Source organism: Camellia sinensis, chromosome 12 (assembly GCF_055761805.1).
Source record: "Camellia sinensis isolate YWXY chromosome 12, ASM5576180v1, whole genome shotgun sequence".
NCBI lineage: Eukaryota > Viridiplantae > Streptophyta > Magnoliopsida > Ericales > Theaceae > Camellia > Camellia sinensis.
The window spans coordinates 136,368,927-136,441,015 of NC_138972.1; the positions used below are offsets into that span (position 1 = coordinate 136,368,927).

Sequence of the window (72,089 nt, forward strand, 5' to 3'; positions counted from 1 at the left end):
GTTGAATCAGATTCAGAACTGCGGGTCCGATACTGTAGGGCTTATTTCGACTTCTGAAAAGTGACGCGAAAAAGTCGAGTTACAACTCCATGCTGAATTTAAATCTAAAGCAAATAAGTCTAAACGACAAACCTATAGAAATAATTATAATGAACACCAACAATCCAAGGTTACCAAGAAATGGTATGAATTTATGAACGAAGTAAATACTGAAATTCACTTCTTTGATTATCTTGAAAATTATTATCATAAGATAAATACTATTACAAAAACTAAATGGAAAACTTCCCCTAATATTTTTGTTTCTTCCAGTCATCCCCCTCTAGCAACTATTCTCATTGAACATAAAGGTGCTACTGTACATGCTTCTCCCTTTAAACTTCCTAGTGATGAATCAGAAATCAAAAAAGTAATTGAACAAAATAATTATACCAATCAATATTTAAAAACTATTGGTAAACAAATAGATAAAATAAAAACTTCTTTTGAGGATTACTCCACTAGTCATACATTCATTAATAAACCTTTAGACAAACCTCTTGTTAATCTTCCTAGCACTAGAAAACGGTTAAGCCTAGTTACCCAGGACACTAACATTGTTGAAGCTATTGAACAATTGTTTACTAAGATATCTACTACATCTAACGAAAAAGAAATTACTGTCCTAACACAACAACCACCTGTTGAATTTAGTAGTGACTCCGACACATCTACAAATGAAATTGGTCAATTAACCCAACAATTCCAGACTACTAATCTTAACCGAATCACACATCCCAAAGTTAATCCTACTACTCGTACTAAAAATTGGTATCTTACACCTACACCTCCCGATCTTCAATTCGAAGAAGACAATATTAACAATCAATTTTTTGTTTCGGCTAAAAAATTATATGAATGGAATATAGATGGTCTTAGTGAAAATCAAATTCTTCAAAAATTAAAACACATATCTATAGTTGCAAATAGTTACCTTAGTAATTATCCTGATTACACTCAACCTGAAATAGTCTCTTTACTTACCTTTGGTTTTACTGGTATGCTCAAATCTTGGTGGGATAAGTATCTCACTTCAAATCTACGTGAATCTATACAATATGTAGTCCAATTAGATGAAAATGATGTCCCAATCTTTGATGAAGATATATGATCAAGTAAACCTGATGGTATTAATACTTTAATATTTACTATAGTCAAACATTTTATTGGCACACCTTCTAATGTCCATTCTCGTATCCATGATCAACTTAGTAATTTAACTTGCCCTACTTTAAGCGATTTTTGATGGTATAAAGATATTTTTACCTTTAGAGTCATGCTTAGAGATGATTGTACTAAGTCATTTTGAAAAGAAAAATTCATTAATGGATTACCCAATCTTTTTGCCCATAAAATTCGAGATATTCTTAGTCTACCTACTGGTATTATAGAATATGATAATTTAACTTATGGTGATATAATTAGTATCATTCAAAAAGAAGGATTAAAAATGTTCATAGACATGAAACTTAGTCAAAAAGCTGCTAAGGGTAAACACAAAACTAAATACGAATTAGGAAATTTCTACGAACAATATAGTCTACCTCCTGTTGCACCATCACGGCGCAAACATAATAATAAGAGATCTTCACACAAATACCCTGCTAAATATAAGAAGAAATATTCACCTACCAAATCACCTAATAAGTATTATGCTAAACCAAAAAGGAAATATCACAAGCAAGCTAATCACTTTAAGATAAAGTCAAAATCTACCAAAGATGTTACTTATTACAATTGTGGAAAAAATGTTCATTATTCTAATAAATGTAAACTTAAAGAAAAACTTAAGAATAAGTTTAATCAACTACAAATTACTAAAGAAAATTAAAGTCAAATATTCGACATATTTAAACTGATTAATAACCCAAATCAATCTCCTGTTCAGTCTAGTCCATCATCCAGTGACACCACTCCTTTGAGTGATACTTCTACTTATTATTCTCCCAGTGAGAATACTGACGGAGAGATTGAATTAGGATGTAATGATACTTGCTGTAAACAAATTAATGTTCTTAGTAAATCACAACAAGAAGAAGATTCTTTAATAGAATTAATTAATAAATTAAAAAATCCTGAATTAAAAAGAAAATACACTAATAAGTTAAAATCTTTACTAATAAATAAAGACAAAAAATCCCATCAAGATAAACCAATTATTAGTCTCACAAATACTTTAGAAAGATTCCGAAAAAATAAACATAAAGAAATCATTTTACAAGATTTACAAAATGAAATTAACCAAATTAAACTAACCATTCAAGAATTAAAAGCTAAAGACAAAACATTAGACGAAGAAATTGCAATATTAAAAATCAATAAAAATCTTAATGATTTCCAAAATAATAATGATAGATGAAACTAGCTCTAGTCTTGATCCTAGCCATGTCATCTTTGATAATTCATCAACTAAATCTAATAGTGATAATCACAATGATAGTCATCGTTTAAGTATTATTAATAGAATTCATATTCAAAAATGATATTCAAAAGTCAAACTAGTTATTAATGATTTTAAAATAGAAGTCACAGCCCTCATTGATACCGGCGTTGATTTAAATTGTATTCAAGAAGATTTAATCCCCACAAAATATTATCATAAAATTAGTGAACAATTAAGTTTTGCTAATGGAAGTCAAATGAATATTAAATATAAATTACCCAAAGTACATATTTGTCAAAATAATATTTGTTTTAAAACATCCTTTGTTCTAGTCAGAAATACGACCGACAAAGTCATCCTAAGAACTTTGTTTATCTTTTTACTATATTCATTTACCACTACTAATCATGGAATAACCACACAAGCTTTTAGTCAAACAGTGACTTTTAAATTCTTGTATCCTCCTGAAATCAAAGAATTAAATCAATTAAAAGAATATTCTATATCCCAATTTATTAATTGATTAATCAAACAACTCAAATTTCTCAAAGAAGAAGTAAAATACAAAACAATTAAAACTCAATTGACTAATCCAATTCTTTTATCCAAAATTGACAAATTTAAAAACCATTTAGAAAATACCGTTTTACAATCCTTTATATTAAAATTTTTAGTGAAAGACAATTCCTACTAAGTCTCGTCCTATTCAAATGAATCATGAATTAGTGAAAATATGCAAAAAAAGAAATTAATGAATTATTAAAAAATAATATCATTAGTAATAATAAGTTGCCTTGATCTCACCCTGCTTTTTATGTTAATAAAAATGCTGAACTTGAACGTGTTCCACGATTAGTAATTAATTATAAACCGTTAAATAAACACTACTACAAATATAGATAAAGATCACACTTTTTTGGTGTGGTGTATGTTTTTTAATCACACCTTTTAAGTTTTATTAAAGTGTGGTCTTTAGGAGTGTGATTAAAAATGGTCATTTTTAATCACACTTTTTAAGTGTCATTAAAAAATGCTTTCATCACATCTTTTAAGTGTGATTAATAATATTTAGATCACACCTTTTAAGTGTGATTAAAAACATTTAGATCACACCAGTGTGGTTAAAAACATTTAGATCACACCTTTTAAGTGTGATTAAAAATATTTAGATCACACCTTTTAAGTGTGGTTAAAAACATTTAGATCACACCTTTTAAGTGTGATTAAAAACTTTAGTTCACACCTTTTAAGTGTGATTAAAAACTTTAGATCACACCTTTTAAGTGTGATTAAAAACATTTAGATCACACCTTTTAAGTGTGGTTAAAAACATTTAGATCACACCTTTTAAATGTGATTAAAAACTTTAGATCACACCTTTTAAGTGTGATTAAAAATATTTAGATCACATCTTTTAAGTGTGATTAATAACTAATAAAACCTTTGATAAAAAAAAAATTGACATATTTAAAGAATAATCAATATTATTTTTGCACGCGCATTTGAATAATGTAATACACACTATATACTATATTTTGAATCACAACCATATATTGAATGAAATAATATCATATATTTCATAAATGAAAGTTAAATGTTTAAAAGTATATACAAAGAAATTAATAAAAAAAAAATTAACTGTGATTACATACATTAAAAAATAAAAAATAAAAAACTTAAAAAAAGTAAGTTCTTGAATTCTTTGACCATATTTTGCATCTCTCCAAGAAATTTCTGACCTGAAAAATAAAAAAACAAATTAATTTAAAAACCGCCAGAAGCATATGAATAAACTTACTAATTAATTTATAAACTTACATTTATGGCATGTTTGATTGGAAGGATTAAAGCATGAGATTGGGATTATTAATCCGTGGGCCCAATCATCCTATGTTTGTTTTGACATTTTGGTTTAGGATTATTAATCCAATGGATAATTAATCCAACAAATTTGTAGGATTATTAGTAATGGGGTAGGGATGGGATAGTTAATACCACACTAATTTAATAGGATTATTAATACTTCACTATTAGTGTTGTGAATCAAACATGACCTTAGATCACACCAAAAATAATGTAATTTATCCAGTTGTTAAATTGCCCCAATCCTTTCCCCACAGCCACCAAAAATGACATAATTATTTTGATTCTCCACACAAATAGTATAAAGCTACAAAAGATATTGATACCCTTGTAGAAGCCAAAATAAATCATCAAGGCATGAATGATTTCAAACTTTCTTAAGCTAGAATAATTTAATAATAAAACAAAAAAGTGATCTAAAACTCAAGATATACACTTGTAGAAAATGACAATATTATTTGAGAAACAAGACATTTAATAAAAGATTAGATACTAAGCACGACATAACAAAGAGAGTAGGGGTAATATGTATACATCCACTCACTTATAGATCAATGTATTGTGCTAGTCTAAAACAATACAGTCTACACCATTCAAGTTTTTTTGGTGTCACTTATAGATCCACTCACTTCTCTCAAATTATTTCCCAGCAAAATACACATTAAACTCCCCTTGCTATTTTTTTGCTTCTTCAGAATCGCTGCTAATTGAATCTAGGTGTGAAATGATATACATAAAACTATGACAAACTCTAGTTCTATCAAACCTTATGAACAAAGTTTCCTTATATATGCCTAAAACACAAAATTATGAAACACCAAACATAAGCAAAAGTAAAGCAATTATAGCAATTATAGTCCATTTCATTCCATATTACACCAAACATAAGCAAAATTATGAAAATCAGATTCCAAAGTAGCAAAACCAAACAATACCAAACAATGTCATTGAAATCTCAAGTTCATTTTATTTGATACAAGACACCAAAAACACTAGTCGAAATTGTAAAATGAAGATCTCTCTTTTATGACCAAACTTGTGGAACAAAAGTGAAAAATAAACAAATAACATAACAGAGCAAAATTAAAGCAATTATAGCAATTATAGTCCATTTCTAAACCTTTTTCTCTTATTTTGTCAATCTTTATTTTGGACCTTTTTAATAAAATATTGAATTCCTTTAAACAGATTCAGATTAATAAAATATTAATAAAATATAAAATACAGTCACAGATTCAATTAAACAGATTGAATGTAAACAGACACAGATTCAGTTTGAATGTAAACAGACACAGACTAACAGACACAAATTCATGAAATTAACTGGGCAGTGAGTGTTCAGCTGAAGCACAATCATAAAAGAAAATTTATTTACTTACCAAGTTGCCCAACTCTGAGACTAGTTTCTTTACTGTAGGTACTATTATGATTGATTTATAAAATTAAGATGCTGTGGTACTATTATGATTGATTTATAAATCATGAACTCAAGGAAATTTATATGACCAGTTATCAATTTTTATCCAAATATGCACACGTTAATGTACCTTTTGGGAAATACAATTTAGAAACACAAGAGTTAAAACACTGTGTATTTACTTCAATTGGTGATCCCCAAACGTGTATCTAATAGACTGTAATTTGGCTGACTTTTCTTAGGCGTCATACTTTAGTAATAATAAAGGGATTCAAATGATCAGAAATTTGCTAACATAAGAGATTGAGTTACAGCTCCATCAAAGGCTCTAATATTTAGTCCCGAAAATTCAGAAAATATTGAAACAAGTTCGGGAACATAGGCATTTTGGAGTTGCTTTCCTCTTCATCAATTTTAGAAGGAAACGATAGTAGGCATAGGTGGAACCTGAATACAAAGAAAATTACCTGCGCAGTTCATTCACAGAGAGTATTTGACCTTCTCAAAATCCAAGTTAAATTCTGTCAGGAGATCAATGTTGGATTTTTCCATTTCTCTACTCAGAAGAATTCTATCAGGTTTTTGTTATCAGGTATGTTTTATGTCTCTACTCAAAGAATCAGTAAGTCATCCTAAGCACTACAAAGTCTCTTCCTCTATTTTCTTACTTTTGTCCTTTGATCTGGCTCTTTTAGGGTTGTTTATTGGGAGTTACATGGTGCAGTAGTATTTTCTTTAGCAATTTTGAAGAAAAAAATAATAATAATTTAACTTGCTTTTAGTAAATTAATATTAACTCATTAAAAATAATATTTTTTAGATAACAATATGGTACTTCTATTTTATTTTTCTCTATTTTTTGACAAATATCTACTTGTCTGGTCAAATATTAAGTATCGTGTGTTGTTGATTTAGACCTACTTCCACCCGTTAAAGTTTGAAGTTTTCTACTATAGACAAGTTCTTTGAAAACTTAAAAGTAGTAATTAAATATTTAAACTAAAATGGTTAGTTATGAAAATATTTTATACATATCTTAACTCCACTCTGCATTTTATATACATTATGTATTGACGATTATACAATTTATATGCTTTTTATCTTTCAAAGAACCTTACTTTTGTAATTTCAAGGACTATACACTGTTTGGTGTCTTGTTCTCACAAGATATTTGTGTTTGCTATAACTATATTTATTTTTCTACCCATTTTTATAGATGTTAAAAGTATCTTATGATACACAATATGATACAATACTCAACTCAGAAAAATAGAAAAACAATACTCAATTCGTATCCCAATTTGACAACTATGGAAATGATATTTACAACTAAGATTTTTTTCTACATACTTTCATCATATTCTTTTCCTCATTGTTTTCCATGTTAACAACACAAAGATTGATGATTTCCCTTGCATTTCCTTTTCCTTTTCCTCAAAAAATTGATGAGCCAAACAGAGGATTAGTAATCGTATCCGAGGACGGACAATCACGAATAATTTTGCAGATTGGCAAAATTATTCCAAAGCATGATTTTACTAAAGAAGAAAAATAGCACAGAATTTTGTAATAGGTCATGAAACATAAGCAATCTTGAGTAATTGATAGAGAAGCTTATGGCTACCTTACAGAACCGATATTTCTTTTCTCCTGGGCCAAAAATGATATCTTTCACAACTTTATTCCCATCAGATTCCTATTCATGTCATACAATCAATTCCAACGATATGAGATACAAAGATAATGAGAAAAGTACACAGTCTAATGTCAAATAAAAATAATAAAAACAGTAATGATAAGCAAATATATAAAATATCAAAACAAAATATGTACCAGTACTAAATTATACAAGCCCAACAGAAACAAACCAAACCCCTATTTTGACCATCCACTAGTTCTTTTGATCACCAGTGGTCTGAATGAACTTGATGTGGAAATGTAGTAATTTTCCTCATCAAAGAAATTTCATATGGTTCAGTGTCATAGGCCTGCCAATTTAAACTGGAAATTTTCCTCTTATCAAATAATGTCACTAACTGCAATAAAATGATATTACTTTCTCTGCAATAGGAATGATTAGGCAAGGGCTCAAATTTCTACTTTGTACAAAACGAAGAAAACAAAACTTTCATAATGTACAGCAATTCGTGTTACATAAAACAAAATCATACATTTAAGATTGCAGCAATCTGACCCCAAAACAAAGGTACCTCACAATGCTGAGGGATAAAATCAACTAATCTTGTTTCTTAGGCATTTGAGTTTCTAGCATTTCTTTCTTCAATATCCCTGCTAGTTCATCATTCCCTTGTTTTGAGTTTCTAGCATTTTCTTAGGCATTACATGAAGATTGGCTTTAGAAACAAATCCCTTCATAAACCCACTTTAATATTTTTTAAATAAAAAACCATTCAAAAACACATTTAAATATAAATTTGTAAGAAATTTATCAAATTTCAACTCTAACGTTATAACTACTTGTAGCCCTTAGCCCACTCATATTTGTTGAGGATCTGAAATCTGAAAATTAACCATGATAGGGAGCACAGTAACATACCAATGCACTGAAAACATCAAGCAACCAAGAAGCAAACATGATAGCAAAAGGAAAAATGTGATTGTGCTCCAATTAATGATTTATCAACATCAACACAACAAAAAAACAATATATATGACTGGTCTATAATGAATTAGTTTTACACAGGGCACTCTGTTCTATGTTTACACTTCACACCAGGATCTACACTCCTTTTTGTGGTGAACCACAAATTCTTCTTGCCCTTCCTGGTCTATTTCTTTTGTAGAAGAGCACACATGCAAACATGTGCTTATTCTTTATTCATTTTTTTGTTGTTTTCCATGATGACCTGCCCATTGGCCTTATTATTATTTGTATCAAACCATGCTTGAGCAGGACCTCTTGGAAATCTAATCTATGAGTTCCTATCTTTATCAGAGGCTTTGAACAAAAGAAAGATCCCTTTTATTAGATCTTGACAAAGCCATTTCAAATGGTAAACCTCAACCCCTACTCAAGAGTAATCATATTTAAATATAATCTGATTCAGCTTGATATAAGTAATTGCAGAGAACAGAAAACCAACCTAGACCTAGGGCAATTTCACTAAAAAAAATAAAATTGAAAAAATGCATGAATTCTTACTTGAGATCTGGGAGCCTCAAATTGGGGTTTAATCAGAGCAATCAATGTAGCTTCTTTCCTTCATTACATTGACCACAGCAGGCATGACCTGCATTTAGGGTTAAATTAGGAACAGAGGAACAAAATGAAACAAAACCTTTAGGCTGTGTTTGGATCACAGATTTTAGAAATGTGAACGAAATATAAGCTAAATTTTTTCTTTATCTCCCTCACCTTTTCCATTCTCTTTCCAAATCCATGATCCAAGCATAGCTTTAATAGGACTAAAAATCTAGATAATGATTAATAAAATCATGGTAATAATAATGGAGAATGTTGAAATTTCACTGCTCTACTAAAGAAAGAAATGGACTGCCTTTTAGAAGGTATGCAGAAAATCTGAGGCTCTATCTATAAATGAAGACCAAAGAATGGTCATAAATAACAGCTTGGAAAAATATACAGATGCAAGTTAAGATCATTTCAGCACTATCTAAAAGCTCACCAAAAGTATAGAAATGAATGAAAGGTCCAATGTCACCAAGTCAACTTTCCGTGGAAGTCCAGGAAGATATCTCAAATTTGTCCGTTCTACAACACTCGCACGTTCATCACGACGAATTTTGTCTGCAACCTATTTAAAAAATCAACATCAACCATTACTCGTTAACAAATGTGAAATCCAAATATACAAGAACCACATTTGGAGGTCTCTAAGTTCAACGGCAGATTAACATTGGCAGAGCCAGAAGCTCTTTTATTACCACTAGCAGTGCCTATAAGACATTGCAAATTAGACTCAGATCATCAAAAGAAGAGAAGAAAAGAGAAGAAGATGAAAGCAGAAGAAGATGAGAAGAAGAGAAAAACAGAGAGAGAGAGAGAGATACCTCAGTCAGTAATGTAGAATCTAGATCGATCGCCGACGACGCCGTGTAGATCGATCACCAACGCCGTGTAGATGATCGCCGACGCCGTATATGTAGATCGTCCGACGATGGGTAGGGTAGTAGAGAGAGACAGAAAGAGAGAGTTGAGAGAGACAGAGACATGTTGAAGAACCTAGGGCTACAAAACGTGAAATGAAAAAAAAATGAGGCAACACAGGGGGAAAAGGGGGAAAATAAGTGAGGGCGCGGGCGGGTTGGGTGAACAGATTAAATTGACGGATTGCCCGCGACCCGACCCGAATCCGAGAAAATGAAAAATATGGATCCGTATTTGTCCGCCACATGTCGCGCGTCCACCCAAAACTCAACGGATCGGGTCGGGTCGGGTTGGGCGGGTGTGGCAGGCCAAGCCATCCGCTGCACACCCCTAGTTTCCATCCATAAAAGCTATTAAAAAGTCACACTAAAAATAAATATAATCACATGTTAAATAGAATGTGTGATTAAAAAAATATATATAATTACATTTAATTAAAAAGTAATATAAAAAATAAATATTATCACACTCAATCAAATTAAATATGATTAATATATATCAATCTAATTTTTCTATCATATTTCTAATAAAAGTCAGATATTTTAATTTGTTAGAGCGGGAATGGAAAACAAAAAAACAGGCGGGAATAAAAAAAAAAAATTTTGTCAGAAATGAAATTTAAATAACAAAATAATGTCGTTTAACTTTCTTTCTTTCTTTTTTGCGACGGGAGTTGCCGCCGTCAAAAAAAAATATTTTTTGTTAAAATATATATTTTTTTGTAATTAATGATTTTTTTTTTTTTTTTTTTTGTAGAGGATAGAAAGTGGCAGTAGTGGTGAAGGTGGTGGATAAGAGATGATGGTGGTGGTGGTGGTAGCGGCGAAGGAGATTAATGGTGAAGTTGTGGTAGTGGTAGAGTAGATGAAGTGGCAAGGATGAATGAGAGGTAATGGTAGTAGTAGTGGCAGTAGTGGTGAAGGTGGTGGATAGGAGATGATGGTGGTGGTGGTGGTGGTGGTGGTGGCGAAGGAGAGTAGTGGTGAAGTTGTGGTAGTGGTAGAGTAGATGAAGTGGCAAGGGTGAATGAGAGGTAATGGTAGTAATAGTGGCAGTAGTGGTAGTGGTGGCAATGGTAGTAGCAATGGTAGTCGTAGAGGTGAAGTGGCGACAGTGGTAGTAATGGTGGTAGTGGAATGGCGTTTGCAGTAGTGGTGAAGGTGGTAAAGGAGATGGGTGGTGAGAGAGAGAAAAATGAGTAAGAGGCAGATAGAGGAGAGAAAGAGAGAGAGAGAGAGACAAAGACAGAGTGATGAGCAAGAGAGAGACAAAGTGGTCGCTAAAAGTGCATTTTCTTGTAGTGGATAGATAAATCGAGAGGGAGCTCAGTAAATAGAGAAGACAAAAGGGAGAGAGTGGGCAACGCGAACATAGTGGGAGAGAAAGAGAGAGAGAAAGAGAAGAGAGAGAGAGAGACAAAAAGATAGAGAGTGAGAGACAGAAAAAAGATAGAGAGAGAAGAGAGATGAACGAGAGAGAGATAGAGAGAAGAGAGATCAGCGAGAGAGACATAAAGAGAAGAGAGATGAACGAGAGAGAGAGAGAGAGAAGAGAGATGAGCGAGAGAGACAGAGAAATATGAGAGAGATAGAGAGAAGAGAGATGAACGAAAGAGACAGAGAGAGAAAAGAGATGAGAGAAGAGATAGATGAGTGAGAGAGAAAGACAGATAAACAGAAAGAAAAGAGAGATGAGTGAGAGAGAGAAAGAGAAGAGAGATAAGAAGATGAAAAAAAAGGTGAAAAGATATAGACAAAGAGAGAGGGAGAGAACAAAAGAGCAAAAAGAGATAAACGAGAGAGAGATGAGCGAGAGAGATAACGAGAAGAGAGATAGAGAAGAGAGACAGAGAGAGATGAGAGAGATAAACAGAGAGAAAGAGATAGAGACAGACAGACAGAAAAGAGTGATGAGTGAGAGTGAGAGTGAGAGTGAGAGAGAGAGAGAGAAAAGAGACAGAGACAGAGAGATAGAAAGATGAAAAAATTGGTGAAAAAGTTCCGTGTCTAAAACCTCATTTTCTAGTAGTGAGTCATCTCTATCATTCATGGGTAGAATAGAGGCGCGGATTTGGGAATTGTATATTTTATATAAAAATCAAATTGAAATATTTTATACAATCACATCTATTTAGGGAGTGTGATTAAAAAGTAGTAATGTATATATAATCACACTTTAATTAAAATGTGTGATTAAAAAATATATATATAATCACACTTATTTAAAAAGTGTGATTAAAAAGTAGTAGTGTATATATAATCACACTTTAATTAGAAGGTGTGATTAAAAAATATATAAATAATCACACTTTAATTAGAATGTGTGGTTAAAAAATATCTATATAATCACACCTATTTAAAAAGTGTGATTAAAAAGTAGTAGTGTATATATAATCACACTTTAATTAGAATGTGTGATTAAAAAATATATAAATAATCACACTTTAATTAGAATGTGTGGTTAAAAAATATATATATAATCACACTTATTTAAAAAGTGTGATTAAAAATTAGTAGTGTATATATAATCACACTTTAATTAAAAGGTGTGATTAAAAAATATATAAATAATCACACTTTAATTAGAATGTGTGGTTAAAAAATATCTATATAATCACACCTATTTAAAAAGTGTGATTAAAAAGTAGTAGTATATATATAATCACACTTTAATTAGAAGGTGTGATTAAAAAATATATAAATAATCACACTTTAATTAGAATGTGTGATTAAAAAATATATATATAATCACACTTGTTTAAAAAGTGTGATTAAAAAGTAGTAGTGTATATATAATCACACTTTAATTAGAAGGTGTGATTAAAAATATATATATATAATCACACTTAATTGAAAAGTGACATAAAAAATAAATATTATCACACTCAATCAAATTAAGTGTGATTAAAATATCAATCTAATTTTTTTTATCACACTTCCAATAAAAGTGAGATCTTTTTTTTTGTCAAAGTGTGATCTTTAACTATTTTTGTAGTAGTGAAAGTTTTAGAATGGATACGCTATCAAATCCCTAATAAAAAGATCTCATTAAAAGACTTAGTCAAGCTGTCATCTTTAGTAAATTTGATCTTAAAAGTGGATTTTGACAAATACAAATTCATCCTGATGATTGCTATAAAATTGCCTTTACTACACATTTTCGCCATTACGAATGGAATGTCATGCCCTTTGGATTAAAAAATGCTCCTAGTGAATTTTAAAACATAATGAATGGAATTTTAAACCTTTTAGTCATTTTTCTATTGTTTACATAGATGATATCCTCATTTTCTCTAAGTCAATCAATGTACATTGGAAACATCTTAATTCCTTTCTCCATATTATCAAATATAATGGTCTAGTCATTTCTGCTCCTAGGATTAAGCTATTTCAAACTAAAGTTAGATTCTTAGGTTATGATGTCCACCAAAGTACTATTCTTCCTATCAGTCGATATATTGAGTTTGCTTCTAAGTTCCCTGATGAAATCTTAGACAAAACCCTGTTACAACCGTTTTTAGGTTCCTTAAATTACATTGTTGAATTTTACAAAGACCTTAGGAAAACTTGTCAACCCTTTTCTGATAGGTTGAAATATAATCCTCCTCCTTGGTCTTCTACTCATACTACTATTGTTCAACAAGTCAAAAAATATATCAAGACCTTACTTGTCTTGGCATTTCTACTGAAAATTCATTCAAAATTATTCAGACTGATGCTTCTGATGTTGGTTATGGTGGCATTCTCCTTCAGAAAATCACTCCCCATAATCTGAACAAATTGTTCGTTTTCATTTTGGTGTTTAGAACAAAGCATGGAAAAATTATAGTACTATTAAAAAAGAAATTTTATCTATTGTTTTAGGTATTAGTAAATTTCAAGATGACATTTTAAGTCAAAACTTCCTATTACGTGTTGATTGCAAAAGTGCTAAATATGTTTTGCAAAAAGATGTTCAAAATATTGGTACTAAACATATTTTTGCTCGATGACAATCCATTTTAAGTATTTTTGATTTTGATATTGAATATATTCCTAGTAGTCAGAATTTCATCCCTGATTTCCTTACACGAGAATTTTTACAGGGAGGATAGTGCATGATGCCTACTCCTTATTGTTCTACAAATAGATTACAAGTCATAAGATACGGCAAAACTATTCGCTATTATAAGTTTATAATATCCTATTTAAAGTCACTACAAAATGACTCTTACCTTCAATTCAATCAGATTAGAAGTTATTGCAATTTCATTGCTCATTACACTAATCTAGTTAACTTTCATATGGATGGATTAGATGTCCTTAGTGGATGCTAATCTACTTATGTCATTTTTCTTTTAGATGTCAAGGCACAAACCTACTACAAAACCTCTTGCCATTATGCCAACCAGTCAACCCATTGTTGCACCTCCAATTGATCTAGTCAACCGATACCAAATTCTTGGTAATATTCATAAACCTAGTTACACTTCGGCTCTGACTTCAGACTCTTTTGCCTGCCAGTCAATTATACCAATGCCTCCTAACAAGTCTACCCTAAGAACAAATTATATTCTTAAACAGTCATTCAACATTTTTTACAAAGAACCAGTCCATAAAAATATCCACAATGTTCTTGAATTAGTCAAATCCTATTTCCCTAATAGATGGCATTTCATTCCTTCCCATCTCGATAAGTCAATAACCTTTTATAAGGATATTCTTTTCCACCATAAGTCAATAGTCATTAAACTTATCTATGATCGCGTCCAGACCAGTAAAATTATTTATCATTCCTTATACATTCATAATATTGTTTCCATGGAAGAATAGGGTCTCCTTTTTCTACTACGAGACCTTCCTAACTATGATATACAATATAGTTACTATGATTACATTGAAGCTTGGTTCAAAATCCTCCTACATCCAAATGAGTCATAGTCATTCTTGGTTTTTCTCATTTGACCACAAATTCAAATCAGAATTCCCTTCTTGGTTCCTGAGATGGTGGTCACAGCATGGTGTCATCCCAGAAATCATCCCTTCTGAGTTAATAGAACAAGTCAATTACTTTTCTTCAATTTACAAGCTCAGCCAGTATAAAAGTCAGTTTCCTGATTACTCCATTTTATGTTCAAATATAAAGTCCCTTGAATTTTTAAATGGCAATACAGTCTATCCAATAACATAGTTAGTTGTCAACATTTTGTTAAATGGTGGGATGCATTCAAAGCCCATCGTATTATTGAACAAGTCCAGCAAGAATTTCCAGTTAACATTCATGTCCCAACTCCTACAATGGTCAAGTCTTAGCAAAACCCAAATGCTTCAATCACACAAGAAAGCCCACTTCCTCTCACTACAGTCAGACTTGAAAACCCATCAACCAGCATTGAACCTTTCAATCCCACTTCCTCTCACTACAGTCAGACTTGGAAACCCATCAACAACCTTCCAAATCCAAGTCCTCCAAGGTCAAAGCCCAAAGCAAAGCCTAAGTCAATCTCTAGTGATGAATTGATCCAAATGGCCAAATTATTGATGGCCCAAGCAAATTCACAAATTGAAATTTCAGCCTCAGATGATTCAGCCTTCTCTAAAGCCTTAACCAGTCATGATCGAGATATGGTCGACAATTCCAAAATGCTCAGGACCCATAAACCTAAAAAAGTCATTGGATTCCATATATATACATCAGCTTCAGTTACATTTCACCTAACTTTTCTCTTTCCCTTTCAAAATCTGTTCTCAAATCCTCAAACAAAACACAGCGTAAGTAATTTAGTTACTAGTAAATGCCATCGTCACACAATGGGTTCAATTACCATATGATGAGCTATGTAAACAGAGATTCATAATGCTTTCCAAAAAAAAAACAAATTCAGTAATGCCATGTATTGAAAATTGCATATGCCTACAAGAAGAAAAGAAAAGAAAAGAAAATCTGTATATGCCCACCTAAATAAGAAACTCTGTAACTTCCATCTTTTCTATAGTTATCCAATTTTCTTGATCTACCTCAACTGCAATGCTTATCGATCTCCATGGATTAATGGCTATAATTTTCCATAAAACAATAATAAATCAAATCGAATGTGTAACACATATGAAGAGAGCATAAGATGGAGTACTCTTATTTACATTTTCTTCAAAAATCATACAATTCGAGTTCAGAGGGAAAACTTATTCACAGTTCAAGAAAACAACCAATTATTCTGAAGTACAACAAATTCCCTACAGTATTATGCTCTCTCCTTAGCATGGCTAGGCTAGATAACCCCCTTCATTTTTAATTTTATTTTTTTCATAAGGGGAAAATATTCTGAATTCGACTCTCTCGAGTACTAAAAGAACTATAATTCCTTCTTTTAATTGACTCAGTTACCAGGGGGAGCTCTATAATATGCGGGAACCATTACAGGGAAGAACATTTGTCTGACTCCTTCTGCCTTTATAATTGGAAAAATGATACCCGATGCACCCTGAAATGAATCAAATTAAAAAGACACATTACTAAACAAAGAAAGGAAATTTAAGGAAGAAAAAGAATTGAAAAAAATGAATCAATTCTGTTTATTTATTGCAAAATGATGGACATAATACTGACCGAAATCAATCTGGCTCCAAGCCACACTCGTTTGGGTGAAGGAAATGGAAGCAACAAGCGGCCAACGCCATAGACAGCAACGGCAAAGAAATGGAGAACGAGGCTCAACGGGCGAGGGTTTAGGCCGGACAGTAGAGAGACAGGTCCATTTGAGAAAATGCCACCAAGGCTCAGATAATCAAAACAAGCTCTGCGCATTTCTTGCCTTGCTTTGTCAGGGGATGCACAGAAAACCTTGTACAGTGCGCCTGCCAACGTGTTTATTGTGGATGCCACCGGCTGCAAAAGTAGATCAATGGAAACAAGATCAAACCATTTTGTAAATGACAACTCCAAATTCTTGCTCATACTAATGAGTTTAAGTTTATTCTTCCTCAATTCAATAACTCTTTAACATAAAAAAATGGACAAAGCATGATACAATCGACAACGTTGGTGAATAGAATGTCTATGCCACGACTCACCTTACGCAACGTGTAGAACGATTCAAGATACTTGCACAAGGCAGTGGCATCATTGAGATCACGTAGCGGTCGGAGAAGATCCCTTAGCACAACAATGTCCGATAGAGCCACAGTCATCCCTCCTCCGGTTAACGGATGTCGCATATTAAATGCATCACCCATCAGAAGCGCACCGGGAGTGGGATGGGGAGCAGCAGGCATGCTTCTATTTGGCATTGTTCTTATGTTTCCTTTGTCAATTGCTGCTAAGAAGGACTTACATAATTCAGGAGGAATCTGAAACACAAAAATCACTTCATGAATCAAAATTTAGTGCTAAAAACAAAATGAGTAGTGTTTTCTGTTGAGTGTGTTTTGGAGACCTGAGGAGCAACCACTGTCTTCAAATATTGTTCCATTTCGCCATTTGAAATGGAAGGTACCTTCTGCCCTGGTACATCAACAAGGCAGCGAATCTCGGTGCTGCCGATGGGATAGAACAGGATTGGGGAAGGGTCAGCAAGAATAACGTGCCCGTGATTCGCATGTGGGAGCTGACAGTTTTCCAGGACCAAGCCAACAAAACAGGAAGGCACATCTACCTGTAGAGAGTGAAATTTGATTATGTTTGTGTCAAGTTCAACAGAATGTGGATAACTAAACTTGCTGATGAGTTCCAAATCCTAAACACATGAGCAGGGTATCTTGAATCCAAGTTTCTAGTAGGAAAAGAACTAGAGACCTAAACACTACATTTGTTTCAGCAGAAAATGGTTTCCACATTTTCTAGTTTGTACAATAAAAAATGAAAGTCAACAAAAAAAATAAACTTATTGCGCAGAAAATATTTTCTATTTTTGAAAAGTAGAAAACATTTACCAAACAAAACTGTTTCCAATGCCAATAAGCTACTACCACCACCACCACCAACATCCCCTATCACTACCACTATGACCACCCTACCAACATCCCTTCCACCACCCTACCACTATTGCTGTTGCCGCTGCTACCACCACACCAATTTCACCACTACCATAACCACTAACATATTAGTTTCACGGTCGCAACTAAATATAAATAAATATTGTTAAAAAAAATATTTTTTGCCAAAATAATCAAAATCTAAGTTGAAAACATTAGATGGAGTTATGAATAACAGAACAAGATTGTGGAATTGTAACATGATTAGGGGCAGCATATTAACCTTGGAAGTGCAGAGAGAGCGTCGCAAATTCGAAAAACAACCATCACAGACAATTGTGAGTGGAGCAAATGCTGCGGATTCCTTACCATTCTTGGTCTTGTATTGCACTCCTTGGATTGTCCCCTTTTCTTCAAGTAGAGATGTAACTGTTCCTTGTTCTAATGTTACGCTATCAAGTTTAAAAGTGGAAATTGATTAGAAATTGAGAATGAATGGCTTATTGGTCAAATAAGGCCAAGTTTGGGTAGTATGAAAAAATTTAAAAAGTCAAAAAGTTACTCAAAAAGTTAAAAAGTTAACACTATTCACCAAAAGTCAATAATTACGGCTGCACAACTCCCAATCCTAATTTTTCTCTACAAATCAATTTTTACAATTTTTTATTACACATTTTTTCATAAAAAGTCAAAAAGTTAACCCAAACATCCATATTTTTGCCCTCAACTTTTTAGTTTAAAAAGATAAAAAGTACACTTATTTAGGACACCCCAAACAACCCCTTAGTCTGCTTGGCACTAACTAGGCATTCGTTGATTAAGTAATTAAATAGCACAGAGAATTTTGCATTCTACATTACATCGAGTTCTACTTTAATTCTTTATATTTTAATAATCGTAAAATGTGACACTTCCATTAATTTGATATTAAATTGCCTAACGAAAATTGTAATGTGACCTTTATTTAAGAATTTTTTAGGATAAAAATGCAGTTTTCTTATGAAAGCAAAACCAAACATTTTAGGAAGGGAAGAGGAAACAAAAACAATACTTGGGAAGAGATGCAGCTTTCTCCCTCATTCGCTGTATGAAACGCCCGTTGTGAAAGCTTCTTCCGGCCACATCAGAACCAAAATTTTCCAAAGGGTAAGGCAGTTTAGCATCTCTACCATCCTTATACAGAGCATATCCAATTATTCGCTGGGCATCAATCTCATTCAGAGCATCTGCACAATGCACATATATACATGTATTAATATACTGTCACTACTATTTACATAATACCCACACCTAATTCTAAGACAAGAACAAGCATAAATAAAAGAATCAAAACAAAAAAATTAAAACAAATTTTATTGCGAAGCAGAGAATTGTTCTCATGGAACAGATTCTATTCTAGTACTGTTGTGAGATACCTTCTTGTACTTTTATTTGTAAGGTGGTTTTTGAAGAAACGGAGGGCAGAGTATGTTAGCTTGAGGCCCAGAGCCGAAGTAAAAGTTACTCAATTATACGTTGTCCAGGCCCATGTTAGGTCTAATGGCAACACCCCAGACCAAAATTGTTAGTGCGATAGCTAGTGATAAAACTAGGAATTTAGCTGAGGAGGCAATACTACGTCAAATCGATTTAGGAGACAAAGTAGTGTGGTTTGATTTAATAAACAAATCAATTATCAATATTTCAAAATTATTCTAATTTCACACATATTATTACAATAAAACAATCATGCCATTCAAATTTATAGAACTCTCATGCAATACAAATAAAAATTATTATAATAAAAATGAAAATATCAATAAAATACACCTAATAAAAGGAAAGGCTTTCTTAAATTTATTTATGAAGCAAATAAGGAGTTAATCTATGTTCCTATTTTAGACAATGGTGTATTGTGTTTATTGAAAAATTGAAAAAAGAATAAAAAAAATTAGAGGCATGATATATATATATATATATACACAGTGTGATTTTAAAAAAATAGAGGGAGTGTCAGTGTAATTTACCTAAAAGAAAATTGTAAGAAGTTGAGATACTTAGAATAATATAAGGCGGTTGAATTAAAGAAATTTCAAGTTTTGTAGTTCTTATTATGCATAGTAAATTTGATTTGCTCCTCTTGGTGGAGGTAGACGTATTCCTGAACTACATGTATTTTTTATCTTGATATGTAATTGGAACATTAAGATCTGTTTGGCAATTATATGTATCCTATAGCTTTACCTTGAAGACCCAACTCAATTAGTTTCAAATAGCCTCCGGGTTGAAGAAGTTCACCAACAATTCTATCTGGCTCACTCAAGTCTCTCTCGATTACGTGTACTCGCCGACCATCCTGCAATGATTATAGATGCTGATTAGACTCAAACCCAACAGAACTAAAAAAAACACATGTACAGAAACCATCTAATAACCAAACAAATCTTGTCATGATGCTTTTCTTTTTTGTCGGTTCGCCCACATCTTGTGCATTTGTACATGGGAGAGGATTCACTCCGGTTGGATTTTCCATTTTGAGAGTGTTGTTGGATCTCCCGTGGGTCTACCATGGAATCCGCATCGATAATCCGAACCATTCAATATGTAAAGCTTATTGAATACTTTATCTCGGTAAAAAGATCACGTTGATCGAATAGCGATTGTTATTTAATCACATCACTGTTATTTAATCACATCACATTTGTATCAATAGTTTATTTTAAAAATTATACTTACCGTTGATACAAATGAGACATGATCAAGTGATTATTAATATCCGATCAATGTAATTTATTATAGAGATGAAATACTCGACGAACCCTATCTATCGAACGGTTCGAATCATTGTTGCAAACACCACGGTGAGCCTACGAAGGCCCAGCAACACTCTACAATCTGATTTAGATTGAAGAGATGTCTTGCCTTTATATATCGTCTTCAATAGCTGGATACCACGTGATTAGTTTCTTGCATAATATAACCTATCGTTTAAAATAATTTGATATTTTGCCCAAGTTTGGACAAAAATTCCCCTATTTCTCTAATAAAATTCAGATAGAAGGGTATTGGAATTTATTTAAATACAAATTGAATAAATTAATGACTAAATTAACATAATTAAAATATTATTAAGGCTTAAAATGACACAATTAAATATAGATAACCAAAATGATAGAATTGTCACTTTGGTGTACTCTCCGAAACTCATTTTCTTGTCAAAACTTATTTTAGCCACTTTAAAAAATATAATGCAAGTCAAAAAGTTAAGAATACGTTAAATAAATTATTATTATTACTATTTTTTTTTTATAAAAATGATGAGTGTGTGTAAATTATTATGTAAAAAAATTCAGTGTGTTTGCTTTGAGTTTTTTGAATTAAGTTTTTTGAAATTTGAGATTTTTGTTTTTTGTGTTTTTTTATTTTTAGTGAATATTTTTAAAATTTTAAGCATTTTTTTTACTTTTTTAGATGTACCTTATTTAGATGTATTTAAAAAGTAAAAAATTTGTAAAAAAATATTTTAAAAAATTAACAAATACATAAAAATACGAAAAACATGCTAAATTTTCGTTTTTTTTTGTATTTTTTTATATTTTTGGTATTTACTAAATTTTTAAAAGATTTTTTCACAAAAATTATACTTTTTATGTGTATATATGTTAAGTGTGTCTAAGAATTAAAAAAAAAAAATTGCTTCAACTATTAAAAAAATTCAATAAAAACAAAAAAATACAAAAAATAAAAAAGTAAAATTTTTTAAAAATTATTTTTAGAAAAACGAAACCAAACAAGCTTACAAGCTGAAACAAAACGAAACCAAACAACCACTGTCTTCAAATATTGGTATCTCTAAATTATTTTTTTTCTTTTTTTAAATTTATTTTAAATCAACATAACTTTTTAGCCCAACTCATTTTTGAAATCCGACAGAGACCCAAAAGGATGTGAAGTTTAGGGCTTTAAAGCTGAAAGTAGCCGTTAAAAAAAGGCTGTTAATTTGTCCACTCCAAGAAAAAAAAACTTCCTCCTCTGTAACACATCAACTAATGCTAATGCTCATATCCAACAACACCGCTATGATTGATCAAGGATTTAATTATGCAAGTGCCTCCTTATTATAAATTAATCAAGACAAAAAAAATAGAATAAAGTGAATTAACATTATTATTGTTGTATTTGAATTATTATAAATTTAAAGAGAAAGAAATAATTAAAGAAATGGAATAAAAAATAAAAATAAAAAGTTACTTTCCCCACTTTTAGTTGATGTGTTACGAGTCAAATGAAAAGTGGGGAAAATAAAAATAAAAACAGATTAGTCAATTTTTTTTTTTTTTGGTTTATTACTCAAAAAAATTTCTCATTCTCTTTATTTTTTACACTTTTTTTTAGGAAAAAATTAATAAAACATTCATCTCTAACTTTAGATAGTAGGAGCGATCTAAGATATATATATATATATTTATTAGTAAAGTCTTTTGATGAAAAATTTCTAAAATCATATGAGAGAAATCAAATAAATTAGAGATGAATAAATTTCTCTGTGAAATCAAATAAATTTCTCTATATCAAGGCGAAAAATTTATGTGTCAAATTTTCTCTGTAAAAATGTTGAGAGATCCTAACTATTATAAAATATTATATATTTTTTATTTTATAAAATTTTGATATCAGAAATCTTTAAAAAAAAATCTCATTTCTTTAATATAAAAAGTCAATTATTTCCAAATATTATTTTTTCACTGCATATTTCAACAATAAATTACAAAATTACTTCCCAAACCAACCCGCACTGGGTGAATTGATCAACAACTGCATCTAAACAGATGAATCAATTGACTCCTTAAAACAGAGCCGTGAATACAAAGTTGACGAATAAAGTCCGATATACATGTGTGAATCCAAAATTCTTAAGGTGTGTTTAGATTTATAGATTAAGAATTAAGAATTTTGTAAAAGGAATAATAATAACAATAAATGAAATAGAAAATTAAAAAGAAAGAAAAATGCCTTTTGTGGTCAATAGACAAAAATTTACAATATTAAAAGAATTATATCGGTACAAGTCTAACGACAAAAAACTGATAATGCGAAAGAAAATAAACAATACAACAAAAATCTTTAAAAAATAATTCACTATTAAATAATTTCATATAAAAAATTTTGGTTTAAAAATAATTAACTAACCCATTTGGTTTAAAAATAATTCACTAATAAAAATTTCATATAAAACAATTTATTCAGAATAAAATGGTAGTGATATCTTTAAAATTATAAATTAAAATAATAAAGGTTATGATTTGAAATGAAAAAACACAACAAATTATATCATTCTATTTAAAAATTTTGTACAAACATTCTATATATCAAAAAATTCATACAAGTTGTTTATGGATTTTTTTTTTTTTTTTTCTCCATTTTCCTTTCTATCTAAAATTCAAACACAAGGTAAAAAAATTTAAAAATTGTTCAAAAATTTGAAAAATAGATCCATAATGTCTGAAAAATTAGGAAACACTAGCTTCCGTTATAGATATAAATGATAAATGATATACACACAAAGAATATGCATATATATATATATATATATCAATATGATTCATGTGTGCATGAAAGAGAGAGAGAGAGAGAGAGAGAGAGAGAGAGAGAGAGAGAATTATTACTTTGCCAAGAGTGTAAGCGAGTGCAGAACCAGCAACACCGGCACCGACAATAATGACGTCGGAAATTCCATCAATCTCGGCCCGGTGAGATCCATTGACAGAGGTCTTGACGCTCTCGTGACTCTGAATCGCCATTGAAGAAGTTCTGTTCTTCTTCTTCATCGTTTTCATTCTGGAATTATACAATAGAACGAAACCTAACAGAGAAGCAATTACTCCGCCAAGAAGGTACTGGCAATCCATCATCATCAACATCTTCACCTCCATAAATGAATAAGAAATTGCGTATGTGACTGTGAATTTCAATTTCTCTCTCTCTCTCTCTCTCTCTAAAAAGATTTCTCTCTCTAGAATGCTGCTTTTTCCGCGTGGAGAGCGTTGGGGATGGAGTGAAACGTTGAGAGTTGTATCCGAAATGGCGCCTTTTATAGACCAGAAAACAAAAGGAGGACTCCCTCCGGTTCAAAGATGTTGTTCAGCCTGTAGAGTTTATTCCGGATTTTATTTTGATAATTTAAATTATTTATTTTATTAATATTTCATATGTTTTATTTAAAAAAATTATTAATTTGATAATTATAACTAGCTTATTTTGGAGTGTTTTGGGAAGATGATTAAAAATTACATTTTGATTTTTTTTAGTTTTTTTCGTGAGAAGAAAAAGTGAGTTAAAAGTTAGGAAGTGACTTTTAACTTACTTCTCAAAATAGGCTTTTATTGTATTTATCATAAAAAAAATATATAATCTATTTTTTTATTGTTCATTTTTTTTGTAAAAAATATAATAAATTGAATTAATTTCAATTATCAAATCAATATAATTATTTTTATAAATAAAATACATAAAATATATAACAAAATAAATTATTTGAATTATGAAAACCACGGACAACGCGTTCAGTCCATTTGGAGGGGATCCTCCTCCAAAACAAACAAACAAATAAATAAAAAAAAAAAAAAAAACCATATAAAAAGGGAAATCGAATCCCGAAGCTTAAGCTGCTTGTATGAAAAGGGAAAAAAAAAAAATCCGTGTGGGCGCCTACCACTATTTACTTTCTTACTCTTTTTTTTTTTTTTTTTAAATAATAATTTTTTAATAGTATAATTATTACACTTTAAAAATATTAATTTTTAAAAATTATTATTTGATAGTATATTTTTTTGACAACATCAATTGTTATAATTGTATTTTTTGTGTTAATAAATTTAAAAAAAGAATAAAATAAAAAATTCATATTATTTTAGTCCTTAACTTTTTAAAAACTAATATTTTTGAAATAATGAAAAATAAAATAAGGGACTAATATTTGGAGACCAAAAGAGTATTATTATTGATTTTTTAAAAAAAAATTATTTTAAGAGTTTTTTCAACTAAAAAAAATTTGTAAGTGTATTGCTTAATCAAATTTAAAATAAATATATATTTCAAGTAAATATAAATGCATAAATAATTTTTATAAAATAAGATATAAATATGAGATAACTGATAAATTTCTGTAAAAATCTAGGCACTCCAAAATTACAAAACTATTTATATGTTCATAACACAATTGATACATTTTTAATGATATATATATATGCTCTTATATAAAAATATATAATTATTTCAGATTTATTAACAATTGTTGTTAAAGGCACTCCAAAACGAAATTTTAATACCATAACTTTTTTTTTTTGGGAACGATTAATAGGATAACTACTAAAAAACGTCATACATTATGGGTGTGTTTGATTGGACGGACTGAATAATAAGGGATTAGAATTCATCGGATTTGAGTTCTGGAACCGTAAATCCCCCGGATTATTTGGTCGGATTGAATATGTATCCTGTGTTTGTTTTTTTATGGGATTAGATGTTTGGAAATGACTATTTTTAGTGAATCCAACGTTTGGTTGGACGGACTGGATAGGATAAATGAACAAAAAACTATTTTACCATTTTTCAATTATTTACTAAGTAATTACAATATTAAACATATCTTTAATATTTTAATTATTTTTAGCTAGATTAAATAAAAATTTATTTTATTTTATTTTTTACACAATTAAATAAATTTATTTTTTAATTAAATAAATAAAATATCAATAAAAATATATGTTATTTTTTTAATTAAAATTTTAAATAAATTTGTTTTTTAAAAATAATAATAATTAAACAATGAAATTAAATAAAACATCTATTAACATTTAAATAATGAAATTAAGTAAAATATAAACAAAATTTTAAAATAAAATATCAATAAAATATCTATAAAAAATTATTTTAAAAAATAAAATAAATAAAACATCAATAAAAAGTTAAATAAAATTATTTTATTTTTAAATTGAGACATTCAAATTTTATTGAATTTTACTAAATATAATACATAATTAAATATTAGAGAGTCAAAATGGTCATTTTACTACTTGATCCCAACAGTAAATTGTCCTACCCCCGGGATAGTATAATCCCCCATATGAGGGATAAGGAGTCAGGCCGAACTCCATGTCTGACAGACTAAAAAAAAACAAATGATGGACTCCTTTGACTAAACAATCCAAATAGTAAGGCCAAGTTTGGCATGATTAAAAAAAGACAAAAAGTTAAAAAGTTATTATTCTAGTTAAGTCACATCATCCTATTTAAGTCACATCACCTCTCTAACACATCACTTCAAACCCAATCCAAACTCAACTCATATTTCATAAAAAATCAAAAAATACACTTATTTAATCTTCTCAAACTAGCCCTAAATAGTCCCCTAATCCCCCAATCAAACATGACCCTACGAGGAGTTCTATGCAAAATGATACTGTGGAACCAATCGCTATTATGAGTAAAGAATAAAAAATGAAAGGTGTTTTAAATGGTTACTCATGATTAGACTCTTTGAAATAAGGGTAAAATACTAAAACACAGGTTCAGATTTGATAAAATTGTCGCAAAAGAAAAAATTAGGATAAATTATATAAATAATCCTTATAATTTATATGATGTGTTAATTTAGTCTCTATTATTTTAATTTATTTTATTTTGTCCCTTAATTTAATGAATTGTGTCAATTTAATCCAATAAATAACGGTTGTTAAGTTTGGTGAACGGAAAATCAAACTATGTGTCAATTTAGTGGTATTTTAGGATGTTGGTAAAAAGCTGACTTTTGGATTTTTTAGTCAAAAAAGCTAAGGTGCCGTTTACGTTTACGTTTTCTGTTTATATTTATAAAAATTTTAAAAATTCAAATAAAAACTTGTTTGGTAAAATTTTTAATTTATAAATCAGTGGTCTTAGTTTATAAATTTGGCCAAAAAATGAAAATATAAAAAATGTGTTTCCATTTTGAGTATTGAGTTTTTTTTTTACCACCCAACACTAGCCACCACCCGCCACCACTTTTCACTACCGTCTTCCGCCACACCATCCACCACCCACCTGCCACCACCACTCACCACCCACCTACCACCACCACCCACCACCACCCACTCGCCGCCACCACCCACTCCTCACTACCACCACCCACTCCTCACTACCACCACCACCCACTTGCCATCCACCCGCCACCACCCACCACTAGCCACTACCATCCACTGCCTGCCACTACCACCCGCCACCTACTTGCCACAACCACTCACCACCCACCTGCCACCACTATCCACCACTTACCACCATCAGCCACCCACCACGACCAACCACCTGCCACCCACCCGCCGCCGCCACCACCACCACCCACCACACAACCACCACCACCACTACCAGCATCACCCACCCCACACCTGCCACCCACTACCACCTACTATCCGCCACCCACCTGCCACTACCACCCACCACTCGCCGCCACCACCACCACCACCCCCCACTCGTACCACTTACCACCCGCCACCGTTACCCATCTACCCACCATCGCCACCACCACCCACCCGCCCGCCACCACCCAACACCACCAGCTACCTACTACCCACCCTCACCACTTCCCACCACCAACCACTCGCTACCACCTACCACCCGCCACCGTCACCCACTTACCCACCATCACCACCCACCCACCACCTACCCGCCATCCGCCATCCACCTGCCACCACCCGCCGCCGCCACCACCCACCCACCCGCCACCACCCGTCATTCATCACCCACCTGCCAACACCACTCACCACCCGTTACCGTCACCCCCCACCCGCCACCACCCACCACCACCCGCCATCCGCCACCCACTTGCCACCACTTGCCACCACCCGCCACCACCACCACCACCACCACCCACTCGTACCACTCACCACCCGCCACCGTCACCCACCCACCCACCACTACCATCCACCCGCCCGCCACCACCACCACCACCCACCCACCCGCCCGCTACCACCCAACACCACCAGCTACCCACCACTCACCGTCACCACTTTCCACCACCGTCTTCCGCCGCTATTTGCCACCACTTGTCATTTCTCATTTTTTTTTTATATTTTTAATTTTTTTTTAAATATTTTGTCAATTACCAAACACGTTTGTAGTTTATGTTTTTCTAAAAATAAACAAAAACCAATTTATAAAATTTTTGTAAATATAAACTGAAAACGTAAACGTTACCAAACACACCCTAACTTTTTGGATAGTGACTTGGGTAAAAAAGTTAGTTTTTTTTACCAAAAAAGCTAAAAAGCTAGTTTTTTGCTAACTTCCCAAAATTAGACTTAGGGGTGGTTTGGGATGATCTAAATAAGTGTACTTTTTGACTTTTTACGAAAAGATGTGTAGAAAAGTAGAGAGCTGATGTGATGAAAAAAAGATAAAAAGTGTGTACTTAGAGCATCTCCAACGGTGAATCAGATTTTTCATCAAATCTTAGTCAAAAATGACTCATTTCACCAAATCTGGTACCAGATGCTCCAACGGTTCACCTTTCACCAAATCTGTCCCGGGACAACTGGGTGGTCGACCGACCGGTAAGTGAATTTTTTTTTTTTTTTAATTGTCTGAACCGTTTTTGTTGAACTTTCTGAACTTTTTCCGGGACGACCGGGTGGTCGACCGACTGGTTGACCGGTTAGGGAATTTTTTTTTTTTGAACTGTTTGAACTTTTTTTTGAACTATTTGAATCTTTTACTAGTCAACCGGTTGGTCAACCGGCCGGTCAACCGGCTGGTCGACCGGTTGGTATCACCCCAACGGTCAGTAACAGTGATTTGGTGAAATGCTTCGTCTGTTCTCAGTTTGATAAAATGTTTGGTGAAATCTCATTTTGATATCGATTTGGTGCAACCGTTGGAGCATCAAACAATAACTTTTTCACCAAATTTTAAATTTGATGCTGGGTTTGATGAACCGTTGGAGATGGTCGTAGGGTTGTTTTGGGAAGTTGGTAAAAAGTTAGCTTTTGGCTTTTTACCAAGCTTTTTGACTTTTTTGGAAGTGATTTGGGAAGTTGGTAAAAAGTTGACTTTTTGCTTTTTAATTTAATATTTATTTATGGTGTCAAATCAAATTAAAATAACCAAAATATCCTTACCCAACATAAGAGATTTATTTTTTTATTTTTTTTTCATAGGCCTTAATTTGTAATTTTAGTGCTGCGTTTTTGACACTTTCCAAAGAGATACTATGTTCCCAAAATGGCACTTATTAGTACACCCCAAACAAGGCCTTAGTCCAGTAGTATATATAATGTGTCAATTTTGTTCCTATTAAAATTGAGCAAATTAAAACAACAAAGACCAAAATGACACATTGTTTAAACTACAAGGACCAAATTGACACATTGTGTAGACTTTTCGTCTACCAAACTTAAAAACCGTTATTTATTGGACTAAAATGACACAATCTGTTAAATTAAGGGATAAATAAAGTAAATTGAAACAATATGGCCCAAATTGACATATCGTGTAAACTATAGAGACCATTTATATAATTTATCCAAAAAATTAATTATAAATTCGTAGTTTAATTTATTTATTTTTAAATCTTGAAATTCGAATTGAAATTATGATCAATCATAAAACATCATGATTAAGGATGAAAATTGTTTGATGTTAATATTTTCTAATGTTAAATTCCAAAAAAGCTCTTATACGTGGCTAAAAAACTAAATGAACCTTTGAATCCAAGACAAAAAGTATTAGTGAAACTGAAGCCCGGTTTGACAAGAGTTTTTTTTTTTTACTAATATAATCAATCAAGATAAAAAAATATTAAAATAATTAATAAGATAAAATGTTACATCATACACATCAATCAATTGATTTTTCTCTTATTATCATCTATTTAACTGTAAAAACAAATCCATATATTATCTCAAATATAAATTTTTTTCTTCTCATAAAATAGCTAAAAAATAAAAAAAGTCAAATAAAATAATTAAGTTTCCAATCTAGGGCTTAGTATTGAAAAATACTAATGTCAGGTCATTATTTTCTTTAGTCTTGATGGTTACTTATAATTGATTGTAATTTGACCTATTTCAAGAATTTATTTATTTATTTATTATATTTTCATTATTAAACTTAAAGCGAGGGTGATTTTGTATTTTGCTTTAAAACATGGGTTGTGATGGGGTGTATTGTTATACAAAGTAATGGAGTGGAATACCTATGATTGCCGGAAAATGGGTGAGAGTATTAATTAGTGCTATCACTAATGATGTGGCAGTGGATCCCATCAAGAATGATTTGATGTTTTGGCCTTTGTATTTTTTTTTTTTATTTAGTGTCATGCCATTAATGATCTTTTTAGAATTTCAAAATTAGTGGTCTCTATCATTATTGATGATTACCTACTTGTAAGGCAAACTACAAGAAAAAGCAGAGACGTGGCAATAGCTGAGTGACTCAAATCATCATCAATGCAATGCAGGCGGCCTGGCAGTGGTGGTAACGTGGAACCTACTGTGTCCTGGTTTGTCCTTCTAAAAAAAATTTAAAAATTTAAAAAATTATTAAAAAGAAATTAAAAAATTATCAATATTTATAAATTAAAAATATAAAAAAAATAATTTACATAATATTTTAATACAAACCAACCAATTGATGTGATTGGTACTGAACTCATGGAAATGCATTTATTGGATTGTCAAAATAAATAAAAAAAAAAAAAAGAAAATTATGTATATATATTCATTAAATTGGAGAGTAATGTTGGCCAATGAGGGGCCATCATGGGTCTCGTTTTGATAATCTGAACCGCCTAATGTGTAAAACTCGTCAAGTACTATATGTCTGTAACAAATCACGTTGGTTGGATATCGCCAACTATATGATCAAATCAGTTTTGTATAAAAAATGAATAATGCTATAGTTAACGGTTGACAAAAAACTAATACGATCAGATAGCTATCAATATCTGATCATCGTGATTTTTTACAAGCATATAGTACTCGACAAGTTCTACATATTAAATGGTCCCGATTAGCAAAATGGGACCCGTGGTGGGCCCCAAGGGCCGAACAACATCGTCCAATTCAAGCCCGAAAAGGAGACAATCATTTCCTATCTCCAAATCCATCCACTCCTCTGCCAGACTGTACAAGCTACCTCACTAACTTCTCATATACACTTATTTATACAATTTTTTAATACACATTTTTTCGTAAAAAGTTAAAAAGTTAACCCAAATATCCATATTTTTTCCCTCAACTTTTTAGTCTAAAAAGACAAAAAGTACACTTATTTAGGACACCTCAAATAACCAATTAAAATTTTCCTTTTTTTTTTTTGTATGCTTCTAGGGATCTTTTAGGAAGAGGGTAAAAAGTCAACTTTTAATTTTTTATCTATTTTAGGCTACATTACTTATCACATTTTTTACCTACAAAAAGACAAAATAGACTAAAAAATTCAAAAAGTTAACTTTTTTATCAATTTTCCAAAACACTCTTAAATAAACATTCAATTAATTTTTCCTACACACATTTTTTATTTATTTTTTTATTTTTTTTAATAGGTACAAAATTTATTATGTATATCACAGGATGAATAATGGAGAAAGAAACTTGAATTGTGTATTTTATGCTCCCACTTTTCATTTTTCACTCTCTTTAATAAATTGTTAAATCGTCCCCTTTTGTTCAAATGTGATGTAAGCTGGATTTACTAAATAATAATTATTATTATTATAGTAAATTATGGAGGTTTGAGAAGTATGCAGTTAATTTCACAAGTTTGATATAGTTATACTAATTTTTTTTTAGTAAAGTTAAAGTGATTAAAATTAATATAAATAATTGGCAAATATTAAAATAAATAAAGTTAAATATATATTTTAGTAGAAAAGTGATAATAACAATTTTTTTTTATTCATACGATTAAAGAATAATTAATAAAATATAACTCAAGTATTATGTGAATTAAAATCTTGAGAGAGACACTATGATTATGTTGAAAGTGTAAAACTGACTGCATTTTTTTCCAAATTTCAAAAGAGGTAAGTATAATTTTCCTTTATTATTATTATTATTATTTCATAAATATTTATGAAAGCAAAATAGAATAAATGACATAAATAAGAAAATCTCAAAAAAAATATCGGAATAACTTGAGTTATTTGTATGGGGCCTAGTCCATTTAAAATTGCATGGAGGAAAAAAAGCAATATTGAGGTTCTATATTTGTTGTAGCATCACTATGAGTCTCCTATGTTTAGCTTGCAAATTAAAACATGCATGCCATCATCTAATTATAGGGGCACTTTGGGAAAAAGTTAAAAAAGTCAGTTTTTTAGCTTTTTTTAGCTAAAAAAATTACTTTTTTTAGTCAAAGAAGTCTGTTTTTTGTCAAAAAAAAAGTCACAAAAAAGTTATAAAATTAACTTTTTACCAGCTTCCCAAAACACCACATAGTACTACATAATGGTTCTCTATTTAGATTTTTGGACAAATATCAAATCATGATAAATTTTATAAATATTAATAATTTTAATTTTAATTTTTTTTTATAAATTTGTAATTATTTTTTAAAAGTTCCACTTAATTGTAAGTTTTTTTTTAAAAATTTTCATTAAAATTCTCCAAATCAAACAACAATATAGTATTATCCAAAAAAATTATTTAGAGCAACATTCATAATTTAAAATTTAAGGTGAAGATTCATTATGATGATGGACTAACAAATTTAAATCCGTTAGGTGAACTTCAAATTCAACATATTTTTCGATAGATAAACAAATCAAAATGTGACCCCATGACAACAACCATGAGGTCAGTCTCATGCGAATCCCACTCATTTTTCTTTCTTTCTTGTTTTTCTATCAACATGTTGTTATCATCCATTTATATATATTGACAAAATATGTTTTCATCCAATGCTGTTTTGTGTTTAATCCCATAATTTTCACATACAAAATTAGAAATATTATGGGTAAATTACAAATACACTCCTGAGATTTGATTAAAATATAAATTGTCCCTTGTAGTTTTGGAAATTACATTCCACCTTCTGATATTTTTAATTTTATAACAAATCGTCCATTTTATTAATAAATCATCAAGTCAATTAACAGTTTTTAATGATATTAGAAATATGTTTCAATTAATAATTTAGGTAATTTTATTATTGTATAGGAAATCAATTATGAATTTTATTTTTTTAGTTAATTCTATTAAATAAAAAATACTAACAAGGAGGTATTTGTAATTTTCCAAACCACAGTGACAATCTGTACTTTAAACAAATCTTAGGGGTGTATTTGTAATTTATTCAAATTTTATTTAAGAAGAGTCAAGGTAAGCATAGAAAAAATAAATAGCATTCAATTCTTAGGAATAATAATTTATTGTATGAACTTTATGAAAAAAAGTAGCAATTGAATACAATTATGTAAGTGATTTCTTAATATTTATATCAATTATTTCATATAATTTTTTAGTTATATAATGTGGATAGTCATTTTAAAACATTTTATTGGTTAAAATAATTTACATAAATAAAAAAAATTACTTCTATGATTTTTATAGTAAAAAATAACAAAATGTTGACATATTAAATTGATAAAATTGATGGTATTAGGTAATATGCGAAACCAAAATAATTAGGGCAAATTACCAACACCCGCTCGAGGTTTGAGTAAAATATAGATTTCTTCTTGATGTTTGAGAAATTACGAATTGTCCCGAGATTTATATTTACATAACAAATGAGGGGTAATTTGTTATGCAAATATAAACCTCAGGGGGCGGGATGTAATTTCTCAAACCTTAGGGAGAAATTCGTATTTTAGTCAAATCTCGAGAGAGAGTTGGTAATTTGCCCAAATAATAACTAGGGACCATATAATAAAATATTATGAGGCTATTCATAAAATAAAGGGCAAAGTACCAATATACCCTCTCGAAATTTGGCTAAAATACGGATTCTTCTAAGGTTTGAGAAATTACATCTCGCCCCCTGAGGTTTATATTTGCATAACAAATTGCCCTCTGAGATTTATATTTATATAACAAATTGTCCCCTCATTTGTTATGCAAATACAAACCTCATGAGATAATTTGTAATTTTTGAAACCTCAAGAAGAAATTCGTATTTTAGTCAAATCTCGAGGAGTGTTGGTAATTTATCCAAAAATTAATGATCAATAAAATAAATCTAAAGGAAAATGAGGGAGAGCACTAATTAGTGCTATCACTAATGATGTGGCAGTGGGTCCCACCATGAATAATTTGATATTTTGGCCTTGATGTTGTATTTTTTTCTTTATTTATTGAGTGTCATGTCATTAGTGACCTTTTTAAAGCTCCAAAATTAATGGTCTCTATCATTATTGATAAAAAAAAATTTTTTGGAGGGGTGGGGATAGCATGGCCCCCACCACCTTCGTCTATACTCTGCAAATAAAATTAACTTGAAGCATGTTCAGATAGAATCGAATGTAGAGTAGAAGAGTGTGTGAGTTTATAATAAATGGTCAAGTTTTTTTCCTTTATATTCCATTACTTATTTTATTTTATTTTTTTGAAAGTCTCACATTTGTAAGACTCATATAAAAATAGGCTAAAATAATTCATAAAAACAAAATAGACTAAAATATTTAATAATACAAAAGTTTCGTTTGGCATTGGCTAATATAATTAATTTTTTTATGTTGAGACTTTTTTTAGCTTCTTTTCATTTGGATTTTTTGGTTTTTTTGGTTTGAGTGAATTACACTAATAGTCCCTATATTGTGAGACTTATGTCACTTTGCTCCCTAACTTTTCAATAGTGATACATTTGATTTTGAATTTTGAATTTTGTTCCAAACAAGGACAATTGAAAATACTATTACTTTATTTAAATGACAAAATCGTCAATTTGATAAAATATAAATTAATTTGACAAAAATAAATTTCAAAAAAATATTTTTGAATTTTTAAAAAATTATTTCTATCCACTAAAGATAAAATTATATAAAATTGATAAATCTCTTAGATATTTATTTATTTATTTATTTTACTAAATTAATTTTTATTATGTGTTTGGATGATGATCATGCAAGGGTGGTTATTTTGATTTTCATTAAGGCTCCGTTTGGGAACCCTCACATTTAGCCAAAAAGCCAAAAAGCTAACAACTCATACAAAAAAGTCAAAGATTTTCTTTTCTCTCTACTTTTTGCACATCTTTTCGTAAAAGGCCAAAAAGGCATCCTAAACATACTAGTTTTTTTAGCTTATATTTTAGCCAAATAACCAAAAAACTACTAAATTAGCCTGTTCCCAAACGAGGCCTAAATAAATTTATATTTTTTCAAAAAGTTAAATATGACAACAACTTTAATATCATTATTAAACCAATCCATTAAATCAAAAAATCCAAAACTAAAAATATTTTATATATTAAATATATCGATTACACATTAAAATCCTCACAACCACTCATTACATGATTATCATCCAAACACATAATAAAAATTAATTTGGTAATAAATAAATAAATGTCTGAAGGATTTATCAATTTTACATAATTTTATCTTAGTTGGTAAAAATAATTTTTAAAAATTTAAAAATATTTTTTGACATTTATTTTTGTCAAATTAGTTTATATTTTATCAAATTGACAATTTTATCCTTAAATTAAGCAGTGATATCTGCAATTGTCTTTATTTGAAACAATATTCCAAATTTATGGTCAAATGTGTTACAATTAAAAAGTCAAAGACCAAAATAACACGAGTCTCAAACTATAGAGACTAATAGTGTAATTCACACTTTTGATTTTTGTATGAGAAAAAGTGTAATTATTATGGATTAAATATGATATTTTGTCTTATTAGCTAATTTAGCCTATTTTGTCATTTTGTGTTTTTTTAACCCTAAAATAATAGTCAAACCAGGGCAAAATGTCATATCTAAATCATAATCATTTTAATTTTTCTCTCACAATCATCAAATCAAATACAAAAAAAAAAAAAGTCAATTAATATCCCTAATACAACTTCTTTAATCAGGTTAAAACAATTAAAAAATTTAAAAATTACCTAAAAATAATCAAGTTTCTAAACGAGGCCATAGTTGGAGGGTGAAAATATTGTAATTTACCCACAAGCAAATTTATTCTTTTTCTTTTCATTTATTATTGTTATTATTATTTTTTTCTATCTTTTTTCTTATGCTTTCTTTTTCTCCACAAATATAAGAAACACCGAATTGTGAAACCAGCAATCGAATGTAATAATGTATGCATTAAACTCACCGTTTATATTGCTAAAATATTGATCCTGGAGCACTTCAATGTCGTGTAACATCTCAACTAAGAAAAAGTCCATGCAACAGCCAATAAACATTATGCCAAGGCAATATAAATTTTATTGCATTCTGGCAACAGTAATACTAAATAAATATATATTATGGTTTAGGTATTATCTTGAGTGTGGTGAATGTCAAATTGTCAATCATACAATGCATTTTACATGTTTCATTTATGTTCTAATTTTGTACACTTAACAAAATGATGATAATATCAACTCAAATTGATTTTTTTTTTAAAAAATAAATCTATAGAAACCATATTTGAAAGTCATAGAGTCACCATGTCAATTATAGATATAATGATAATGATATAATAATATGTGGCATAACAATTTTCTTGCTCACAAGTGTTTCTTCTAATTCTACTCTTTTGACTCTACCAACCAACCTTGTGATTAGGTCAATCTGGTTGTTCTCCACGAGGCATAAGATAGTTTTTTTTTTTTAAACTTTTGAGTGTTAATAGCTAACATAGACTATAAAAAAACATTCCATGTAATGCAAGCAAAGACTTGATCCAAGAAAAATGAACTCTCATTGGAGTAACCATCTCTAACTTCAAATTTTCCAAGTAGAACAAGCACGATTTGACAAGAAATCTCTAACATTATTATATTTTACAAGAAATCTCTAACATTATTATCAATAGATTTTGTCAATATTAAGTGAGTTTGACACATTCATTGCAGTTGTAGTTGTGGTAAAAATATATTTGGCAGTAAATATAATATAAATAAAAAAAAGGATGGTCAGCGCATAACAATTTTCTTTGAATATAGCTATAAAAATTATTACTTGTTGAGAACTAGACAAGAGAGGACTAGACGATTCAAGCAACGCAAAGAGATCCGTAGGTACTCTGTCAAGATAGGCTTGAGTCATAGTCTGACCTCAACTCTATTAAAAACATAATAGTAAGGAGCTGGCGGCCTAAGATTATTCGACAGGAAGAGCCTCGTTTCCAAGTGTTGCCCAAAAATGTTTAAGTTGTGAATTTGTGTAGAAATTTAATACAAATAAAGTAAAAATCATAGAATAGTACTTTTTACTCAAAAAATATGTAACAAAAATTAGCTTAAAAATGAAATGTATCGATCAAATTTATTTAGATTGTGAGGCACACCAACATTACATTTAAACATAGACCTAAGCACTTGTTGAAATACGTTTTTGAGGTGCATAATTTTTTTTTGGAAAATCACAACTAATAAACACCTGAAAGCAAGAAAACTATACATATTTTCATTTTTTTTCCCTCTCAATTTTGTTATATACCTAGAAATATTATTCAAAATTTTTCTCAGAAATTCATTTTGAATATGACCCATAATACACTTGGTTTAAATCTTCACCCACCCCTTACTTTCTGAATAAATTTCTTGTTAATTTTTATGGGTAACTAGAATTATGTGTTTGGTTTCAATTTTTTGGATTTAATTTTTTAAAAATTGAGTTTTTTGTTTTTCATATTTTTTTGTTTTTAGTGAATATTTTTAAAATTTTAAACAATTTTTTTACTTTTTTAGATGCACCTTACTTAAATGTATTTAAAAAATAAAATATTTGTAAAATAATATTTTAAAAAATCAATAAATACACAAGAATGAGAAAATGTACTAAATTCTCATATTTTTTTTGAATATTTTTAGTATTTAATGAATTTTTTAAAGATTTTTTTCACAAGTATTATACTTTTTAAGTGTATTTATGTTAGGTGTATTTAAAAATTAAAAAAATTAGATAAAATATTAAAAAAATTCAGTGAAAACAAAAAAATACTAAAAAAAAAAAATTTAATTTTCTATAAGGTGAATCTTGAATCTTGAAACCAAAATATGACTCTGCTGCTAAATAAATGCCAACCAAATTTGAAAAAGAAGTGCTACCCTGTCATCAGGATAGTGATTTTCCTTCAAACTGTCCGTCCCATTCTACTACATCGCTATTATATTACTAAGAAAATTATATATATTTTTTCTTTTATTTGTTGAAAGTGTAACCAAAAATGAATAAATGAAAATCTTATAGATGAAATTGATCATATGTGGTGGAAATATGAAACATGTGTGCCTTTCATGTACTGAATTTTGAATGTGGATGTATACCCACCTAACCGGTGGGACTATAACCCAAGTCTCCATTTCCCACCATTTATACGTCCATTTGGTCCCAATAACACGTGCCACTGCCTTTCACTAATCACAAATATATATGTCCACTATTATTATCCAAACACTCAATATAAATGTAGTGGACCTTATTGTCAAATCCAATTACAATAATAGAAGGTTCCACATGGCATGTCCCCTATCCGCATACAAAAATTTCTCATTCGGTTATGAATATAGAAATTAAATATAATAAGATTTTATACATATATTTTTTTGGTGGGGTTTGCTTTTTATTTTTTTTAAATATCTTTATATATTTTGTGTGTGATTTTGTGATCCGTTTCTATATTCTTAAACTTGTAAAAAAGTTCAACCTTACTAAGTGCGTAAAAAAAACCTTATTGAAATCATACTAGCCAACCAATGAGAGATTGGTAAAGTTTCAGAATAATTCTGGAATAATAATAATCTTATTAAAAATACAAGAGGCTATATATGATTAATTGTCAAAAAGAAAATGATATTTGACATCTAATGATATTTGAACATCTATGTTTATTTAGATTTGGACTAAAGATTTTGTTTGAAGTTTCAATAAAGTGTTGAAATTATAGTGTATTTGTTTTTATTTTTCCCTCTTTTCTTCAAATGTATTCGAAAATATTTTTTCTTTTTTCTTCAATTGTGTAGTTTTTTTTTTCTTCAGTTGTATGTGAAGAGATTGTTGAGGTTTAGTTATTTAAAAAATAAATCTTCAATTATATTTGAGTAAAAAAAAAAAATATTTAAATTGTTTATTTATTTATTTATTTTTTCTATAGTTGTATTTAAAAAATTATAGAGGTCATTGTGAAGTGATAAAAAATGTTATTTGTCAAAAAAAAAAATTTATTTACCTATCGTCTCTTTCAAATCCCATTGTGAGCCTCTATATGAGAATGGTAGCTAGGTTCAAATATTTTTTTTTAAGGACATATTTATATGAGAGTGGTTTGCAATTAATTCAAATCATTGAAGGGACTCTTGACAAATGTATTGCTTTTGTCATTCAAGTTCCAACCACTTTAATAAGTTTTTTTTTTTTAGTAAACGGCGAAGAGGTAAACTCGACATAAACGAGTATGAATTATGAGACATGGTCTACTTCTAATGCAAATTTATATTTTTTTTCTTTCACTTTAATATTTTTATCTATCTTTTTATTATCATTTTTTAAAAAATTTTAGCCTATGTTCTTTCAATTTACATTCGACTTGTGTTACTTTTATTATTTCACGAATATATTTATTCATTCAGGCATCCCTCCAGTCTAACATTTTGGGTTTACTTTGATGATTTATACAAAAAAAATAAGTTAAATGGATATCAAACAAATCTAATTTTTTATATGAATGATCTATTTAAAAATACTAAAATTTAAATGATTTGAATTATCAAAACATACTCAAAAAATATTAAACAGGGCCCTCTAATCTATGTTCAGAATGGAGGAAAGCCTCTCATATTTATGTTTATTTTTACAAAAATGCTTAAGACCCCATTTCCCCCAAACCTTTGACCCATTTTGCTTTTGATTGGTCTATTTTTCTTTTTTATCTTTTTTTTTTTCTCTCTCCCAATCCCCAACCCCACGTGTGTGTGGGAGGGGGGTTGTGAGGGTGGGAGTTTTGAGGGAGTCTTAATCAGTCCTCTTATTTTTATTTTTATGGTGTTACCACATGGACATAAATACCCTCCATTTATCCTTGACATTGTCATTGGCAAATTTGCCAAAGAAAATTGTGTTTACCCATATTCCCAACACTTAATAATTAAATTTAGGGTAAATTACAAACACATCTCTTGAGATTTATTTAAATTATAAATTATCCCACGTGATTCTAGAAATTACATTATGCCCTTTAAGGTTTCTAATTTCATAACAAATAGGCATTTTTATTAATAAGTCATTAAGTTAATTAATAGTTTTTAATAATGTTAAAATTTTATTTCAATTAATAATTCAGATAATTTTATTATTGTATAGATAAATAGTTAGAAATTTTACTTTTTTAATTAATTCTATTAAATAAAAATTTCTGACATGAAAATATTTATAATTTTTTAAATCACAAAAATAATTTATATTTTAAACAAATTTCAAAATATGCATTTCTAATTTACCCTTAAATTTAAAACGAGTGTTTTTTAGGATACGTTGTTTAAACATGTAAAAACTTTAGTCATGCCGTACTATTTTGACTATATTAAGTAATACTATTTTGACCTTTTAATCCAACAATAGCTTAAATAAATCAACAATGATTCATCCCACTAAAAATATCACCACTAATAGCACTAATGCATTAAAAAAGTAAAAAAAAAAAAAAAAAACACAACTCCAAGACCAAAACATCACATCATTAATGGCGGGACCCACTGCCACCTAATTAGTGGGAGCACTAATTAGTGCTCCCAAGCATTTTTCTAAATAAATATATCATTCAACATAATATTCTTCTAAATAATCAAATATATATACATATGTATTTTTGCAACTAAATAATTACTAACATCTTGACTATATCTCCTTATTACTTTCATTTTAATGTATTATTAGTCGTTCAACCTTTTTTTATATTAATATATAATATATGATATTATAGTAAAATACAATAAATTACAATTATAATGGCAATTAAATACAACACAAAATTAATACAAAGAAACTTTCAGGATGAGATAGAAAAATCTCAAATAGATATACAAAAAAATAAGGCCCAAACACAAATAAAAAGATTCAAACCACTAACATCTTAATAACGTGCAAGAATTTTGACCAACAAACTAGTTTCGAAGCAGTTGAAATTTTGAAAGCTAAAACTTGCAAAATTATATATTATAGAAAGTCTATTGACCCAGAAACAGAGACTAGAAATTGAGCCAGAAAAGTGACATGTGGCTGAGATCAATTATTGTATAGTGAGTTCCACACACGAAATTAATCTCAATCATTCAATATATTATTTGGATATTTTACAGGGTTTATTTATTTGTTTATTTTTTCTGGAAACGGTAGAACTGCTCTATATAAATGTGTGCAATTAGGTTGATGATTAGAATATATGCATGCAGTGATATAACCAAACTCTTCGAACAGGCTTCACAATCTTTTTTTTGGTCAAGAGTCTTTAACTTCTAAGCCAACCAGTGTAGAAAATAAGGCCATTGTGATTGCAATATGATGTTGACTTCTGTATTACTTACTAATTTGATCAAATGTGGCGGCCAAAAAATCAATCAAAATATTCTTAAAATTGTGATAGACTTTGCATGGATTCAGCTAATGGCGTGACTTTAGTGTTGGAAATATAGGAATGTAACCATTAAAATTATATTGAGTAAATCACCTTTATAGTCCTTATATAATATGTATTCTATCTTATTTTGGTTTCAATTTTGTCAAGTTCTCTAAAAAAAATTATTTGACTCAAATTATTTTAAATCGTTTAAAAAATAAATATGGGATTTGACAAATGCTTTTTAGTAAATCTTTTATTTTTTACTTTTTGAGAAGGAAAAAAAAAAAACTTTTTAAAAAGTGGCAAAAACTTTTTTCTTCTTATTTTTTTATTTTTTATTTTAGTGGTAAGGTTGGTGAGACAGAGGGAAAGTTGCTCTATTAACAACAATTAAAATAATTTAAGCTATTAAAAGATAGAGCTTTGCCGCAGATGAGACAGAGGGAAACTAGCTTCTTTTTTTGCCCTTTTGTCATTGCCAAACGGGAAACTAGCTTCTTTTTTTTCTTCATTAGTGCTTACATGTAAAATTGACAATATTGAAAACTTTGGAGAATTGGGTGGGTTGGGGGTACCCTAGTAACGTCATATTTTTTATCTTTTTTGAGGTACACCATTGCTTACTTTTTTATACATCTTTTTGTAAAAAGATAAAAAATATATTTATTTAGAAAGCATATTTAAGAGACTATAGATATATTTTAGGTAGATTTATGTGTAGGTCCTAATAGGTGTACTTATTGTTTACTAGGTCATGTGATAATTAATAATATCTTTCATTAAACATTATTGAAAAACGTAACTAATTGTTAATTTTTAGTAACAATTTAAAAATTGTCACAAAAAATATTACTAAATATAAGTTTTTGTAACATTTTAAAAAAATTGTCACAAAAAAAATTACCAATTTTTAACTTTCAACAACAATTTTAAAAATTCATCACAGAAAAACGTCACTAACTGTAAATTTTAACGACAATTTATAAAAATTATGACAAAAAAAGTCTCCATTTTTCAATTTTAGTGACATATAAAAAATTGTCACAAAAAATTATTTTTAATAATGATTTTACTAAGATTTATTTTCAATAAGATTTAATGAGAATTAAATCTAATTATTAGAATATATTAGTAGTTTATCCTATATTTTATTATTATTATTTCATTAATGAATTAAATGGGTTGTTTGAATTAGACTCTTTTGACACAAATCAAAAACAATTAAAAACAAAATTTGATAATTTAAAATTTGAATATATACATATATATATATAATACATATTTAGAGACCATGGCTATAATTTACCTAATTATGCTTTTGGTCTAGACTCGAAATTCTTCACTAGTATATTGTGCTTTAGTAGGTCTACACAACATAGCACACCAATGAACTTATATTGCTTCATTGCCATGAGGATATATATATATACATATATATAGATAATGGTTGTTTTTAGTGCAACCTCAGCAATAAATAATGTTATACTTGTGACATTATTATAAAGGAGGAGGATCCTCCGGTCTAAAATCTAGATTTGAGAGGGTTATTTAGATTTGTGAGATTTATTATAGATCTCATTTTGATAATTTAAATTATTTATTTTATCAGATAATTTGTATATTTTATCTATAAAAAAATTAGGTTGATTTAATAATTATAATTTGTTTAATTTATTATTTTTGTTATAAAAAATATATGGTTTATTTTTTAAAAACACAATATTGTCATTCATTTTTTTAATAAAAAATACTGTAAATTGAATAAGTTATAGTTATCGAATCAACCTAATTTTTTTTTTTTATAAATGAAATACACGAAGTGCCCAATAAAATAAACAGTTTGGATCATCGAAACGGGACCCGTAGTGAGCACCACAAGCCCAAACAGCTTCCTCCAATTCAGATTTAGGACCAAAGGGAATCCTCCTCCTATAATAAATTGTATTTACTATCTTATTTATTAATGCAAATTTACATGTTTTTGTATTCACTTACGTATTTTTGTGAAATTATTTACGTGATTTGTTAAAACTTATACATTTTGTATTGTTTTAATTTTTTTTTGGAACAAACTTACGCGTTTTTGTGTTCACTTATGTATTTTTGTGAATCATTTACGAAATTTGTGAAAACTTATGCATTTTGTGTTCTTCTAAATTTTTGGAAACAAACTTCCTCTTTTTTAAAAAATTTACATATTTTTGTGGAATCACTTACGCAAGTTGTGAAAAATTATGTATTTTTGTGTTGTTCTAAATTTTTTGGATCAAACTTACGTATTTTTGTGAAAATTTACTCATTTTTGTAAAAATACTTACAACTATATAAATTAATCTATTATTTTAATACGTTTATATGTAAGTTTACCTGCCTAGCAAGTCAACAATGTATGAATTTTAACACAAAAATATATAAGTTCTAACACAAATTTATATAACTCAAACATTGAAAATGTATAAAGAATCATGTATGCCTCGCATATGGTATGCAAGCCATACATAAGAATTGTCCATGCAACATTTGTGTAATTGTAAAAATAGATGGTAATTAACAACTAAATTAGCACCCATGTACATGCAATACTGAAAACTAAGGTCAAGTTTGGAAAGTTGTTAAAAAGTTAAAAAATTATTCAAAAAGTTAAAAAGTTATTACTATTCATCAAAAGTCAAAAATTACGGCTGCACAACTCCCAATTATAATTTTTTTCCTACACACTAATTTATACAATTTTTTAATACACATTTTTTCATAAAAAGTCAAAAAATTAACCCAAACATCTATATTTTTTTCCTCAATTTTTTAGTTCAAAAAGACAAAAAGTACACTTATTTAAAATACTCTAAATAACTCCTAAATTAACACATCAATAGGAAAACAAAATGATAAAATATATGATAATTATAGCATTAATGCAAATGTCGAATGTGTCATTGTTAATTAAGTGATATCAAAGTGGTTGTAGTGTACCACCAAGGATGGTGGCCCAATGGTGAAGGCATTGCCTTCCCACAGCTCTTTCACCTCGCGCTATACTTCGATCGTACTTGGTCAGAGCTGGGGCGGTTGATGAGCTCTACTAGTGCCTTAATGGTAGGTCCCTTCCTATGGGTTAGGTTAAATTAAGCCGGCAACCGGCTACCCCAAAGCCTGGGCCTGCGGAGGTCGTGAGGCCCCACAGAACCTTTTTTTTTGTGTTAAAAAAAAAAAAAAAAAGAAGTGGTTGTAGTGTTAAAAGTGATATGAAATTGAGAGGTTGTTGGTAGGGAGGGACAAAGGTGCAGAGATTTGTCAATTCGTAGAGCCCCAAATCATAAATGTAGAAAAAGAAAAAAGTTCAGGAGCCAAGATGGTTGGCAGCCACAGCAGTTATCATATTTTGACCATGGATGAACCAGACAAACAAGGCCTTAACTCATCCTTTACATTAAATGCATTTAACAATACAACAGTTACATGTATGGGCAGAAACTACCAACCCATTCCCATAAATACCCGTAAGTGTGTGTGGGTAAACTCTGTTTGGTTGCCAAGAAATTCACAAGGAGAAAACAAAAAATTATATGATTTATTTTGACACTGAAATTCACTAAGAAATTAATTTTTCGTATTTTCAACAAAAACAAGAAAAAGTTAAAAAGTACCTAGGAGTATAATTTGCTGCTTTATAAGCTGGATTTTTTACTTATTATGAAAAAATGTGTAAAAAAATAGAGAGGTGATGTGATTCAAATAAACTAATAAACTGATTTTTTTAGATGTTGCCAAAAAGCCAATTTGTTTTTTTGTGCAAAAACAGTTCTTAAAAATTTAGGAAGCAACTTGAAGTATATAGATTCGGACTACATCGTGTTGTTTGACCTATAGGATTCATCATAGGTCTGATTTTAGTTTATTTATCTTTTAGACCTTTATATGCACATCATTAATAATATAATAAAAAAAAATGATCTAATAATTATAACACAATCAAAACAATTATTTTCAATAATCCAAAAATAAAAAGCCAAAACGATAAACACATTTCAAAACTATAAGTGCAGGTAACTCGGCATTCTTGGTGAAGAAGAAGATAATAAAAGTAGCAAAATATAAGGTCATTATACATATACATATTAGTCAAAGTCTTTGGGTTTTCATTGAAAATGATGATATTATGACCATATATATATTGCACTCTTTTGGTAAACCAAAGTTGGGGTCAAATGGCCTAAGTCCACTAAAACTTTGGTAAGTATGAACACATTTTTGGGGTAAATATAAAATTTTATTATCTTTGTTTTTATAAAAAGAAATTAACTGATTATTTTTAAAATTATATTTTTCATGTATATATATATTTTAAAAAGATAATAAAATTATACAGATCTAATAATTGAATCAATATAATTTTTTTTATATGAACGATCAACGTATTAAATTTTAAAATATGAATCAAATAGATTATGAAAGCGAGACTAGTAATAGACTCACCAGTTAGAGTGGATGGTTCATTTCACTTTAGTGGGAAAAATTCTTGAGTGTTAGAAAGATACCACGTGACGTGACATGCAACAAGGTACCTTCAACCAATCACAAACACCGTGACACCTACCCTTTTTGCACACAAGAATTTCTCCTTTAGTGGACTACAAAGAAGTTGAGTTCCAAAAAACACTATGGCTGGGCTTGGGCCAGATTTGGATTTGGACTAGGCCACAATAGTTTCTATGATATATCCATAATGACTTGCACAATTAGGTTCAGACCTCAAACACGACGAAGACCAAATCCAATCCTTAAAAAATAATAATAAATAAATAAATATAATAAAAAAAAGTTAAGTAAGGTGATGTTTGGAAATTAAATTACATTTATGGAGGAAAATGAAAAACAAAGGAATTTGTGTTTCTCTTGGAAAATTTTTAAATAAATTCAAGACATATGTACAATTTTAAAAAAATAAACATGTTAAAATATCTTTACCGAACATGTTACTTGTGTTAGATGCTAAAGAAGTAAGGGGTGAGGGATGGAAATTTTGCTCCAATGGAACTGTTTGAAGCTTGTTTCCAAATGTTAAATTGTTGGTTAATTGGGGAGAGATAGTTAGTAAAGTTGAGACTCGAGGGAGGAGGTTGGAAGTTCTGTCATATGAAGAAGTGAGAGAGGGAAATGAGAGAGAAAAAAGAGAAACGGGCTTAATACAAGGATTTTTAAATATTTTTTTTTTAAAAGCGCTTTAACATATTAGGGGTGGGCGCGGGTCGGTTGTGGCCACAGAACCTCCAATTTGCCATTCGTCTGTCAGATTGGCGAATTGAAGAAAATCAATCCGAATCCGTCCGCCAATCCGGCGGATGCGGATTGAGCGGATTGATGGATGGATACGAATCGGTTTGGCAGTTTGAAATTTTATAAATTTTCAACATAATTCAACCTGGGCACTTCCTAAAAAAATATATATATATTACAGTCAATGACTTAAAAAAATATTACAATTACTGCATGTCTCATCCAAAGAAAGAAAGTTTGAAACTTTATATTATCACAATCACTGCATGCCTCATCCACATATTGCAATCACAGCATGTCTCATCCACATAAAGTATTACAATCTATGGTTCTTAAAATATAAAAACAATTCAAACCACCAAAATCATGAACAGAGCAATAGTAAAGATTATATGTCTCTGTATTGTTACATTTATATATGTTTTTAAAAACAAAAATCAACCAGCATATATCATATTTTCTATTTATTACTTTAGAGTTAGATTTAAAAATAAAAAAATATAGATAAATAATACGTTTATTTTTTTCAATTCAAAAAATATATTTAAGGCTTGGTTTGGGAAGTAGGTTGGCTTTTTAGTTTTTTGGTTTTTTTGGCTATTTTAGCCTGGGCTAAAAAGCTTGGTTTGGGAAGAACTTTTTAGCTTTTTGGCTTTTTTGACTTTTTTTGTGAGAGAAGAATGTAATGATTATAGGTTGGATGTGATGTTTTGTTTGTTATGGCTAAAATAGCTTATTTTGTTTTTTGTGGCTAAAATAGCCAAAAAAACCTGAAAACCAACTTGCCAAACAGAGGCTAAGTTGAAAACTTTTTTTCAACAAAATATTTGAACTCTTTTTCAATTAAAAACACAAACAAAATATTTAAACAAATTGAAAACACAAAATCTTATAAATTACTAAGGGTGCTCACGGTTTGACGGTTCGGTTGTGGCCAAAGGAACCTCAAATCCGCCATCCGTCCGCCAAATTGGTGGATTGGAGAAAATCAATCCGCAACTGTCCGCTCGTCATCTCGCATCCGTCCAAAATGCGGCGGATCTGTTCGGTTCGGTCGGTTTTGGCGGATCGGTATATCCGCTGCTCACCCCTATAACACATGATTTGATATTTTGATTGTAGGATTCATTCACTCTTTAAATTATCAAATACTTTTAGAACCGTGCTAAAGGCCTCGAAATTGAAGGCGCGAATTTGTCTCGAAAAGTTGTTTTGTCTGTTTGTTTGTTTGTTTTGTTTTGTTTTTTTTTTTTCTATGCTGGTTTGGTTTTGTTTTTGGTTTTTTTTTTTTTTTTGAAAAGGTTTTTATGTGTATCTTAAAACCTAAACCCTAATAAAAAAATAAATAAATCAACACAATCCAACAAATAAAATAAAATAAAATAAAACCAACATAGCCCAACAAATAGAAAAAAAAAAAAATTGGGTTAGATTGATTGGGTGATAAAATTGACTGATCAGTTAGATTGCTAGTTAAAATTTGTTAATTTCATATAATTTTGTACGAGTCCTTACTATATTTTTATTTCAAATAAGAAAGACTCAGAAGAAATAAAAACATAAATCTTAAATCCTAAACTCTAAACCCACCCCTACACATAACCATCCTTTAAAAATAAATAAATAAAATTACAACAGCCCAATAAATAAATAAAAACAATCAAACTAACACAACCCAACAAAAAAAAAAAAAAAAACAACAACAACAACAAAACCAACACAGTTTGAAAAAAAAAAAAACAAAAAAAAGGCTATTCGAGCCACATTTAAGGCCTCAAATACGAGGCCTCAATATTTTTCCATACTTTTAATATACAAAATTAGGTTACACGTGAGTTACACTGCGTGTATTTCTTTAACTTCTTTTTTTTTTAACAAAAATAATGTTAGTATATTAATATAGTTAGATTACAAATGAAAGGATTCGCCCCTGGTCTATCAGCTCGAATCTTTAACTCCTCCCCTCACTACACTTTCGAGTGTAGCTACCAGACCATTATTTAACCTTAAAAATACGATTTTAACGTATTCAGTCATATTTTAAAAATATTGAAATCATCTTTCTTTTTAAAATAAAAATTTAAAATTGAAGTTGTGTTTTAATGTATGAATTCATAAACGACAATGCTACGTAGCTCAAATTTTGTGGCTCAAAAGTGGCTCAAATGGCCAAAACGACGTCGTTTTGGCCATTTTTATGTTGAAACGACGTCGTTTTGGCCATTTGAGCCACTTTTGAGCCACAAAATTTGAGCTACGAGACATTTTCCATTCATAAAATAATTTAAATTTAAAAAATAATAAATAAATATTTTTTTTTATAAAAAAGGGGGAAAATAGAAAAAGAGCAAGGTTAGCTTTGTGTGACCCATCTGTCCGAGAGGGGAGAGAAATTCCAAATCTCTAACGGCTACTTTACTTACACAGTCGTGTTTAAAAATCTCTCTCTCTTCTCTCTCCGTCTCTCCTCGATTGCCTACAAAAATACAAACCAGTGAGACTTCCGACAACACATAACTAACAAACGCGACCTTCTCTCTCCTACCCACACTCACGGCGACGCTCCACTCCTCTCTATCTGTACACTTTCTCTCTCTTTCTTCATCGGAAAAAATGGAGGAAGAACCTCAAATTCAATTGTCATCAAGCCAGGCGATCAACGACGAAGAAGAAGAAGTAGGTGGAGACGATGAAGAGTTCTACGAGAAGATTGAAGCCCCAAAGTTCGTTGACTTCACTCGCCCCGATCGACCCCGACCTGACGATCGTTACTGGTTTTGCTTGCGAGTTGGTATCTATTTCACTTCATTTCTACATTTTTTTTTTATGTTCTCAATTTGTCTTGTTCATGTTTTGATTTTAGTTCATGTGTATCTTCATTCATTACTACATTAATTTTTAGTTAATCAGACCCAGAATTTATACTCTGAAAAGTGCCACAACTTTAATATGTGGTGTAGATATAAATCTAGTGATTGTTTGGGATATAGTAAATTAGTATATTTTTTAATTTTTTTTAAAAAGATGTGTGAAAAATTAGAGAGGTGATGTGATTTAAAAAAAATAAAAAATTAAAAAAAGTACACTTTCATGCTGTGTTTGGTTGGGAGATTTGAGGAGGGATTTGGAAAGGGAAAGGGAAAAGTTAGGTAAAATGTGAATAAAATATACATATATTTCACTTAATTTTACACACCTTTTCCCTTTCTCTTTCCAAATCTTTCCCCAAATCTCCCAACCAGACACAGCATTAGTGTTGTTAGCCAAACAACCTCTCAGTGTGGTTTGCGCTATACTTTTGATGAATTTGATTTACACACTTCAAATTCTTAATATTTTTTTAGGGTAACTAGCATTGTTTTTTTTTCTTTTTTCTTTTTCATTTCATAATTTCTTCAATTTTATTCAGTGTATCTCTGATTTGATCAAATTTTTTTGCATAGTTTGATGATTGAGGAAAACTAATTAACAGTTTTTGATGGTTTAATGAAGGATAAAAATCATTTTTACAATCATTGGACTGGGTGAGAATGGGTGACTTTCTGAATAAGAAGGGCATTCTTGAAAAACAGCATTTTTACCAACTTAGGTGTACGATATGATTTATATAATAGAACCAATAGATACTTAAAATAAGCTTCTTTTTTTCGAGATTTTTTTATTTTATTTTAAATGTTTGTGATATTTTCCTTAAGAATCTTCTCCTGGGCTTTTGATAATGTTATGAATTTCGGATTATTTATTTTTTTATTATTTAATTCAATGGACTCTATTGGGTTGCTGAGAAAACTGAAGAAAAAGGGAGGGAAATTGGGTAATAAGGTGTTTCATTCTTTATAAGTTAGAACCTTCCTTTGCTTTTCGAGTTGTGTATATGTATATATTCTTCCATTTTCTCAGCTTCCAAATAAAGCTTATGCATAGGTCTGTGCATTTCCTTCATTATATCTGAAATTTAGTTTGCTGAAGCTGAAATATATTAGCACACCCGCATATCTGCCATGATTTTTCTGCAATGATCTTCTTGATGTGCTTTTCTTGACCACAGAAAGACATGTATAGTACATAATTCAACAATTCAAGTTTAAAACTGTAGTAAATATGTCATCAATAGACCAAATCTTCAATCTTTTTGTTATAAATTCGTGTCCAATTTTTGTTTGAGAGTTTGTCTTCAAATTCTGTTTCAGGATGTGACCAGAAGCATGAAGAAGAAATGGACCCTGAAGCAATTTCCAAAAACTTTTTTCTTCGGGTTGGTTTAATATATTATTATTGGCTTTTCTGTTAAAAGGTTTAGTTGATTGATTTAGTCAATTTTGAGTTTTGACACCATTGATTCATACAGGTTATGGCAGCCAGGAGCCCCAATGTACGGTTTCAAAAAGCACTCAAAAGAAAAACTTCAGGGTGAGTAGAAAAAGCTTTAAAACATATCGTAACGTTTGTAGATTACTTTTAATATCAATGCATATCAGCCGATATTTAGAACCCTAGTCGGGAGATGAAGGCCGGAAACTAAATTATGCACTTATTTTCAGTTTTCAATATTTTTGCAAACTATGCTGTAAACATAAACGCTACCAAACCATCCCATCCCATGAGTGATTTTCATTTTCAATTTTCTTCTTTCCGTGGTTTATGAATTTATGTTTTCACTAAAATACTTAATTTAATCTTCTAGCATGAATGAGCAATGCCCACTTTCAGCTCCAGCAAAACCTTCGAAGTCTAGAGTATCAAGATTAGCAGTGATTTCTTCAATTTCTTACAAGAAGATTGATGCAAAAGAGAAGGTTAAGCCCCTTTCCAAGCTGACTTCAACTCCAAAAGCCAAGGCAAAGCAAGTTGCTGCTAAGTATTTAACAACTCCTAGGAACAAAAAGTGCCTTCCAAACCAAAACTCTTTCCGAAGTGTTCAAAACTCGAAACCATCAAGCATTGCAGTGCCCAAGAATAGAATCGTAGCGAAAGCTTTGGTCTTTCATTCTCCAAAGAAAGCAATCACCATCAAAACTTCATCAGAATTGCATACCCCTTTGACAAAGATTTGTGAAGGGATGAAGAGGCTTGAGATAACCAGTCAAAGGAAGCGCGTGTTGGGGTATGTTAACAAGCCATCAAAGGACATTAGACGCAACCCTAACAAACCGTTGCCTGCAGATCCCTTAAGAAGAAAACTAAGCGCCTGCAAAGACAAAAGCAAGGCCAAGGAATTGCTTAAGCCTCCAAATTGCAAGGATCGGGATACCAAGTCTTCAAGACGTGTCAAGAGAAAGAGCAAAGGGAATTTGGACAAACCGTGCAACTATATGCCCAAGGAAGCTGTTGAAAATGACTTAAGCAGCGATATGGAGCTTGACATGAAATCAAGGGAAGGCTCTGTACTAGGTACTTCAAGGATTACTGAAGGAAATGTATATGAGGAACGCTTGGTAACTGAGAAAACACCTGGAAGTTTTGAATCCTCAAATTCTACTCAAGAAGAAGCCATTCCTTGCCTAGAATTAGAAGCATCAACAGAGAATTCAGACAAGGCATTGTCAGATGCTTCAGGAAGCAAAATCAACTCCTTGTCAAACTCTGAAGAGGGTTGTTTGGAAGAAAATGATTGCAGTGAAGGAATTGACCAGGAAAAGAAAACTAAATGTCAAAGTTTGGGAGTAGGACATGAAGTTGAAGACATGGACAGTGATGACAAAGAAAATGCTTTGGGCACTGATGGTAACAGGTGTGTGAGCCTAGTTTCACCCTTTATATGTTTTGGATTTGGACATTCTTCTTATGATCTACTAGTACTACTTCACCCTTTGTAGTGAGTTACTTTTGTGTAAAATTGGTTACAGAGATGTCGATCCAAATAAAAACCGATCTGCAAGAGAAGTACTCGGCAAGCAGGAGACAAACAAGATCACTAAAAAGGTTTCATTTCCTTTTCTTCAGTTTTTAGATTAACTGTATGCTGAAATTTTCTGTTTCATACAGATACTTGATCATCTTATATTTTTGAAATAAATGTAGGTTGCTCGAGCACTGGACAAAAATTTGAAAGAAGGGCTCGTTGTAGTTGCCACCGGTGGTGCTCAAGGTGTGAAGTATAAAAAACCAAAACCCACAAATCCTAAACCTTTCAGGCTGAGGACTGATGTAAGCTATGGCTTTTCCAAATATGTTTCTACCAAAAACTCTTATGTTCTCGTTTGTTGTATCTAATAGAATCCTTGATTTTCTAGGAGAGAGGAATTCTGAAGGAAACAAAATTGGAGAGAAGAATCCAAGCACTAGGTCCTCAGAAAGAAACCGAAACAGTCTCAATTCTCCCTGGTGGAATTTTGCAGAAAAGGCCTGGGAATGATGATAACCAAGTGGGTATTTTCTTTTCCATCTACTAGTAAAAATTGAGAAGATTTCTTGAATTTGTCATGGGATGAATGAAACTCGAAGCAGGGATATTTGCTTGATTTTGATTCTAAAGAAATGAGAAATGTTTTGAACAAAGGTTTGAAACATTCACCGTCTTATGATTTGCAGAAGAGTAGAACATCTGGCCTAACGACTTCAAAAGGACAAGTGCGACAAAAAACAGCTACTATAATAACCCCAAAAAAACGTTCCAATTCAATACAACAAAAACCCAAATCAATACCATCGCGTTTTATGTGTCAAAAATCAGAAAACAGCTTAAGAAAGCCAAAGTCATCTTCATTGCAGGGACAGCAGCATATTAGGCCAAAGGGGTGAGTTCTACTACTAGTTTTTGTGTAATCTCTCATTCTTGATTTATGAAGAATAATGTTTCAATACTCAATTTTTTCAGGGTTGCTTCAATTAAACAACTCAATGTGATCAAGGAAACATCATTAACAGCTTCAAGATCTGAGGAGGATGTAGGAGAGCCAAGCCAGAGCGATACTAGAGTAGCAAACAAAGCCGCCATTTCTGCTGCTTCCAGGTCATTGTCACGGGGGAAAAGGCGGCCTGCAACCATTCCAAAGGAGCCAAACTTTCAGTGTGTCCATGTACCCAAGAGCTGTGCAAGGAAAGTGGCTTAGGCGATATCATCAGAATTTCCCAGTTGGGTGTATTTTATATCTTCTTGTTCAATCTTGTATTGAATTACATTCGCTGATTGATTTGGTTGCATTCCAGTTTTCGTCTTATATGCTCTCTGAAATTTTGTACTAGGTGGTGCATCTTATGTACTTGTGTGTTCATCTACAAAGACGTGCAATATAATTGTTTCATTCTTTTCAATTATCTCTGTACGACAGACTGAAGACAATCTGCACTAAAAAATTTAATTATATATTATACATATACAAAAAGATTTAATAAATATAATCGAGATGGAACAAGACCAGAAAAAGAAAACCCCCCTCCGCCCAGCTCCCTTATCAGGGGATGCGGCTGGTGGGAAAAAACTGTCATCCTTTAAACCCCGGTCCTTGGGGGTCTTGGTATCTTCAGCTCAGATGTGCTTACATTGACTGCTACTTGAAACTGTCGTGGCTGAGACTGTTTAAGAGGAACCAAAAAATGGAATTGGGATTGTAGAGATTAGGCTGTTCTGATTGGACCCTGTTTTGAGGCAACTCTTCTGATAATAAGGATCAAATATAACTGCTTTTAACAGAGGACAAAAGTGGGTGTTGTGACAAATATATTATCAAAAGATCCATGGATACATAAAGAGTAATTTTAAATTTGTTTAGCTTGAACTGGTTCTTTCCCAATATTCAACAATCAAACAGCCATAAATTTTATTTATTTATTTATTGATAAATACCATAAATTTTAAAGTTTTGGTAATATGTGGACTGTTCAGAGTTCAAACATTCACCAAATATTTAGCTTCACCAAAAAAACACACTAATAATAAATAACACAGACTCACAAAGGACTCATCATATTTGCTGGGAAACAACTATCATTCATCCACTGAGGGTTAAAAGTTGAAGCACAGTGATACAGAGTTTCAAACTTCGAACAAAATATTTAACATCGGCCAACTGTTTTCCCAACTAAGTGATGATTTAGGGGACAAACTATGGGGCGAACACCAAGGTTCAAATCCCTTCCACACTATTCAATTTATTTGCATCTGATCTAGTAATTGTCAAACGAGACTGAGAAAATATCCTTACATTGTGGTTGCAATCTAGACCACAACATAGGCAAATTGCTGCATATTTTCAATGATGTGTTCCATCAACTAGTCAATTGATTATCCAATACTCTTGATAATGTTTTTCAGTTTCTCATTTGCAGCCACAAGTTCTGCTGCTATTCCTGGTTCATTAGCAGAATGTCCGGCATTAGGAACAACCTGCAACACAATAGAAAATTCTAGTCACTCGAGTCTCGACTATAATAAACGAATAGGAATGAAAATATAAGGAAATGAAATTTTTTTTCTACCCTCAAGATTAATAGAAAGCTGTTAAAAGCAAACAAAGCATGTATACCATGGCCTTTATATTACTGAAAACTGATAAGGACTGAGTAGTTTCAAAACTCTACAATAAGAACACAGATATAGTCCAAGGTAATAATAATTTGAGCTTGATGTTTATATCTATTTATGTGGAAAATAAGCTTGTAACCCAGTTAGATAACTTCATTGGTTATTACAATTTATAACCGTTCTGCAGGCATAAACAAACCACAAACAATGCTATGGCCCCCAAAAATGTGTAGAAAAATGATTCACATTTAAAAGGGCTTATGAAGTCGCATGATGGCTTCAAATCTTGTCGAGGCCATCCGATTAACATGTCCATATTGAACGCAAAAGTTAAGGGCCATTTCATACTCAAAATATAGAATATGATAGCCAATATAAGGAAACCTGGTCCCAACTATCATGATTTGTCCACACAACCTCTTTTCACTATTTTGCTATTTTGCTCAAGCCCACGGCATTGGTGAAATTCACTATGTAAATTACTCAACTCAGCCAATTCTTTTAAACAAAGACAAAAGCATCCAAACAACTTAAGGTTCAAAATTCTCTGATTTCTTACAAGTAGGTCCATTCCTTATTCTGTCATTGTCATGACACCTTACATGGCCAGATCCTTAATCTGTATGCGAAAACTTAGGTAAACAACTAGTGACCCAAACTTTATTGCTTGGACTGTAACACTGATAAATGACTCATCATTAGTAATTCTTTTTATAATTTCCATTTTCTCTGAATAATCAAAGTCCCAGTGATCTTCAAAAATCTCAGGGGTTACTATTATCCCATATTGAACCTTATAGTTCACATCATCAATAAACTACATATATGCCAAATGAAAACAGAAAGAAAGACTATAATGATGAGAGTCGACTTATATACATGGCTGATAGGTCAAGATCTAATCTTTAATGTTGTTAATTCTATTTAATGAGGATGGGGTTTTTTTAAGGCCTAAATGACTAATTTGTAAGGGTTGAGAATTGACTTGTACACAAATCTGAAACATAAATAAACAAAATCTAGAGAACAATCTGAAAAGTTGATGCAAGCAATGATCAACTGATTATGATAACCAGCAACTTGACAAAATCAATAATCAACTAATTATCATGGTCACCCAACTTAACAAAATTAGTTGATGTTCTGAAGTGGATGCATGCATTAGACATAAGGAAGGGGACTTGGGAGACACCCTTTTTTGTATAGCTGGAAAGCATCACCAAGCAAAGGATATACATGGACAGCATATAAATCAGAGAGATGGAAACTCACAAAACACCAAACGCAATATGTAATGTAACATGTGACATGAGATGGCTTTGCAAGAGACAATAAGAATGATAACAAGAGCAATGCTACATAAGAAAAGAATATGTTATATCCCCATATTTGCATTTTTAACCCTTCGGCTCAGCATGGAATACGCGCACGGAGAGTCTTATAGCAAGTGTCAGATGCAGAAACTAAGCAACAAAGGTGACAGAAAACAAACTCTTACCTTCAATTCTGCCTCTGGCCAAGCTTTATGAAGATCCCATGCTGACATCATAGGGCAGCACATATCATATCTTCCCTGTAATTAATCAAGATTATTTTCTTCTCAAAATCAGGCAGTGAACTTAAATAGAGAGAATCTTTAGAGGGAGACACTTCATGCTGCAATGACAATTTGACAGTAGCAAATATGAAATGCAATTTGATATTGAGTGAGGACAAACACCAGATATGTTACTGTTCATAGCATACACCAGACACTTCATGCTGCATGTGTAAATATATTACTTGTTGCATGAGTAAGTAGAAAGCATGTCCATATAATATGTAAATAGATATACCTGTACAATTACAGTTTTGATATGCCTTATCTTTTCAACATTATCCAACAGGAATGAATCCGAAGCAAAAAACCCCTTATTCACAAAGTAATGGTTTTCAATCCTCGCAAATGCCTGGATGGAACAGAAGATTTATACATATCACAACAACAAGAAAAAAATTCAACAATCTCAAGTAATCACAATTTAAAAGGAACCTACTCATACAGCTTTATAGGATCTGCTGGGTGAATTGAACATAGCAATGACTCTGAGTGATAGCATTAAGAGTAACATCAAAAAAGATTTGTGATGGAATAAAAAGGTACCTAGTACTTATACCAAGGGTATTCAGAATTTGGTATCAGCTGAGACTTTTTTTTTTTAAGGCAAGAAGAATTTATTAAGTAAATTTTGGTTCAGTGTGAACAAGTACTTTTACACTTGCAAAGGCCATAAGATGAATAAAATGACTTTGAAAATACAATGTGTAAAGAAGTTAAGTTTGTATAAGTGAACAATCTTTTTCCTTTTTTCAATGGAAAACTTCAGGTCATCACAGTAGATAGAATTGTGAACACCGTAAAAGCTTCACTTATCTCTAATCTAAAAGCTTCACCCTTATACTCATAAATTTTGGAGGACAAGAAATGATATGAGGACAAGAAATGAGGAAAAAAGTTCAGAATTAGAAGATACAATTTGGATGTAAGCAGGCATAAAGCAACTGGTAGCAAGACAATTACGGACAATAAAAGAATGTTAATTTAACTAGGCTGCTGATGACAATAATAGGGGAAATTACCTGTCAGTGATAATTGCAGAAAATTATTACATAAATGGAAAAAATTATAATTTTAGTTATTAATATTGATAAAATTTACAACTAATTTGTAATTATTTTTCAACTTTTACACTGATTTGAAATTCCCACAAAATAATATAATATACAAGAAACTATGATACCCTATACAATGAATTGACTCACCAATGAAAATTTGTCATCATCCCCTTTCTTAATGTTATCTTCATTTGGAAGAAGATGGGCAGTCGTCAGTTCCCACTTGGTCCATACTCTAGCAGCTGCATACTAAAAAGGTAAAAATAAAAAATAATAATAAAAAATAAATAAATTAGGGGAACCATAAATTTCTCCATGATAAAGGCTACACCAGCAGGCAGGCAGAAGTTCAAGAAAACTGCCAGTAACAGAGTTTGCAGCATAAGAAGAGCAATAACTTCAAAGGTTAGAAGGCTGAAGCATTTCATGTTTGAAAGATATCAAAAGTAGTTGGAATGGGTTTTCTAGGAGTCTGATTCTTGGTTGGTAATGGGTTTATTCAATAGTTAAATTAAGATTTTCTGAGCTTATTTACCAGGAGCAGGGAGGGCAAAGCACTCTCCAAATTCTGTATAGGTAATTTGCATAAACCTCTCTCTTGTATAACTTGCATGTACTTGGGTTGGTTGTTCTCCACTCAGAAAGTAGAGCTTTCTGGAGTAAAAATATCAGCCAATATTGATGTAAGATGTGAAAGCTTACAACAGGCAAGCATTCACAAGAATCATCACAAACTAACTTAAAAGTGTAAATAGTAAGCATGATAAAAGACAGTGTCCCAACTTTTTTGTACCCAACTCTGTAATTTCTCCAAGCAACCATGATTCTACTTGAGAATTCCAAAGTGAAGGAAAGCTTATGACAACAATGGACAATGTAATCAATACATAGAGCTTGTGCCTTGGGAAGTTTATAAATCCCCTTCTTTTGTTGAATATTTGAGGATGTTATGTGAAGAATTCCTTGACAGCAAATTTGACAATCTTTTTGGATGCACAAGTCTTCATAGATAATAATAGAGTGCATGCCAAATTCAGTTTTAGGGAGTAACAGATCAAATAATCCAAAGGAACCAAGGAAAGGAGTGCATGCATGCATCAATACCAATAAAACAATTCTTACTTGTGTTTCCAGGTCAACAGAGTTTAATCTCTTCCAGTAGGCATCGATGAAACTTTCCCTTTCATTTTCTGGAATAAGATCTCTAAATGACTCCCAAGCTGTATATTGAGAATAAAATACACAAACATTCAGCCATCTTAAGAAACTAAAATCATCCTCAAGCACAATCAATGTGAGGCAAGGCAACACATCAAATAAATACATCACAAAAAGAACACTATCCCAAGGACAAGTCATTCATCCCCACCCCATTGATGAAATCACCTAAGAATATTCCAGTCCAGGCTGAAGTTGCATGGTGTCTAAACCAGAATTCAGTGGAGTACTTTTTTTGCCTTAAGCAGTCTGTTAAACAATACCCAACACAACATAATAATGTAGAAATAGGATAAACTAATAAGATGACATCTTTATTGACATAAAATAAAAAGAAAAGACATAATCATAACAAATGCAAATCTCTAAATCATAATTCACAAATCTGTAAGCATGTATTCTACACATCTCACTGACATCAGCCTGTCACTATACACCATGAGACATCCTTGTCATCGTTAGCACTTAAATCCTTCCGAGAGAGAGAGAGAGAGAGAGAGAGATGTGAAAATAAAAGGAGAGAAGCATACCATCAGGGTATATAGCTGCAGCACCACCCTCATAAAACCAATCAAGTTCCTTCTTCCGCATCAAAAAGATCCCTCTAAGAATGATGCCAGTAACCTTGAAATAAAACCCATGGAACATTTCAGCAATTGATTTAGTTACCTAATGGGGAATTTATTCCAAACTATAATTTTCTAGAACGGGCTTTAATGAGAGAAACAATGACAAAGCAAACAAAGAATGACACCTTGTCTGGGTGTGTTTGGCTGTATGCAAGAGCAAGTGTACTTCCCCATGACCCACCAAACACCTGCAAAATCAAGCAGATGGAAAACATAAATAAGCACATCCGAACAAACAACTCAACCAGACAAATTTATTACCTGCCATTCCGGAATTTCCAGGTGTTTTCTTAGCTTTTCTATGTCTTCAACAAGATCCCATGTTGTGTTCTCCTCCAAGCAAGCATGCGGTGTGCTCTTACCTGCACCTCGCTGGTAAAAGACAATGTTTCTCAGAAAAAAAATAAATAAATAAAATTTAGGCGTGTAGAAAAATCCCTTGGCTTTTAGAAAAACAGTTAAGATAACGAACCTGATCAAATAGAATGATCCGGTAAAAGTCTGGATCAAAGAATTTCCTGTTACTGGGAGATGTTCCACCTCCAGGGCCCCCATGGAGAAAAACAACTGGCTGCAAAGATTATAAAGATTTTATTATAAAAGTTGCAGAAACAAATATACAAATGCAATATAGGCATTCTAAAATCATAATCTGAGATCCAGTATCAGTTACGTATCTTCTCATGGCACAAAAAAAAAAAAAAAATCACGATGTTAGAAATAAATTACTGCTTACAACATGGTCTAGGAGAGGTAGTAGATACTAGATAGGAGAAGGCTGATTCTCGTGACTCGTACCCGCCGGAGGCAGATAGCACTTGCCATCGCACTAGATCACAATCTCTAACATAATGACTTGTTTCAAGTACTCCATAATATATAGAATGAATGAATTGATTGAATTTCCACACAAGTAAAAATTGCCCATTGCAAAATTATGAGAGAGATCACACATTTAAACTAGTCATAGCTCATATTAATCATGCACAGAGCTAAGTTTATAATACATAAGAAATGTTAGAGAACCACAATTTGAATTCTCAAATTGACACTTGGCAAGTGAAATCGAAAGTTGACACATAACCTATCATGTTATTGTGGATCAATTAGGGGAGACTTTTTAAGGGGTCTCAAACATTTTTCATTATCAATATGAGAAATGTGTAATAAAACTATACTTTCAAAAATAAATCTTCAGTAATAAATTAAATACTAGGGTTCAAATTTTGCAGTGCTATGAATACTCACATGCCCATTTGGATTTCCAGACTGCTCCCAATAGATTGTGTGAATGTCTGAAACCTTCAAAAACCCAGAACTGTACGGCTCTATATCGGGATAAAGATTCCTATTTAATTCCTGAAATTCTTTCTCTGACTCCATAGATGCTACGATTTTGAGATGAAGATTTTGAGCACGCAACCCTAAATTCTTTCTTCCTGCATCATCATCATCAGACAAACCCTTGCAATCTCAAAATTCTACAACTTTATGAATTAATCAGAATATTAAAGCTTCAATTTAAGAGAGAGCTAAATTATGAGTTTGAATGTAGAAAAATAGAATTATACACACATACACACATGCCTATGCAAATAACCCTATGAATGTATAAGTGATGGTTTAAGCACTAATTAAGTCCATTGGGTACAGAGAAATTGAAAAAATCCCAAGAAAGAAGAAGGAAAAAAAGTTCAGAGAGAGAGAGACCAGAGAAGATAGTGAGATGACAGAGAGATTGAGACTGGGATTGAGATGGAATGAGTATGGGAATTGAGGAGAGGGGTGAGCAAATAAGAGAATTTGATGGGTTAAATCTAAACCCTGACCCTAAACTCATGGGTAAGCAATCTTTTCAAATTCCATCAATTGCTGATGTGATGATGGTTAAAGATATATATGCCTTGTAGATAATGTAAGCCTTTTCATATTGGGCTAAAAAAATTTTCAAAAAAAAAAAAATTTAAAAAGTTAAAAAATTAAAAATTATAAAATGATAAAAAAATCTTTCATTCCAAAATAAAAAAGTCAAAAAAATCAAACAATTAAAAAAGTCTCAGACTAAAAAATTTAAAAAATTAATTAAAAAATCATTGTCAAACGATACCTAAGCAATCTTGTCACATTCCATTACCACATTGCTTTGCATCTTCTCTATTTTTTAATAACACTATGCTTTGCATCTTGGTACGACTTTATTTTATTTTGTTTAGTATTTGCTTTATTCCATTTGTTTTTATCTTTTGAGTTCATGGAATATGTATTGAACTGTGATAGGGAGCCCGAAAGCTCCCCCGAATGCCCCGAATCCTCGTTTTTTTTTTTTTTGCAGATCAGAAGAAGGAAGAAGAAGAAAGAGGAGGAAGAGGGACTAGAGGGGGCCCAACAAATGGGGCTGGAGGCGGAGGCCGGGCAGAGGTGACGAGCTGCTGCTGCGACGATCGGCGGCGACGGAGGCACAGGCGACGATCGGCGGCGAGCTTTCTCCCTCTCTCCTCCTCTTTCCCTCTCTTCTCTTTCTGTCTTCTCTTTCTCTCCCTCTCCCTCTTCCTCTGCAGACTCGAAAATGACAGGAAAAAAAGAAGGAAAAAAAAAAAGCCCAAAACGACGTCGTTTTAGGCATTCGGAGCATTCGAGGGAAAGAAATTCGGGCAACAAATCATTTTTCATATGTATTAGTGTCTGTTTATAGCCTAGGTTTGGTAATCTCATTGGTAATATCTTTTCAAATTCCATTACCAAGTTGCTTTGCATCTTTTTTTTCTTTCTTTATTTTTTTTTGAAAACAAAAACTATATGCTTTGCATCTTTGTACAACTTTATTTTATTTTGTTCGTTTTTTCCATTCTTTTTGTCTTTTAGTTCATAGAATATGTATTAGTGTCTGTTTATAGCCTGGGTTTGGTAATCTCATTGGTAAAATAGTCGCAATGGATTTTCACACAGAGGGACACCTTGCATGGGTCCAAATTAGTTAAGGTGTGCATAAATTGATCGCCTGTTCAGTCATTAAAAAAAAAAGCCGAGTAAAGGTGAGCTAAATTTGTTTATCTCAAGTCCAACACAAAAATTATACAAATTAAAAATTTTAGGTAGCGTTTAGTAGAGTTTTAGAATTTTGATTTGAGTGTATTATATTTTGAGTTTGTGAGTTTTTTAATTATAATGTGAAAAGAGAAAATTTGTTTGATTATAAATTTTAAAAAGAGATTTGAATGGAGCTTTGAATTTTTGAAATGAATTTTTGTTAGACTTATTTATTTTGATGATTTATTTAATTATGTTTTTAATTTATTTGGAAGAGAAAAATAGAATCAAAATTTATTTTGATGATTTATTTGAAAGAGAAAAATAGAATCAACATTTATTTTGATAATTTTATGTTTTAATAAAATCAAAATTTATTTTGTCCCATTATTTCTCACTTAAACCTTTATCCTAAACGTTATTAGAATGTATTTAACATTAGATTAAATCAGGAGTTCAAATAGCCCCAAAACAGAAGTTCAAACAGCCTAGCATAGCAGCAGGCCAAAAGGTTCAAAAGGTTCAAGTGGAAGATATTCAAATTTGTAATAATGGAGTGGAAGATATTCAAATTAGTAATGATGGAGTACAATAGCTATAAACGACTATAAATTCAAATGACTACAACGGTTATAAACGACTACAATTTTTATTATATATACCAAAGCTTCTAATGTAAACAAGTTACAAAAGCCTGAAAATATTCTTTGATCTATAATCACTTACATCTATTCTTAGAAATTATACACTGAGCCTTATAGCTTTAAGCCCATCTTTCCTGTGTGAGGTTTACAGAAAAATCATAACTTCATTTTTATATATATCTTTGAGAGATAATTCTTGTAGCTTTCTGTGAAAGCAAAAATACATTCTTTTCAACCTTGTAAGAATATAGTACACTCAGTGTTCTTGACTTAGAAAGTCAGTGTAAAAGCTGTGGAGGATTGCTCCATCTGTGAAAAGATTGCTAGCACCCTGTGAAGCTAGAGTATAGTGGAAAATCTCAAGTGAAACTTGAGGAGTGGACATAGGCCGAGTTGAAACCGAACCACTATAAATTTGTTTACCTCTCTCTCTCTCTCTCTTCTCTTTATTTTATTTTAAATTGCCATAGTTATATTTCATATTTTTACTGTGCTAAAATCATTAACTAATATAGTTATTAAGACACTTGTTTTAATTATTTTTATTTCATTAATTATATTTATCTATTGTGCTAGTCATAATTTTTATTAGGGTATTATTAATTTTAATTATAAAAACCTAATTCACCCCCCTCTTAGGTTGTCTTTTGGGTAACAATTGGTATGAGAGCCTAGACTCTTACTTTAGATTTAACCATCTAAGAGTTTCGATCAATGGCAACCTTGGCTAGCACTAGCACTACTGAAGGGTAAGCCACCAATAGGCCACCATTATTTGACAGAAACAACTATAGTCATTAGAAAGATAAGATGACCCTATACCTACAAGCCACTGATTATGCTATGTGGAATATTGTCACCAAAGGTCCAAAAATTCCTACCAAATTAGTAAACAATATTGGTGTACCTAAAACTGAAGATAAATGTGATGAGAGGGATCACAAATTATTGCAAGCCAATGCTAAAGCCAAACTCACCCTTATTTGTGGATTAGATTCTAAGGAGTATAATAGAATTTCAAGTTGTGATTCGTCAAAAGAAATTTGGGATAAACTTAAAGTAACTTATGAAGGTACAAACCAAGTAAAGGAATCTCGTATTGATATGTTTGTTCATAGTTATGAATTGTTTAAAATGAACTCTGATGAATCTATTTCAAGTATGTTTACTAAATTTACTGAAATTGTAAACTCTTTGAAATCTCTTGGCAAAACTTATACCAACAGTGAGTTGGTAAGAAAAATTCTTAGGTGTTTACCAAAGAATTGGGAAGCAAAGGTCACCGCCATTATAGAAGCCAAAGATCTCTCCACACTTGGATTGGATGAGCTTATGGGTTCCCTTATGACTCATGAGATCACCATGAAAGGACATGAGGATGCTGAAAACAAAAAGAAAAGTGGATTTGCATTCAAAACCTCATCAAATGAAGAAAACATGAAAACTTCAGTGAGGATGAAAGGTATGCCATATTTAGTAGAAATCTCAAAAAGCACTTCAAGAAAAACAATTATAGAGGAAGAAGACCTTTTAAGAAAGAATACAACAAAGATAACAAGAAAGAGCATATTAATTGCTATGAGTGCAAAAATCCTGGACATATGAAGATGGATTGTCCAAAATTGAAGAATCATGGAAAAGACTACAAAAGAAACAAAAAGGCCATAGTAGCAGCTTGGGGAGAAAGTAAAGATGAAAGCTCTAGTGATGAAATTAAAAATGAAGTAGCCAACTTATGTCTCATGGCTCTTGAAGATGAAGATTCTACTCAAGATGAGGTAACTACTCTTTATGAAGAACTTGAAAGTGCATTCCATGAACTATCAAATGAATTTAGAAAAGTTTGTGCCAAAAATAATGTGTTGAAGAAATCTGTTGCATCTTTATCTATTAATGTAAAAGAATTAAAGAAAGAAAAATTATTTTGAAAAATAATTTTGATACTATTTCTAATGAGAAAACTACTTTAAAAAACAATGTTGATGATTTAACAAAAACACTTGAAAATTTTGTAAAAGGTAGAGATAATCTCAACATACTTCTTGGAAATCAAAGATGTGTTTTTGATAAAGCGGGGATTGGATATGACCATATTAAGAAACAAAATAATCTCAATACAATTTTTGAAAAGGCACCTCTCATGACACACCTTCATATTACTTGTCATTATTGTAGAAAGAAAGATCATTATATATCTTATTGTCCATTAAAAAAGAATATGAACATGAGAATTAAAAAGATTTGGATTATTAAGGGATCTAACAAAACTAACCAAGAAGGACCCAAGAAACTATGGGTACCAAAAACCAACACTTGATTGTCATCTTGTAGGTTTGCTTTCAGTCCAAAGCTAAAGAAGGGAAGTGGTACCTTGATAGTGGATGTTCCAAACACATGACCGGCGATAAATCATTCTTTACTAAACTATCATCGAAAGATGGAGGATTTGTTACTTTTGGAGACAACTAGAAAGGAAAAATCATCGGTATTGGTAGTGTACGGGAAAGAAATACGCCTTATCGTATAATCCTGTTGACCAAATCCACGCTTCTCCGTACGATGTCGCTTTATCACCTGAAAACACAAACGTGAGCTAGCCGGCGGGTGTGTGCCGAAAACCTCTCCGATGCCTAAGTCAGTGAACTTGACAAATAGACAAAGCTCTATGTTTTCAGAAAGCAAAATTATGAATTGTGTTCTGTTACCTCCTTCCAAGGTGATGCTTGTGAGCTTTTATAGGTTTCGTGTGACACAATCCTAGTAGGACTTTTATTTCTCCATGCAGAGTCCTCCTAGGATTTATACTCCTAAAGGATAATGCTTATCTTTTTACACCCCCCCCACTACTTACACCAAGTGGGATGGTTTTCACCATGGCCGAACTACCATACGACCGAGATAAACCTGGCTATGCTGAGCCACAGAGTAAGCCGAACTATCTTTAGTTCGGCCTTTCCCTTTATTCTTCCTTATCTCGGTTCTCACCTGTTCAACCCATGGTGTGTTTGGACCGAACCAATGACTCTCGACCGGTATAACTCCAAGACCGATATACCACTAAAGCCGATATAACTTCAAGACCGGTCTAACTTCAAGTTGCTCCCGGACCGAAGTACATTTACAATCCTATAACCGAAGTAACTTTATCTCTTCTTGGGCCGGAGTAACTTTATCTCTCTTGGGCCGGAGTAACTTCTCGGCCCTTTTTACCCAGTCCTTCGTACTTTGGGCCACAAAGTTTATCTCATAGCTCGGCCCAATTTTTCACCAAAAATTACCCTCTCAATTTCCCCTTAATTCCATCTGCGTAGCATGATTGGGATTACCTGGTGACCAGCCGAGCTAATGTTTTCAAGCCTTTCCTGCCGGACTAAAAAACCCCTTTAGTTTTTCCAGCCGAGCTTATTTTACTCCGGCTCTACTTGTTCGGTCAAAACGTCTCTTCAATCACTGACTGTAACGCTTCACTTTCCAATGACACGTGGCAAACTCTGATAGGCTGTGAGCAACTGTCACGCCGCCCTCGTACCACGAAATTTTTGAACAGTTCCTGCTTTTCTTTTTTTTTTTTCTTTTTTTCTCTCTCCCTTTTCACAAAACAGCCCTTTCAGTCTTGAATCATTCACCTATTCTATTCATCTTCTCTTCTCGTGCCTCTGCTTTTCCAACTACCACGCTCGTGTTCTTCATTTGCTGTCGCTGTTCTCGTTTCCAATCCTCTTTTCTTCAATCCTGGTAAGCAAATCTACTTTCCTTCCCTATTTTTGCTTTCGTATCTGCTCTACGCATTTGGTTTACTGTATTTTTGCAAAACATGTTCTTCCATTTCTGCTTTGCTTCTGTACTTTCATGAAAAATCTTTAGCAGAACTTCGTGTGTATGAAATATTCTGTAGAAAACTAGTCCTAGATCCAAAATCTTGTCCCAACCGAACTAAGAGACTGTTTGTGCCATATACGTAGATCAATCAGACAATAACCGAACTGTAGCTTTGTAGAAAAAACAACAGTTTCAATGAGTCACCAACTCCTGATTCACTTTAGCCGAAATAAGATCACCGAACGAAGTTTGAACATATTAAACTAGGAACCTCGGTATTCAACCGAGCTAAGCTTTTGGGGCTAAGCCAGCTTTCTTAGTTTCTAAACCGAACTCAGAAAGCTGCCCCTAGAGGCTCAACCGAAGTAACAAAACTCATACTTCAACCGATTTAGGCCTTGGGGCTAAACCAGCTTTCTTAGTTTTTTAGACCGAACTCAGTAAGCTGCCCCTAGACGATGAACCGGTCTAACAAGCAACCTGCTCAAACCGAGCTACCAAACCTTTTGAGGAACCGAGGTAGAACCAGTTCACGAGGCCGAAGTAGGGCTCTTATACCTTACTTTTAATTTGTAGCACGGTCCAATGATCAGTGCTTAACCCCTTTGTTTTCTACTTTGCAGACTTAGGTTGCCCAGACACATCTTCGTGCGCTCAACCGTGCTACTGAGCACAATTTTTGCACCGATATAACTTATCCATAAATTATACAACAAATGGGTAAGTATAGATATTTGGTAGAGACCCTTGGTGGCATGGCTGAATTCCGAAGGGATTATGGCATTCCAGACGATGTACACCTTACCCTAGCCAAGCAGGATATCATACCATGGGGCGAGGCAGGCTTTGTACCTTTTACCCTTCTTTCAATTATAGAGACCGGACTAAGATTCCCAGTCCAGCCTTTAATTTGTGAGTTTCTCAGGCAAACCAGACTATGCCCAACCCAGCTATCCATCAATACATACCGGATAATAATGGGTATAGCCGAGCTAAACCGCCAAGCAGGCCTGAACCTCGGTTTAGCCGAAATCTTCCACCAGTACTCCATAGGTTCCAAAGACGATGGCTGGGTTTATTACCTTAGGATACGCCGCCGTAGAGAAAAGATAATAAAAGATACGCCGGATAAGGATGTAAATGATGATGACTTTTTCTAGGTATCGGGCAATTTCGAAGATCAGCAAGCCCCAATCCCAGGCCGAAGTATAAACTGGAAGAAAGGAGAACCTGGTATAGTTACTTCGGTTTAATACATGTTTTTCTTTTACTTTGGTTTCAGATGTCATAGCCGATCTAACAGTTGCATCCTTTTTGCAGACTCAGCTCATCTTGTTTCCTTGTATAGTTACCCAAATCTGAACATACTCCGAGCCGCATTATGGTTTAAAGAAAGGAGTTGGGCTAAGCTTCTAAACTTTGAGCCGACCTACAGATATAGCGGTCGCCGAAAAGCCAGAGTGACCGATTTCCTTCTTGAAGACGCTCCAGAACCGGACCCAACCTTGCCCGAAATAAGACTTGTCCCACTAACCGCTGAAGAAGAGATGGCAAAGAAAAGCAGAGTCAGGGCCCTTCTGACCGAAACAACTAGGCCCGAAGTAACGCCACCCAGCCAATCGCAGCCTGCTGTTGTGGCCCTCCCTTCTCAACAACCGTCCTCTTCCCGCCGAACCAAGCGTGCCAGAACTGCCGAAACCGAACAAGTTTTGGTTGATGAAGAACCTGCTCTTCCGTCGAGCTTACCACCAAGCCCCCAACCGGAGCCTTCTGACCGAACTATCGGCAGCTGGGCACCAAAACTAACTTTCAACGACTGAGACATCCGATCACCTGTTGGCCATTAATCTGGCCAAGAGTGTGTGTCTGCCCAAAGACATGGAGCATCACCACAAACAGTTAAACACCGAACTGAAGGCCATCCGGTCTACGACTAAATCCATGATTCTGGTAAGTAACTTCGGTCATTTTGCTGTCTACTTTCTTTTTTCAACTTCTACTTCGGCTTTAAAGGGAAATCTTTGCTTTGTCAGGCCCTTCAGAAAAACCAAATCACTCATAGGAAAGTACTGGAGCTTAGGAAAGTAACCAGGCAAGCAGCAGCGGCAGAAGCTGAGGCAAAAGCGGCCGAGCTGGAGGAGGCCAGAAAGGAAATGGCCGAGCTACGGGGTGAGGTCGGCAGACTGACCGGAATGGTTAGTTCGGCCGAAGCCGAAAAGCAGAAAGCTGTCATTGCTCTGAAAGACAAGTACCTACGCGAGCTGGTGAAGCTGGAAAGGAAGAAAGATGCCGAAATATCAGAGGCCAAGGAGAGTGCCAAAGAGGCCGAAAAGAGAGGCTTCAAGAAGGCGGAAGATGTATACGTCCAACAATGTGAGGCTGCCAAGGAGCTGTTCTTTAAGTGCGGCTGGAGGGGAGCCGTTGAGAAGCTCGGTCATGATCCTTAGACCGAGGTTTTCAACCCTCCAGCCTACTTCATACCGAACTCCCTCATGGAATACGCCAATGCCATGCAACAGCAGTTTTTTGAGGGCTCAGACTCTGATGAAGACTCTGCCCCGGAGGATACTCCGGTTGCGAATGTAGATCAGGTAGTTCGGTCGGAGCCCACGGTGGAAGATCTAACTATTGAACAACCAAGTGAAACCGTGGTTCCGACCGAAACCACTCTTGCGACTGAAAACGAGCTTCCGCCAGAAACCGGTCTTCAAGTTGATGCCGATGCTGCCTTCGACGCCGAAATTGAAGATCTTTTTTCTTGATTTTGTACTTTTTCTCTTTTTTGTTCTTTCGTCTTTGTAACCGGGCTATGCCCTATCTTTGTAATGGCTTTTCAATGAATGAAAATTTTGCTTGGACTCTTATTCCGGTTTTGATTCGTATGCTTGCACTTGTAATGTCCTTTATTACTTCAACTGTTGTTTCGGTTTTAGCTGGTTAAACTATGCTCACAAGCCAACCACTCCTTAGCCGACATATTTACTTCGGCTGAGGAGTACACAGTTTATTCCAGCCAACTCAATTTCAGCCATACCCTTACTTCGGCTGATGAGTAACAAGAGTTAGTTTATTCCAGCCAACCACTCTTCAGCCATACCCTTACTTTGGCTGAAGAGTAAAAGTTGGTTTATTCCAGCCAACCACTCTTCAGCCATACCCTTACTTCGGCTTAAGAGTAACAAGAGTTGGTTTATTCCAGCCAACCACTCTTCAGCCATACCCTTACTTCGGCTGAAGAGTAACAAGAGTTGGTTTATTCCAGCCAACCACTCTTCAGCCATACCCTTACTTCGGCTGAAGAGTAATAAGAGTTGGTTTATTCCAGCCAACCACTCTTCAGCCATACCCATACTTCGGCTGACGAGTAACAAGAGTTGGTTTATTCCAGCCAACCACTCTTCAGCCATACCCATACTTCGGCTGAAGAGTACAAAGAGTTGGTTTAATCCAGCCAACTCAATTTCAGCCATACCCTTACTTCGGCTGATAAGTAACAAGAGTTGGTTATTTCGACCAAATTTCCTGTAGCCTGGATCCTGATCCTGGGCTTAGGAGGGGTGTTGGTTTATTCCAGCCAACCTCTAAGTTAGTTTTTCCAGCTAACTTAGAATAAAATGTTTGGTTATTTCGACCAAACGTCCTGCAGCCTGGATCCTTATCCTGGGCTTAGGATGGGTGTTGGTTTATTCCAGCCAACCTCTAAGTTAGTTTTTCTAACTTAAAATACAATGTTTGCAATGTTCCTAAACTTTACTAAAACGAACTTTTACAGAGAACAACTCATGCGGAAAAGAATCGCTTGTTTTATTGAAGAAAGAAAAATTACACATGTTTGAAAGAGAAAAAGCTAAAAGTAAAATAACTTGAGATTGGCCGTGTTCCATGGCCTAGGGATTGCTTTGCCATCCTTGTCTTCTAGGTGGTATGCCCCTTTGCCTGCTAACCCAACCACTTTGTAAGGACCTTCCCAGTTCGGCCCTAACTTGCCATCTCCTGGTACTAAGGTGTTTCCCATGACTTTGCGCAGTACCCAATCGCCGATCTTGAATTGCCTTGGATGTACCTTTTTGCTGTATTTTCTGATTAACTCTCGTTGGTATGAAGCAATGTGAACCAGTGCTTTTTCTCTTCTTTCTTCCGCAAGGTCAAGTTCCAATGTTATGGCTTCTCCATTTAAGTCTGGATCAAAATTTTCGCTTCGAATTGTGGGGAGGCCAACTTCCAGTGGGATTACTGCTTCCATTCCATAGGCTAAGGAGAATGGTGTCTCTCTTGTTGATCGTCGAGGCGTGGTGCGGTAAGCCCATAAAACATGAGGAAGTTCGTCCGCCCATTTGCCTTTTGCCTTCTCTAATCTTTTCTTAAGTCCATGCAAGACGACTTTATTTGATGCTTCTGCTTGGCCATTTGCTTGAGGATATGCCGGTGTAGAATTGTAGAACTCTATCTTGTACTCTTCACAAAAGCTTCTGAAGATTCTGCCGTCGAACTGAGTGCCATTGTCTGAGATTAGGGCTTTTGGTATGCCAAACCGAGTGATAATATTCTGCCAAACAAACTTCTTCACATCTTTTTCCTTGATTGATGCTAATGCTTCTGCTTCCACCCACTTTGTGAAGTAGTTTGTTGCTGCGAGAAAGAACTTCCTGTTACCGGGTGCTGTTGGAAGTGGTCCTACTATGCCCAAGCCCCACATTGCGAAAGGCCATGGGCTAGTCAATAGTAGGAGTTCTCTAGCTGGTTGATGTATTTGATGTGCGAATTTCTGGCATTTTTCACATTTCTTCACATATTTTTCTGAGTCTGCCTGCATATATGGCCACCAATAACCTTGCGAAATGGTCCTGTAAGCTAG

General features: G+C 32.2%; 3 protein-coding genes and 1 long non-coding RNA gene across 7 annotated transcripts; 1 reads left to right on the forward strand and 3 right to left on the reverse strand.

The window, feature by feature from the left end:
* Positions 1–3,975: 3,975 nt before the first annotated feature.
* LOC145804805 (uncharacterized) lies at positions 3,976–9,939 on the reverse strand. The gene is made up of 5 exons (XR_014347268.1): positions 9,735–9,939; positions 9,350–9,478; positions 8,866–8,953; positions 7,327–8,222; positions 3,976–4,161 (listed from the first exon to the last, which is right to left on the reverse strand). It is a non-coding gene; the product is annotated as an uncharacterized LOC145804805 (long non-coding RNA).
* Positions 9,940–15,921: 5,982 nt separating this feature from the next.
* On the reverse strand, positions 15,922–23,902 carry LOC114323318 (squalene monooxygenase SE1). The gene is made up of 8 exons (XM_028270887.2): positions 23,426–23,902; positions 20,004–20,115; positions 18,832–19,006; positions 18,064–18,232; positions 17,243–17,461; positions 16,881–17,156; positions 16,417–16,695; positions 15,922–16,291 (listed from the first exon to the last, which is right to left on the reverse strand). The coding sequence occupies exons 1-8, from the start codon at positions 23,690–23,692 to the stop codon at positions 16,187–16,189; spliced, it is 1,602 nt and encodes a 533-aa protein (XP_028126688.2). The 5' UTR covers positions 23,693–23,902; the 3' UTR covers positions 15,922–16,186.
* A 25,284-nt stretch (positions 23,903–49,186) lies between these two features.
* LOC114323319 (uncharacterized) lies at positions 49,187–54,032 on the forward strand. 2 transcript variants are annotated; one of them, XM_028270888.2, is made up of 9 exons: positions 49,187–49,569; positions 50,969–51,033; positions 51,127–51,188; positions 51,463–52,509; positions 52,625–52,700; positions 52,800–52,925; positions 53,012–53,143; positions 53,310–53,515; positions 53,596–54,032. In XM_028270888.2, the coding sequence occupies exons 1-9, from the start codon at positions 49,392–49,394 to the stop codon at positions 53,828–53,830; spliced, it is 2,127 nt and encodes a 708-aa protein (XP_028126689.2). In that variant the 5' UTR covers positions 49,187–49,391; the 3' UTR covers positions 53,831–54,032. The 2 variants fall into 2 exon arrangements, with proteins under 2 accessions (XP_028126689.2, XP_082756102.1); XM_082899976.1 differs by having other exon boundaries at positions 49,249–49,565.
* A 655-nt stretch (positions 54,033–54,687) lies between these two features.
* LOC114323320 (proline iminopeptidase) lies at positions 54,688–61,651 on the reverse strand. 3 transcript variants are annotated; one of them, XM_082899977.1, is made up of 11 exons: positions 61,455–61,651; positions 60,993–61,183; positions 60,217–60,315; positions 60,006–60,116; positions 59,870–59,932; positions 59,646–59,739; positions 59,020–59,117; positions 58,045–58,146; positions 57,078–57,191; positions 56,741–56,815; positions 54,688–55,104 (listed from the first exon to the last, which is right to left on the reverse strand). In XM_082899977.1, the coding sequence occupies exons 1-11, from the start codon at positions 61,582–61,584 to the stop codon at positions 55,003–55,005; spliced, it is 1,179 nt and encodes a 392-aa protein (XP_082756103.1). In that variant the 5' UTR covers positions 61,585–61,651; the 3' UTR covers positions 54,688–55,002. The 3 variants fall into 3 exon arrangements, with proteins under 3 accessions (XP_082756103.1, XP_082756104.1, XP_082756105.1); XM_082899978.1 differs by having other exon boundaries at positions 61,332–61,633; XM_082899979.1 differs by having other exon boundaries at positions 61,324–61,611.
* Between the last annotated feature and the right edge of the window lie 10,438 nt (positions 61,652–72,089).

Coding starts and splice junctions, on each gene's coding strand:
- LOC114323318 (XM_028270887.2), bottom strand. CDS start 23,692: ATGGAGGTGAAGATGTTGATGATGATGGATTGCCAGTACCTTCTTGGC. Junction 19,007..20,003: donor AATTGAGTTGGGTCTTCAAG/GTAAAGCTATAG, acceptor TGCATTGTGCAG/ATGCTCTGAATGAGATTGAT. Junction 16,696..16,880: donor CGTTCTACACGTTGCGTAAG/GTGAGTCGTGGC, acceptor CTACTTTTGCAG/CCGGTGGCATCCACAATAAA.
- LOC114323319 (XM_028270888.2), top strand. CDS start 49,392: ATGGAGGAAGAACCTCAAATTCAATTGTCATCAAGCCAGGCGATCAAC. Junction 49,570..50,968: donor CTGGTTTTGCTTGCGAGTTG/GTATCTATTTCA, acceptor ATTCTGTTTCAG/GATGTGACCAGAAGCATGAA. Junction 51,034..51,126: donor CCAAAAACTTTTTTCTTCGG/GTTGGTTTAATA, acceptor TGATTCATACAG/GTTATGGCAGCCAGGAGCCC.
- LOC114323320 (XM_082899977.1), bottom strand. CDS start 61,584: ATGAGTTTAGGGTCAGGGTTTAGATTTAACCCATCAAATTCTCTTATT. Junction 56,816..57,077: donor TCAAAACTGTAATTGTACAG/GTATATCTATTT, acceptor GATTAATTACAG/GGAAGATATGATATGTGCTG. Junction 55,105..56,740: donor GGCCAGAGGCAGAATTGAAG/GTAAGAGTTTGT, acceptor ATTGTGTTGCAG/GTTGTTCCTAATGCCGGACA.